This window comes from Pelophylax lessonae, assembly GCF_965119305.1.
Source record: "Pelophylax lessonae genome assembly, chromosome: 7".
NCBI lineage: Eukaryota > Metazoa > Chordata > Amphibia > Anura > Ranidae > Pelophylax > Pelophylax lessonae.
Window position 1 is genome coordinate 47,406,253 of NC_138774.1, and position 72,089 is coordinate 47,478,341.

At 42.2% G+C, this 72,089-nt stretch overlaps 2 long non-coding RNA genes across 2 annotated transcripts; one reads left to right on the forward strand and one right to left on the reverse strand.

Moving 5' to 3' along the window:
• The first annotated feature begins 7,909 nt into the window (after positions 1-7,909).
• On the forward strand, positions 7,910-8,478 carry LOC309560645. Its single transcript, XR_014225513.1, has 2 exons — positions 7,910-8,053; positions 8,357-8,478. It is a non-coding gene; the product is annotated as an uncharacterized lncRNA (long non-coding RNA).
• Positions 8,479-14,481: 6,003 nt separating this feature from the next.
• Positions 14,482-20,824, reverse strand: LOC309560844. Its single transcript, XR_014225527.1, has 3 exons — positions 20,713-20,824; positions 16,061-16,211; positions 14,482-14,537 (listed from the first exon to the last, which is right to left on the reverse strand). It is a non-coding gene; the product is annotated as an uncharacterized lncRNA (long non-coding RNA).
• Positions 20,825-72,089: the final 51,265 nt, after the last annotated feature.

The window sequence follows — 72,089 nt, forward strand, 5'->3', positions numbered from 1 at the left end:
CTTCCTGACGCTTGGACACTGTGTATCACTGAAACTGTGCTGGATCCTCAACTTTAGTCCAGAAGATCCAAGACTATAGAATCTTTACTCAAAAGTCACTGAACAACTCCCTCCAGCCCTTCAACTGACTGAGGTAATTTCCTGCCTTGACATGTACTGCTGCAACTCTTAACGGTAAACTGACTCTTCAGGACCCATACACAGGCGCCCCCTCTAATACTTCAGGGTCCTCAACCTAGGCACCCCCTTTACCGCTAGCTGGCACTGGATCCCAGAACCTTCTCCGGAGTGGTCCCCTCTAACACTAGGCAGACCCCCAGGGGCAATCCGCAGTACTCACGATCTGTGTAGGCTTTCCTGGGACTGGACCCCTTTCGCTCTCCGCTGGTTCTCGGCACACCAGATCCCCTCAGCTAAACTCAGCGCTCTCTGGATTCTCAGGCAGCTCCTCTGAGACATCCACTTCCTCTGAAAGGAAGAGAGACAGCCGTCCTCTCCCTCCTGGAACTCCGCTTCCCACCAAAGACCACGTGTCAGGTGCCTCCCCCAAATTTATACCCACTCCCAGAATCCTTTGCAGCATAATCTGCCTTCCCTCACTGCCCTATGAGAAGCCTCTCACAGGAGCCAGCGGGGAGACTCCCCCTTCAGCAGGCACACCTGGAAACCATGGCACCCTAACCGAATAAATCACAGCCCTGCTGTTAGGCAGACAAGGCCCACTATACATTTACCTAGCACCTACCTGTAGGGTGCTACACATAAAACATGTTACAGAGCAGGAAGAAGGTGGGTTCCATCAGGATGGGGTGGTCAGTAGAGATCGACTGATTATTGGCAAAGCCGATATATCGGGGGCCGATATGGACTTTGCCCGATATATTGGAATCGGCTTTTGATTTGCCGATATTTAGGGAAAGTGCTTGTACCGGGGTGATGCCTGCAGCTAGAGGAGGTACTCATCGTACCTGGAGGGCATATTTTGCCTGGTGTGAGTCGCAAGGATTCCATCCCCACTCCTTTTCAGTGACGAGGGTTTTGGCTTCCCTGCAAACTGGGGTGGATCAGTGTCTGGCGCTGACCACGATAAAGAGCCAGTTGTCAGCTTTGCCAATTCTTTTTCAGCATCCCTTGGCGACTAATTCCTTGATTTGCACCTTTATTCAAGGGGTGCGTTATCTGGCTCCTCCGAGGAGGGCTCCCTTGCCTCCCTGGGACCTGAATTTGGTTTTATCCATTTTACAACGGCCTCCTTTTGAGAACATCAGAGATATACCTCTGCCTGTGCTGTCACAGAAGGTTGCTTTTCTGGTGGCGGTCGTCTGCACGCAGGGCGTCGGAGTTGGCGGCTCTGTCTTGCTGCTCCCCTTATCTGGTTGTTCATAAGGATAAAGTGGTCTTGCGACCAAATCAGTCTTTCCTTCCGAAGGTGGTTTCCGCTTTCCACCTCAATGAGGATATTGTGTTACTTTCGCTTTGTGCGAAGCCCAAGCATCCTAAGGAGTTTGCCTTGCATTCCTTGGATGTGGTCCGGGTGATCAGGGTTTACCTGTCGGCCACGGAATCTTTCAGGAAGTCGGATGGCCTGTTCGTCCTTCCAGAGGGACCTCGGAAGGGTACGGCAGCGTCTGCGGCAACCATTTCCAAATGGATCAGACAGACATTTGTGCAGAGCAATAATCACAAACCAGGCGCTCCTGGGGTGCCTGTAGGGTGGAGGGATAGAAGTAAGCCTGTGAGGCTCCCCAGCGGTTTTTCTGCTGCTAGCCAACAAGCATGCTGTTATGGACAAAAGTACACAAGGAAGGCAGCGCATGAACCACACCGGGATGCAATGGGTAAAGAAGTCAGGTGAACATCAAGTATAGAAGGGTTAACAGTTTATTGGTATTGATAACCCAAAATCAAAGTACATAAAATGCTTACATCCCCCTGGGCTGGAGTGGACAAGGGCACCTGGAAGCAAGCAACACTAGTGCGAGGAGGTTAGTCTCCCAGGATCGCTGGGCGGTGTGTGCACAAAGCCGGAATCCAGTCGGCGCGAGGATGAGAGGTCTCTGCTGTAGCTCCAGAGCGGTGACAACAGCCAGAGAGGCGCCACTTGCGGGGAAACACCAGGAACCAAGTCATGACTTGATAAAGTGCATAGCGCGAAACATGTAGTCATGGCGGCCATATAGCTTGTGTTCCACCCTGGTTCCTGGTGTTTCCACCGCAAGTGGTGCCTGTCCGGCTGATTTCACAGCTCTGGAACTACAGCAGAGTCCTCTCATCCTCGCGTCGGCTGGATTCCGGCTTTGTGTGCACACCGCCCAGCAATCCTGGGAGACTGACCCTTCTCGCACTAGTGTTGCTTGCTTCCAGGTGCCCTTGTACACTCCAGTCCAGGGGGATGTAAGCATTTATGTACTTTGATTTTCGGTTATCAATACCAATAAACTGTTAACCCTTCTATACTTGATGTTCACCTGACTTCTTTACCCATTGCATCCCGGTGTGGTTCATGCGCTGCCTTCCTCGTGTACTTTTAGACAATTGTGCAGGCCTATTCGATTAGGGGTCAGGTTCCGCCTTTCCCTGTCAATGCGTACTCTACTACAGTGCGTCTTGGGCTTTTCGCCATCAGGCATCGGTGGCTCAGGTGTGCAAAGCGGCGACCTGGTCGTCTGTACACACCTTTACAAAGTTCTACAAACTTGATGTGTTGGCATCTGCGGATGCCTCTTTTGGCCGCAAGGTTTTCAGTGCGGCAGTGGTTTAAAAGAGACATGTTAATTTTTTCTGTCTCTTCCTGTTGGGGTTTATTTTCTGTTTCCTGGGTTAGCTCCGGTTGAGCTTTGGTTGCCCCGTTGGCTCAGTCAAAATTTTTTTCTCTGACCTGGGTGCTGCATTGCCTCTTGGAAGGTTGCATCTTCCCACCCCTCACATCTACACTGCTTTGGGACGTCCCATAAGTGCAGACTGTATGAGTGGGCGGCGACTGTCAGAGGAGGTAAGAGAAAATAGAATTTTAGTAAGATCTTACCGTAAAATTATTTTCTCTGAGTTCTCTGACAGTTGCTGACCCCATTCCTCTCTTGGGGTTGACGGTTGTCTGTACTGCTTGCTACAAAACTGGATTGGAATGATTTGGCTGTGGAATATTGACCAGAGGGACGGCCCCCTGTAGGTGTGTCTATGCAAAAGTTTGTGTTTGTACTAACAAAGTTTCTACCTAGCGTGCTCCTGTGGAGAAGGCCAATACCCATAAGTGCAGACTGTATGAGTGGGCGGCGACTGTCAGAGGACTCAGAGAAAATAATTTTACAGTAAGATCTTACAAAAATTCTATTTTTTGCCATAAGGACTTCAAGGACCGTTATGCATGTTTTTATATGCTTATTTCTTAATGGCGCTGCTTTATTACTTTTAAAACATTGCATATTTGCCTGCCTAAAAAATGTTATTTTTTTCCGTTTCTAGCATAAAAAAATATTTATTAAAACACTTTATATTTCCTTCATTTACAATTTCAGCAGCATGAGTAAAGTAGTAAAAAAAGGATTTAGAATAAGTAATCCATTTACAGTTTTGCATATATTATTACTTAATAAGTGTGCATATATTTTCCTTCTAGATAGGTGAAGGTTCTCAGTTATCCATGTGTATTATAGGCTCAGAGTAGTTAGTCACATACAACTGGGTTTATTAATTAATGTTAAAGCGGATCTTCACTGCATCTGAGCACCACAAATAAAAATAAAAAAATGATTTATTTAAGTATCATTTTTCAATATTCAAAGCAAACTTCCCCATCCATCCATGTCTCCATATTTTATTTTGTTGAGGAATCTCTTTGAAAAACACCCCCCAGCATTTCTGGCTGCGGCCATCTTGAATAAGGGCAAATGATTCATGTAGAATTTACTTCCTGGAATCCATCTGCCTTTATCCCAGGCATGTATACAGGAGAGTGTGCTTCGCTGAGAAAAACCCTCCTCCTCTCCTCCTGTCCTAAAGAGTATTGGGTTACTTAAAAAGTAACCCAGTTGTTGATCCTCCTGAAGACTCCTGGAATGTATGACATAATTTGCCTAGGCAAGAAACCAGGAAGTAACTAAAGCAATTAAAAAAAAAAATTAAATATGATATACTTTCCTATCTATTTACCAATGTTAGCAGTATAAGGATTAAATAATCAATGTTTATTAGGAGAATGAAGTTCCACTTTAAAGACATTTTTTCACTCATCCAAATGGCTTCTTTAGTTTTAATGAGTATCAGGAATATATCCCAACATTTATATCCACACAAGTAACTTAGTCACCTTAATCATAACACTATACAAAATGCAAGTGTGTACATAATGGTGTTTTGATAACTTTTCATATCTCTCATGTGGCTATAAATGCCATGGTTCATTTCTGACACTTTTTAGGACTAAGAAAGCCCCTCTTATGAGTAGTGAAGAGCCAACATTACTAAGAAAGTCCAAGTAAAGTAACTAACTACTGCTAATTTTTTATTATATATTGTTTTGTGTGAACCAATAACAATATTTAAGAAAATTATTATTTTTTTTTATGGAAAATATTATTTGAAGAACATTTGTGCAACTTTCCAAAATAAATACAAATACAAATAAACTGGAGACTTCTATTGTTTATTTATGCTTTGATTCCCTGCTTGCAGGCAAAATATTGTTTAGCGCCGGTTCACATTGCAGCGACGCTACTTCGCACCGCGACCTCGGAGGTCGCGGTGCGAGCAGCGTGCCGCGACCTCGGAGCGGCCGCCACGGACTTCATAACATTGAAGTCTATGGCGGTCGCCTCCGGGTCGCCCCAAAGAAGCTCCAGACCCTTTTTCTAGGTTGGAGCAACTTGTGTCGCTCCTATTAGAACGGGTCCGCAGCTTCCCTATGGGAGGCGACCTGCGGCGACCTGTGAGGCGACCAGGTCGCCTCACAGGTCGCCCTAGTGTGAACCGGCACTTAGGGGTCATTACATTTTCAGTCTATAATGGGTGTTTCATTAAATATATGAAAAATTGAAATATTGGTTTGATTGAGGTACCAAACAAAAGTTGACCCACGCAGCAAAACACTTGTAGCTAAACTCCAGTCAAATATAATACACATCTATCACTGAATCACGATATCAGATCCTTTGGGATGTAAACTAGTAGATAATTATTTTAAGAATGTAAAATGTAAAACAGTGTGTATTCATAAACCTTTAACAGAAATTCACAGACTACAAAATATATAAACCGCAAAAAAAGTAAAGTTTATTCAAATTGTGGCTTTTTATTTATTCATTGTGATCTTAAAGTGTTACTTAACGCAAGACCCTGCATCCATTGCAACTGGTCTCCCACAGTACTCAGAACATGGAAATGCAATTCATTTATTAAATATAAACTGATAAACACCATTTCTCATCAGCAGTATATAGTAGTCTTGTCCTTTATATCAGTGTCTGGTTAAAGCTTGTAGGAGATGTTTTTACACTGACTGTCCTATGAGGCTGCAGGACCCCTGACCCTCTGTCTGGACAGTGCTGATTGGCCCTGTCTGATCATATGCACCTTCTCAAGAAAAAAAAAAGAACTCTCTGGCAATGCACACTAAACTGAGCATGTGCAGAGTGACTACAAGGCTCTGTACTATCAGCAGATGGATTAGGGGGAGTAAAAGAAGGGAAGGAGCAGAGAAGACAGGATCAAACAGCCTTTTTACACAATGCGGAGGAGTAACCCCTTAGGTTCCACAGTGAGTATGACAAGCATGCTTTATTCCACAGTGAGTATGACAAGCATGCTTTACTGCTTATACAGACTGATTTTACCATTGTGGGTTTAGTAAAACTTTAAATGCATGTTCTCAAGACCAGGACCCTGTTAAAGTGGTTGTAAAGTCAGAAGTTTTTTTTTATCTTAATTTATTCTATGCATTAAGATAAAAAGCCTTCTGTGTGCAGCAGTACCCTCCCAGCCCCCCTAATACTTACCTGAACTTCCTCTCTTGTCCACGAATGCCTCTCACTCCAGATTGGCTGAGACACAGCAGCGGCGCCATTGTTCATCAAACTCAGTTAGCCAATCAGGAGAGAGAGGGGAGGGGGCCGAACTGCAGCTTTGTGTCTGAATGGACACACGGGGCTGCAGCTTGGCTTGGGTGCCCCCATAGCAAGCTGCTTGCTTTAGGGGCACTCAACAGGAGGGAGGGGCCAGAAGCTTCAGCCAGGGACCCAAGAAGAGGAGGATCTGGGCTGCTCTGTGAAAAACCAGCTGTACAGAGGAGGTAAGTATTACATGTTTGTTATTTTAATAGAAAAAAACTGACACTTAACAATCATGTTAATTCTCTTTTATTGAACTGTATTATAACTGTACTGCCTCCCTTTACATTGTAAAGTGCTCCACATACCGCCGGTGCAATACAAATTCTGTATAATAAAAATAATACATTCCAAATATAATCTACAATAGTGGGAACAACTCCCCATAAGTGATTGACATTTTAATTATAGAAGGTCACAATCCTTATATTTGCGATCCAGATAAGCACTGTTTATATTCTGAGATTTGATTTAAGGGATATTGTGTTTACCCTAAAAACATCAGCTACTTCACATTATTATGATCTGTATATTCTGTATGCATCTCTCTATTTTTGTTTATCCCTTACATCCCAGACGGTTTAGTCTTTTTTAATTAGTTTGAATATATGTATATCAACTAAATATTTAGTTGATTTGCCTAAAGTTGAGAAACTGATCTGGAAGAGACAATTCCATTAAAGCTACAGTACAAAAATAAAATTCATGTTCACAGAGTCCAACCAACAACACGTGGAGATTGTAAATAAATATTTTAAAAAATAAAATATATATTATAAGTATATACAAAATAAATAAAAATAAATAAACACTAAATAAATATTTCCTAAATATGTAAAAAATTATCCAGAGGAAGGAAAAAAAACCCTTATAAAGCCCAATCCAGTTTTCCTTAATAAGGGAAAAATTCCTCCCTGACTCCTAAAAGGCAGTCTGATAATTCCCAGGATCAATATGCTGCAGTAGCCAAGGGCAAAACCCCCAAAACGTTCTCATTAATTACTAGGTGCCAATGTAGTGTGCATACTTTAGCACAACATATACATACATAAACACATTCAAACATATATACATAAATAAATAAATAAAACTTTCTTACATATATTTGTAAAAACCAAAATGATCCAGAAGAAGGTGAAAAACCCTTATAAAGTCCAGTCTTATTTTCTTTAATAAGGGAAAAAAAGGCAGTCGGAAATTCAAGGATCAATATGCTTCAGTAGCCAAGGGCAAAACCCCCAAAACGTTCTCTTTAATTACTAAGTGGAAACGTGGTATGCATACTTTAGCACATCATATAAATAAATAAATAAATAAATAAGTACATATATACATACAGACATACATACAACGTACATAAATACATACAACTTTCTTACATATATATGTAAAAAACAAATAGGATCCAGAGGAAGGCGAAAACCCTTATAAAGTCCAATCCAGTTTTCCTTAATAAGGGAATAATTCCTCCCTGACTCCTAAAAGGCAGTCGGATAATTCCCAGGATCAATATGCTTCAGTAGCCAAGGGCAAAACGCCCAGAAAGTTCTCATAAATTACTAGGTGCCAATGTGGTATGCATACTTTAGCACAACATATAAATACATTCAAACATACATAAATAACACTTTCTTACATCTACGTATATGTACAAACCAAAATGATCCAGAGGAAGGCGAAAAAACCCTTATAAAGTCTAATCCAGTTTTCCTTAATAAGGGAAAAATTCCTCCCTGACTCCTAAAAGGCAGTCGGATAATTCCCAGGATCAATATGCTGCAGTAGCCAAGGGCAAAACCCCAAAAAGTTCTCATTAATTACTAGGTGCCAATGTAGTGTGCATACTTTAGCACAACATATACATATATAAACACATTCAAACATACATACATACATAAATAAATAAAACTTTCTTACATATATTTGTAAAAAACAAAATGATCCAGAAGAAGGTGAAAAACCCTTATAAAGTCCAGTCCTATTTTATTTAATAAGGGAAAAATTCCTTCCTGACTCCTAAAAGGAAATTCAAGGATCAATATGCTTCAGTAGCCAAGGGCAAAACCCCCAAAACGTTCTCTTTAATTACTAAGTGGCAATGTGGTATGCATACTTTAGCACATCATATAAATAAATAAATAAATAAATAAATAAGTACATATATACATACAGACATGCATACAACATACATAAATACATACAACTTTCTTACATATATATATATATGTAAAAAAACAAATAGGATCCAGAGGAAGGTGAAAAAACCCTTATAAAGTCCAGTCCAGTTTTCCTTAATAAGGGAAAAATTCCTTCCTGACTCCTAAAAGGCAGTCGGATAATTCCTAGGATCAATATGCTTCAGTAGCCAAGGTCAAAACCCGCAGAAAGTTCTCATACATTACTAGGTGCCAATGTGGTATGCATACTTTAGCACAACATATAAATACATTCAAACATACAAAAATAACACTTTCTTACATCTATATGTACAAACCAAAATGATCCAGAGGAAGGCGAAAAAACCCTTATAAAGTCCAGTCCAGTTTTCCTTAATAAGGGAAAAATTCCTCCCTGACTCCTAAATGGCAGTCGGATAATTCCCAGAATCAATATGCTTCAGTAGCCAAGGGCAAAACCCCCAAAACGTTCTCATTAATTATTACTATTATTATCACGTAAATAAATACATAAAAACAGTACATACAAACATACAATGTACATAAATAAATAAATAAATAAAAAAAACAACTCCTCATAGCTCCTGAATGAACTTTTAGAATGACATTGCACTGAGGTCTCAGACAGGCCTCTCCATGGTTGTGTTCCATCAAGTCTCTATTTCTTTCTCTAGAAAAACAAAGAAAAGAATGCTGTGACTATGGTAGGGAATCCAACACTTCTGAGTGGGACAGCTAAATGTATGTCCATCTTCTTCCAGCTGGAAGATATCAAGTCAGAGGCCCTGCATCAGTTACATGTTTTGTCTTCTATGTGCCATCATAGTTGTGTCGGTTTTTTAATTTGTTGGATTGCTGTGGTTGATAATAAACACTAAGGAGTCTATTTATAAAAAAATTAAAAAATGACCATGTAGATGTCTTCAGCATTTGCACAGGCATAATGAATGGTCATCATATTGTTTGTAATATGATTATCTCTGATGATCATAAGCTCCATCTAGTGACCAATAATGGTATATTTTTCTGAAACAACTCATTAAAAAAAATACTGCATTATGTCCACTAGATGGAGTGGATGATCATAGGAGATAATCATATTACAAACATTGCAAATATTTATACATAGAACCCTTAACGTATAAGTCTGATTGTTTCATGGAGTAGTGTTGATCCAAATTTTATTACCCCCTGACACTTCAAACATTTCTGCTTTAAATTTTTGTACTTACATAACTGGGGCAAGTTTATAAAGTTTAAAGCCCAACTGGGGCAAGTTTATCAAATTTAAAGCTTAACTCATCAACATTTAATTTGGGTTTGAAGAAAGTATAGAAGGCCTACATTTTTCATCAGGTCTTTAACTAAAAATGTACTTTACCATAGTGTGTTGAGTACTTGCACATACAACATTGTTGGGGTACACTTTAAAGTAAAGGTGTATATATATATATTTTTTTTTTTTTTTAATAAAAATGTCATACTTGCCTTACCTGCTTTGTACAAGAATGGTTTTGCACAAAACGGCCCCAAACCTCCTCTTTTGGGGTCCCCCAGCCAGGGCTTTTGTCTCCTCCTCTCTTCCGAGTGCAGACGATGGCCATAATCTCCTTAGTAATGCACAAAGCCTTTGACGGTGTTGAGTGGATTTATCTTTTATTGTCCCTCTGAAAATTTGGATTTGGCCCCAATTTCCTTAAGTGGGTGACCCTTCTATATACCGCCCCCCCAGGCGAGGATCAGGACTAATACTACCATCTCTGAACGTTTTTGTTTTTAAAGAGGCACAGGGCAGGGCTGTTACCCACTTTGTTTGCATTGGCTATGGAGCCCCTTGCGCTGCTGCTAAGAAGGTCAGCGAATATTAAGAGTCCAAAAAATCAACACACTTGAGGAATGTGTATCCCTCTATGTAGATGAAATTCCTATATGCTAAGAGGATTTTAATCAATTTCTCTTCTGTTTATTTAATTTGTTGGGTGACACTGACTTCGGTAGGTTCTCTGGCTTCAAGGTAAATTGAGAAAAATCCCTCTTATTCCCCCCTAGACCCATAGACAATTAATAATGTACTCCCTGGTTCTCGCTTGAGGGTGGTACACCAATTTAAATATCTTATATATAATTCAACTACCTGTGTCCCAATACATAGAGAATAACCTGGTTCCCCTCATTGCCCTTTTTTGTAACAAGCTTCAATTATAGATGTCCTTACCCTCTCTCGTAGTTGGGGTAATCCTATTTTTACATTTCTTGCACACATTTCTTTACATTCTAGTGAATTCTCCATGTACCATCCCACAAAACACTTTGAACAGATCAACACCATCTACATTACATTAATCTAGAACAATAGGTCTCCCAGAATCTCTCTTCCTACTTTGCAATTACTGGTCAAACAAGGGTGCCTGGAGTTTCCCAATTTTCACCTGTATTATCTTGCTGCCCAACTTATACCCATTCATGATTGGCTTCAGCCAAACCAAGATAATGCTTGCATGGCTACAGAGGGGGCGGTTAGGTCCTCATTTGAATCCCTGCACAATACTCTGTCCAGGACAGGCCCTACCATAGGTTCCACTGGGTCCATTGGACCTAGGAGGCACTTTCAAAGGGGCGGTAAATTGACGCCCAAGAATATTTTTTTCCAGCAGTTTGGTGTGGACCGCTGGCACCAGAGCAGATGTACAGATCCCCCCTTCCCTTGTGATGGGAGGTCTGTGAAGGGGGGATCTGTGATGGGGGATCTGTAATGAGGGAGTATCTGTGATGAGGGTGTATCTGTGATGAGGGTGTATCTGTGATGAGGGTGTATCTGTGATGAGGGCGTATCTGTGATGGGAGGTCTGTGAAGGGGGCATCTGTAATGAGGGTATATCTGTGATGAGGGTGTATCTGTGATGAGGGTGTATCTGTGATGAGGAGAGTCTGTGATAGGGGGGTATCTGCCGGGGATCTGTGATAGAGAGGAGTCTGTGATGAGGGGGGTCTGTGATAAGGTGAGTCTGTGATGAGGGGGGTCTGTGATGAGGGGGGTTTGTGATGAGGGGGGTCTGTGATGAGGGGGGTCTGTGATGAGGGGGGTCTGTGATGGGGGGTATCTGTGATGAAGGGGGTCTGAGATTAAGGGGGGGGGGTCTGTGATGAGGGAATCTGTGATGGGAGGTCTGTGATGGGGGAATCTGTGAAGGGGGATCTGTAATGAGGGGAGACTGTGATGAGGGTGTATCTGTGATGAGGGGAGTCTTTGATAGGGGGGGATCTGTGATAGAGAGGAGTCTGTGATTAGTGTGGGGGGGTTTGTGATGGAGAGGAGTCTGTTATGCCGGGGGTCTGTGATTGAGGGGAGTCTGTGATGAGGGGAGTCTGTGATGGGGAGGATCTGTGAAAGGGGGGGGGTCTGTGATGGGGGCTCTGTGATGAGGGGAGCATGTGATGAAGAGGAGTCTGATGGGGGGGTCCGTAATGAGGGGAGTCTGATTAGGGGAGCCGGTGATGATGGGTGTCTGCCATTGGAGGCTCTGTGATGAGGGGGGATCTGTGATGGGATGGTCTGTGATGAGGTGAGTCTGTGATAGGGGGGGGTCTGTCATGAGGGGAGTCTGTGATGGGGGATCTGTGATGGAGAGGAGTCTGTGATGGGGGGGATCTGTCATGAGGGGAGTCTGTGATGGGGGATCTGTGATGGAGAGGAGTCTGTGATGGGGGGGGGGGGGCTGTGATGAGGGAGTCTGTTGGGAGGGATCTGTGATGGAGAGGATCTGTGATGGGGAGGATCGCGATGAGGGGATTCTGTGATGGGGGGGGGGGAATCTGTGATGGGGTGGTCTGTGTTGTGGGGATCTGTGATGAGGGGGTCTGAAGGGGGGGGGGATCTGTGATGCAGAGGGTTCTGTGATAAAGGGAGTCTGTGATGGGGGGGATCTGTGATGGGATGGTTTGTGATGAGGGGAGTCTGTGATGGGGGAGGTTTGTGATGGGATGGTCTCTGATGAGGGGAGTCTGGGATGAGGGGAGTCTGGGATGGGATGGTCTGTGATGAGGGGAGTCTGTGATGTGACGGTATTTGATGAGTGACGCCCTTTGAAAAAGTCGGAAATGACGAAACGCGTCAGAGCATCAACCTTACGGCGACCGGAAGTGCACGGGGGACACGAGCGGCAGCTTTGGAGATCCGAGACACCAGCGTGGAGAGGGTGAGCAGGATCGACACAGCATACCACGGTACCCGTAGCACTGATATCTACTAGGATATTGAAGGCATATGGTTTTAATGCGTTTGTGAGTACATTTGTATTGGGTTTTTTTTGAATAAATTATCTGATGGGTGAAACAATATCACACTAGTGCGGTTCCTTCTTTCCCCCTATGTTCACCATTTGAGCAATTATCGGGAGGAGAAGGGAGACACGTGACTACCCGAGATTGAAATCCAGTAATAGCAGCAGTAATCGCTCCTGAGTGGGATTTGTGTTACAACAGCTTGTTTGCCTGTCCTATGCAAATAGGTGGGCCACAGCTTCTGGGGAGTTGCCATTCCCCCCATTATCACATCGGTGGAGGTGTAGAGCAGTGGTGACCCCAACACTTGGTGGCGTTTCTCACTTGGTGGATTGGACTATTGCTGGAGGAATTAACCCCTTGTTTTGAAATTTTGCCACTGATGGACGTTTAAGGACTATAATAAGATGTGACTGGTTTTAACTACGTCATTTCTCCTCAATTATACCTGCGCTACTTATACCATTGTATATGTTCCAAGGGACGATATATATTTGAGTATACTTCTACACATTTTCTTTCTTAAAGTAGCTGCGGTATTGTCTGTTTAAGACTTGTTTTGAGGTCACTTGTGCGCAGGGGATATATTTGTATCACCAGTAGAGGGCAGATTTGTGCTACACATATATATTTTTTCACATGTTCCTTAGATGTGCTAATTGCTTAGGATAATGTGATCAAGCTTATTTCTGATTTTGTGTGGTATATAAATTCTCTGTGCGTTTACAAAAAAGTGAGTTCCAGTTTGCACTAGTGTCGTCTAGTCCCTGGGTGCTCAGCTAAAACACCTGGTTCCTGGCTCCAGACTGGAGGAATATATATCTAGACGGAGGCACCGAAGCTGGGTGCTGGATAGTTCCATCACACCCTTTAATATATTCATTAACATATCTGCCACACTGACTGTGTCTCCTACATTAATAACCCTATATGGGGTAACACCCTTCTCTCTGAGTTCCTCTCAGTACCCAGCACAAGTCATTAGTTCTCTAGATGTCCATTTGTACACCTTGAGCAGTGAGTTCTTGTCTCTTCCATTTGTACATGCTTGAGGCTTTCCCTTGGGCATAGAAGGCCTCTTGAACATGATACTCCTGTCTAATCTCAGGCGGTTTTTTTTGTATGCATTTACCTGTATTTTGGCATATATGCGTTCCCGCATTTCAGCGCATTTTCGTGGAAACGTATTCTCCCATTCTCATTCTGAATGATAAGCAAATGTTTGTGTGCATTTGCACGCATGAGGTGTAAATTACTGACCAAAAATTCAGATTTTCTATTTTTTTTCCCCCTGAAGTTTGCGCAGTGCTTGTGTACACGCCTGTGTGTATGGGCACCTTATAAATAATGGGCTGTATTTTAGCTTTGTACAAAAAAAAGCTGTATTGAGCTTTTTCAAGCTGCAGTGTGCAAGAGTCCTAAAAAGTTGATACAAATGATAACGTAAATGTTGGCGAATTGAGTCAAACTTTGATGTTGGTACAGATATTCCTGGTGATGGGAAAAGTGAATGCAAATTGAGTAAAAGTCAATTGCACCGATGACATTAAATATTTATACTATACTGTCTATTCCTGATTAGTTTTGTTGATTATGCATTAACTGCCTGTTTCAATAGATGTAAAAGGGCTCATCTGGATTTATATTTTGGTAGAGTAATTCCAGGGCTTTATCGTTATACCTAGTCTCCAAATAAATATGCATCAGTAAGGTCGGTGAGAGTTTGCCACTCTTATTCAGAAATAGACTTATTGCAAAACAGCTTCAAAGGGTTCAATTTTCACGTGTTAAGAAATCAGAATAAAAATGGTCATATGTATGTTCTAAAAAAATTCCCATAGACATAGAACATAACTGAAAGCAAAATAAAGTACTTACCAAGCATTCATGCACTTGACTTGATGATCCTATGTGTTAAATCTTTTCTGATTTGCATAAAATGTATATTCATTGTGACAAGATCTTTGAAATCAAGTACCTATAACAAAATTAAAGATTCATATCTTAGAACCATTAATGAATTACATGTTGGGAGAAAGTCCAAAACTTTGATGGTGGTACAGATATTACTGGTAAGTGAAACGAATGCAAAGTAAGTTAACATCAATTGCACTCTACGTGAAATATTTGTGCCACTGTGTCCATTTTTTTTTTTTACATCTGCCCTGAACTGATTAACTTTGTTGATTATAGTTACATAGTTAGGTCAAAAAAAGACACAAGTCCATCTAGTTCAACCAATGAAAAAAAAAAAAAAAAAAAAAAAAAAAAAAATATATATATATAATCCCAAAAACACAATCCTATACCCACAGTTGATCCAGAGGAAGGTTAAAAACCCCAGCAAAGCATGATCCAATTTGCTCCAGTGGGGGAAAAAATCCCTTCCTGATCCCCCCAGAGGCAATCCAGATACTTCCTGAATCAACTTTACCTATAAATGTTAGTATCCCGTTATATTATTTACATTTAGGAAAGAATCCAGGCCTTTTTTAAAGCAGTCTACTGAGCTGGCCAGAACCAAAATACTTAATTGCTCAATAGATGTAATAGGGTTCAGTTATGGATTTAGCTCCTGGTAGAGTAATTTCAGGGCTGGATAGTTAAAGTGGTTGTAAAGTCACAGCTATTAAATACTTGTATCCTCCCTGTGGGATGTCTATATTAAATGTAGTATGTGTGTTTTTTTTAATTATATTGCTAAATTCCTTCTTTGTGCAGTGCTGCTGTACAGTCATGTGTCCTCCCTCGGCTCTCCTTCTTGATATAAGGGAGTATAGTGGGAGGGGCTGAGATTCCCTTCTGATATATGTAAGATGGCAGAGGGAGGACGCGTGACTGCACATCAGGACTGTGCAAAGAAGTGATTTAGCATTATAATAATAAATAAAACACACATACACTGCACCTAATATGGACCTAAAACAGATAATAAAGGTCTTTAATATAATAGATTTGACTTTACAACCACTTTGCCAGAGAGCAGCGGAGGAGCAGCAGGGGAAAAGTATTACACAGTCCAAGAAGGAGGAAATAGACTACGGAAATGACAGGGAGGGGGAGAGGGGTAGATGCAGAGATGCTTAGGAGAGAGCTGGATGAGGAAGAGTTGGAAACTGACCTCACTATTGTGAATAAGCAGCCATGATTAGCATGGTTAGGTTACATAGGGAAACACAGGAACAGGCAGGATCAACCAGGTATTTTAGAACATGGAAAGAGACATATGACACCGTAAAAGCACTATGCTGTATACTGTATCTTATCTTAAAGGAATAAGGGTTTAGAGTTACAATCACTTAAGTTAAAACCACAACTAAGCTTAGTCTCCAAAAAATTATGTGCTGGTGAGGTCAACCACAGATTCACATTGCTTAAATTCTCCAGGAGCTGAAATAAGAAAATGACTTGCAATTCTTCTTCTTAAACATAAGAATAGTTCCAAAACAGCTTCGAAGGTTTCAATTTTCACATGTAAAAGAAAAGAAAAGGGAAACCTACCATGTCAGGTTGACTATTTACAGAAGTTTGGGAACTGCACATCTTCTGATATTTGTTTTACATTTCTAAATGTATCCATGACAAAAACCATAAAAAACTTTTGGCATCGATTCCATAGGGGTAGGTACTGGTGTATCCAAAATTTGCTGATCTAAAATAGTCAACAGCATTTAAAGTGAAGATTTAAAGCACTTTTATTCAATACATTTCTGTCATTCACACAATATGAAGTCAGTACCAGCAAGGATTTTTTAAAGCAGAACTTTACCCACAACAACTTGATCAAAAATAATGTTTTTAAGCAAGGAACATACATTCCACATTAATAATTAGTCTACCAAAATTGGCGTGTGCTGTAAATTGCCGCCAGCATTGTTCCTGTTTCTTCTTGCGTGAAGCTGCCATTTTGCTGAAGCCCAGAAGCCCCTGAACAGCAGTAAATCTTTAAGCTGTCAGCAGATTGGCCTCTACATTTTTGTCACAGTGTCAAAAATAGAAAGAAACTGAGCATGTGCAGAACAGGGTGTATTACTGTATTTTAACCGGTTGCCGACTGCTCACAGTATATTTACTGCGGCAGTCAGCCCCGGCCAGTCAGAGTGACGTAGGTCTACGTCGCTCGCCTGTCACTCCTTTTAGAGCCAATAGCGGGCGAGCGCGCGCCCGCCGGGGCGCGCGCCCGCGCGCCCGCCGGGGCGCGCGCCCGCCTCGGCTCGTTCACAAAGGAGTGTGGGCGTGTGACCGGGGGACCCGATGTCCGCCGGTCACACTACGATCGCCGGTACAGCGGGAGAAAGACAGAGCGGCTTATGTAAACAAGCCGCCTGTCATTCTCCCCTGTGTAAAAATGAAGATCAGACGGTTCTACTATGTAGAACCGTTGATCTTTGTTTTTACACTAAGAGACCTGTCCCCCTACAGTTAGAAACACGCCCCTAGGACACACTTAACCCCTCCCTGTCCAATACAGTTAACCCCTTTCCTGCCAGTGTAATTTTTGCAGTAACAGTGCATATATATAGCACAGATTACTGCAGTAATGTCACTGGTACCCCCAAAAGTGTCAAAAATGTCAGTCAAGGGTCCGATCTGTCCGCCGCAATGTCGCAGTACCGCAAAAAAAATCGCAGTTAAAAAAACCCCACCAAAAATGACAAAAATCTTTCCCTTTGTTAGTAAACGCGATAACTTTTGCGCAAACCAATCAAAATACGCTTTTTGCGATTTTTTTTACCAAACATATGTAGCGTAAAACAATTTGGCCGAAAATGTTAAAAAATTTTGATTTTTACATTTTTTTGGGGGGGAATTTCATATAAAAAAAAGTGAAAAAATATTGTTATTTTTGCAAAAATTACGCTTTTTTTTTGTTTATAGCGCATGATCAAAAAATCGCACAGGTGATCAAATACCACCAAAAGAAAGCTCTGTTTGTGGGAAAAAAAGGACGTGAAATTCGTTTAGGTACAGCGTCGCACGACCGCGCAATTGTCCGTCAAAGTCACGCAGTAAAAAATCGCAAAAAACCCCCTGGTCAGGAAGGGGGTAAAATCTTCCAGGGCTTAAGTGGTTAAACAGTATAGACACTTAATTTTAATGTTTTAAACATCTATACCTGCAAAAACGGACCAGGATGAAGTGATCTAGCAGGACTTAAAGTGGAGTTCCGGCCACAAAATCGTTATTTTAGATTTTGTGGCATTCGCTTCCTTATTGTCACCTGTAAAAGAATTGGATATTCCTGTTTTTTTTTTTTTACTTACCTTGTTTCAGAAGAAAATATACTCACCTTTCCTTCAACTCCCTCCCTCCTTGGCCGCAGCCTGCGCCGTCACTTCCTGTCCCGCAATGCATCCTGGGAGCTATTACTCATCACTCCCAGGATGCAATGGGCAGTGATGAATGCAGCCGGCCGCTCCTCTCATCGCGTTATTTGCAAACAGGAAATAATGCGATGATAGGCGTCCCTATACTATGCCGATCGCATAGTACTGGACATGCGTGAGATTTTGCGCTGCATTCATCGGCCCCCTCCATCTAGAAAGAGGAAGCAGGGCATATATTTGCACACAGCGGCTTCGGGTGACCAGAAAAAAGATGGCGGTGCTCTGCAAACATTTTATAAAGTAAGATTTAATGATTGTCAATCTATTAATTAAATGTATAAAACCGGATTAGCGGATGTATGAAGGGCGGTGGATAACTGTTTTGGGAAGTATTTAAAAAAAAACTATTCTGTGGCCGGAACTCCGCTTTAATTTTCTGACTAAAATTCCACCTTAACCCTTTCGTATGACGTAAGGGACCTGGAAGTGGGTGGTTGGTTTACACACATTCCCAGTGGCTGCAGCCACTGGGATTGTGCGTAAATCTGATAAGCAGACTTCTGCCTGTCAGATGGAGCCATGTGGGTGGCTGTGCTGAAACCTGATTGCTTCCACACACCCCTGGTAACACCCCCTGCACATATCCCCGCCATGTATCCAAGGCTTCACTTGCCCATCTGAGAGCCCGGGACCAACATAGCGGGCGCTCCTGGGTAGTAGGGAGGGAGCAAAGTGGACCCACATCCGCTCTCCTCCTCTCCTTGTTGCTGACCCGGAAAGCAATGTGTTTGACCACCTCTCTTTGTCTCCAGCCAGCATGGCCGGAAAATAATGGAATGCGATCTGCAATGCATTACATTCAGTGGAGCACAGAGGAGACATGCAAGGTCTTTTAGATGTCTCATTAAGGAGAACCTGGCACCAAAAAATCGTCAGAAATTTAGGTAAAAAAATGTTTAAAATAATAAGAAATTTAAGTTACACCCAAGCACATCAAATACCCCACAAAATATGATTGAGGCTTGCCCATCCCCACATATACGCATGTATGAACATAAATGCACTCTTCAGGGGCACCTTTGCATGAAAACACCAATTGCGATACGCATGTTACATATGCATGTGCATGCCAGAGTTAGAGCACCAGACCTCCTCTGTAACACGAAACTGATGACCTATAGGGGGCTTTCAAAGTGTCGCCTATGGAAAATATAGGGTACTTAAGTTTGTCACCATTTCACCGGTGCACGGAAATTTGATGTTTGACATATTGGGTATTTACCGTATTTTCCGGCGTATAAGACGACTGGGCGTATAAGACGACCCCCCTAATTTTCAACTTAAAACATAGGTTTTGGGCTATACTCGCCATATAAGACTACCCCCCTTCCGAGGCAAGGCAACACCATTGAAAAACATCAGATTTCTCATAGCTCTCCAAGGTACCCTAGTACTGTAATACATGTAATCTCTCATAATATCTCCAAGGTACCCTAAGTATTACCAGTAGATGTAATCTCAAGACGCTGGCTGTGCGGGAATCCTGTACCGGTATACTATATGTACCGTAGCTTCGGCTACATACAGTATACCGAGCTGAGCCAATCACAGTGAGCGATGTATTCTATTATTGAATGCAAAGCCTGCTCGGATTGCCAGAGTCAGAGAGGCGGGCTGATGTTACTCCGCCAATCCGAGCAGGCTTTGAATTCAATAATAGAATACATCGCTCTCCCTGATTGGCTCAGCGCGGTACACTGTATGTAGCCGAAGCTACGGTACATACGGTATACCGCTACAGGATTCCCACACAGCCAGGGTCTTGAGAGATTACATCTACCGGTAATACTTATACTTAGGTTACCTTATTATACTCAGCGTATAAGACGATCCCCTATTTTTGGGGGATTTTTTGGAGGTTCAAAAGTAGTCTTATACGCCAGAAAATACAGTATTTACTCTGTGTACTTTGTCTTTTTTATTTTACGGTAAATTTGTGTGACCTGAATTGGATACTTTTTGTTTGCTCCCTTCCCTTTGGGATGCCTAAATAAGACTTGGATCATCACTCCTACACGCTGGATTACAAGAAACCCCTTGGAGGTGCTACTTAGCATCATCACTGTCCACTATATGGGGACATCTATTCTACAAGTTTGCCTATCCACTTTTCTGGTTTCTGCGACCTTCATCACCTCAGCTCCTGGGACAGACTCCTCCAGTAGCACACGCTATGATGATTTATATGCATCCTGCATATATGCTCCAGAAGAAGTGGAAATAATCCACAAAATGCGTTGAGCCTTTTTTACGATGCAGATACACCTAAATCATGTATTTATATCATATATATGAAATCTCTGTAATCATGAATGACTTTTATTCAGTTTTTAATGTTATCCATATTCTGATGTAAATACAAATATAAATTAGCTATATTATAGCCATATTTTTAATTAAGTCAACCTGTGTATATATATATGAATAAACGAATAAATATGCTTTTACTTACTAATCATTTTGGCAGTGTTGTGCCATGTGTCCCATTTAAAGCCCCAGCCTCTTTATTATTTTATCCCAGAAATAGGGATGGAGGCACATAACTAGAGGTTGTTATGGCTTCATTTAAAGTCCCCCCCCCCCCCCAAAAAAAAAAAAAAAAAAACCTTTCATTTAAATTGGAACTACCACTATTTTATTTTCTATGGTGTCTGTAATGTTTTGAGGTGTTATGTAATCTTCAGGCCTAAAATATGTGCTAAAAATGGCAGTGAAATGGGTTAAAGTATATCTAAGAACAAAAACTGAATATATTTTACAGCTTACCCTTCCTCAGATGTGGTGACTGCATTTGTTTTCTTTTTTCCAGGCTAAGGACATTTTCTGAAAGTACAAACATATGCCTGTTCATCCTGCCATAAATCTGGTGCATTTGTAACTTCCTGTGTGCTAAGCTGAATTATAAAACAGTAAGTTTTCCCAGATATTGTGTGTGAACTACAAACCCCCCATCCATATAATGGAGATCTCGGTATTAGGGATCAACCAATAGGGGCCGATATTTTCGTACATTTAAAAATATATATATATATATTTTTTTTTTACTTGACAGGTACTCTTGTGGAGGGATCTGGGGGTCTAAAACACCCTAAACCCCTCCTCTGCACTTAAAAGCATTCAAAACGTCAAGTTTGGCTGTTTTGAATGCTGTCATTTTTTTCTTAATCTGGCGCCAGTGCCAGTCTTTGCATGGAGACCCGATCAGAGCCTAATGCGGCTTTGATCGGGTCTTCGGTGGCCGTGCAGGCTGGTTGCCCGGGTCTCTTGGTGGAACGGGAGACCCGGGCGAGCTGCGGAAGGCGGCGGGGGGGGGGGGGGAACGTCCCCTCCCACTCCTTGTAATGACAGCCGAACGGCTTCTCAGCTGCATCAGTTGTCATTACAAGATAGCTGACCTAGCTGCAGGCATCACTCCGGTACAAGCACTTTACGAAATATTGGTAATAACACTTTGGTGGCCGATTCCAATATATCGGGGAAAGTGCAAATTAGCCCTCGAAATATCGGCTTTGCCGATAATCGGTCGATCCCTACTTAGTACTATAGCTGAACCCTTTTTCTAACCTTAAAATATATCTCTAGTCATTTTATTTTGGTCCTTTTAACAGAGTCAGGAAGGGTTGGAGCCTCTGACCGGTATCTTCTGCTATCTGTGTCCCCTCTGAGTTGATTCACCTTCTTAATTTGTTCATTGTCACCAGGACAAAATGTTAGGAGAAAGCCAAAATCGTACAGTTGTCAGAGGTCAGGGGAAGTCTTTTGATTTGGACATCTGTTCCAATCACAACTGTCTAAGAGAGAACCTTCATCCCACTTAGGGAAAGATTTTATAATCACATACTGTTGGGAATTTCGGACAGGAAGTTAGAGGTACCCCTCACAACAGAACACAGACAGTGAAAAACTAGGGTTCAAACCAATCCTTACTCTAAGCCCCCATTCACACTGGGGCGACGCTACTTAGCACCGCGACCTCCGAGGTCGCGGTGCGAGCAGCGCGCCGCTACCTCGGAGCGGCCGCCACGGACTTCGTAACATTGAAGTCTATGGCGGTCGCCTCCTGGTCGCCCCAAAGAAGCTCCGGACCCTTTTTCTGAGTCGGAGCGACTTGTGTCGCTCCTATTAGAACGGGTCCGCAGCTTCCCTATGGGAGGCGACCTGCGGCGACCTGTGAGGCGACCAGGTCGCCTCACAGGTCGCCCCAGTGTGAACGGGGGCTTATTGAAAGGACAATAAAAGAGATACACTTTAAACTAACAATAAAATTAACAATTAAAATTAGCTGCCTAATTCTGCAGCCTAGCCTTAGCAGCTATTCATTTCCTACCAAAAGCTAAGCTACCTCCATGAAATGTTATGCTTTCTTTATTGGTTTCCGAACTATCAGCAATAAATACATTAGGTTCCAACTTCAGTTCCCGTTCTAGCTAAGTCTTCCACTCTTTGAGCCGGTTTATCCTTTCTATCTTGCAAATCACCAACAGAAAGGGCAAACTAGCTTTATTTATTTTTTTTGAACACATCAGTTTAAATGAAAGCACAATATAACTTTTCACCCATTGCTCCTGCTGAGAGTCTTGAGCTTTCAAATGTCATCATTTGTGTTCTTAATAAACATTTTTTACTTTTAATAAGTAGAAAGGTAAAAGTTAACAAATGCGAACATACAATTTAAATATACAATTAACATTTATTAAGTAGAAAGGGATAAAAAAAAAATCCAACAACCGAAGTCCATTCAGACAGAAATGGTCACTTGATCTTCTCCTTCCGGGGCTGTCATCCCATTTGGATCCCCTTGGGGTTCGGTCGTCGCAGCTGGTTCGTAAGTTACTTTGGCTTTAAAGAAATAGTATAGTTAAAAAGAGGAAATCTTGATCTGCCTAAAACCTTCTTTTACCATTATTCACAACTATGACATAGCCTCAATACCCAGTTTTGGCAATGAGAAAATGGTATTACACCCAAAACCAGTAATGTAGTGTTGCAGCTTACAATTATTAGATGTGGTGGCTGCATTCATTTTCTTTTTTAGGCTTTTCCCCCTCCGTTTTCACTTGGTGATCTGGCCAGCAACACTCCTCCTGTACTAGAGAGCCCCCATTCTGGATGAATGAGCATATAGGGGACATTTGGACGACAGCATTGTCAGTCTGGTGAGAGGGAGTGTTAGATGTACTAGCAGATTTTGATACACTAACACAGGGGTATTGAATTAAAATTTACAAAGGTCCAGTCAGTGAAATATTCTTCCAGCAGAGGTCGGAATTGCATGTTTGTTCGATGACCACCCTGTATCCTCGCAACCAATCACCTGCTTGTTAACTTGGGTAGCCCCCGCCCTGTCATGCCTCCAGCTGTTGGCTCTGTGAGACTGGCAGTGGTGATGGCTGTGGGCAGAACGACTCTAAACGGTGGGACCGCAGGGGTCCGGATGAGACATTAACTGGGTCCGGATCCGGACCACGGTCCGCCATTTAGTGATGCCTGCACTAACACATTGAAGCCAAACTCCAGCTCACACTGCAGTTACACATGGAGTTTCAGCAACCGTTTTTTTCTTTTGGGGTAAAGGTAAATACATAAATCTGATCATTCTTAGCACCCTTGTCAGTGGTAAATGGTTCGCCTCTAACTGAGGCATTTGCAGGAAAGCTTGTTCTGTTGAAAAACAACACACTTAATGGCTGGATTACCAGATGAAAATAAAGGAAAGAAAGCCTAAAAGAAAAACTAATGAAGCCATTACATCTTAGAATTGGGTTTAACACCACTTTATGATGTCCAATTATGAAATTAGCAGAATTCTAAAATCTCAGAGGCAGGAAGGTCTTATACAGGTATCGAACATGTGTTCATACTAAAACGAGATCACAAATCAAAAGTAAATGACAGTTGTTGATTACCTCCCTTGATAAGGGGTGGATAAACATCTGCCTGCCCCACATCTTAGTCTACCCACCTAAAAAGCTTACACAATTTTAGAATATTCAACAAACATACCTAACCCCTGTAAGATTACATCCAATAGGGAGAATGGCTTTAACTAACTGCCTGAGTTGAAAGCAACCACAAACCAGATTTTCTTGGTGCCCAATAACTGACCTATCAGCAAGATATCACCAATTGTGTAATAAACGTGTTGCACTAACCTATTTCATGTAACCCTGTGACATATCTTTTCAATGTTGTGGCTGAGGAACGTTTGTCCCTCTACAATAAAATATTTTTCAGGATAACTTTTATTGGCCATAAAAGCCATCTTAAATGGATGAATCCATCTCCACCTGACCAGGCTCAGTAGCAAACTTTCATTAACCAAATAATCCCCTTTGAAAATATATGGTATATCTCAACTGAAACTTCCCTCGACTGGGTTGGATTGATGTCCACTAAATTAAATTGAGTGATTGGTATTCAGTAATGTTTGTATACAGGTTATTATTTGTACTACAAATGGAGTAAGACCCCATTCACACTGCCGCGACTTGTCAGGAGACTTGTCAGCCTGACAAGTCGCGGTCCCTCGCAGTCCATTGACTGCTACAGGACCCGTTCTAATAGGAGCGACACAAGTCGTTCCGACTTAGAAAAAGGGTCCTGTACTACTTCGGGGCGACCTCGGAGCAACTTGGATAGACATTCATTATATGAAGTCCGTGCAAGTCGCGCCGAAGTCGCGGTGCACGGGACTGACAAGTCGCCTCCCGAAGTAGTGCAGAGTCGTGTCGCCATAGTGTGAACCGACTCTAACAAGAGCTTGTCATATGGTATTTTATTGTATATCTGTACTTTTAAAGATTTAAAAAGTTGGGTTCTCTGATTCCTCTTGTACCAAGTTGTATTTTAACTGAAATGTCTGCCTTCATTTTGTAAAGCGCTGCACAAACTGTTGGTGCTATTTAAAATTCTGTATTATAATAATAATATTAATATTAATAATATAATGTTTACATGCTTTGTAATGTAATAATCATATATATTTGAAATAATTAAACCCAGGTCCAACTTGTTTGTCTAGCATATTTGCTTTCCATTTCCCTTGTTCACAATTAAAGTGTTTGTTACCCCAAAAATTAATATTCCTGATATGTGCCTGCTGTACCATTTACTTGTAAGAGAAAGTCTCCTGATTTCTTTGTGTGAAATTCCTGATGATTCTGCCAGTCACTCTGATGACCACACTAAGCAGCAGAGCACACTCTGTCAGTTCTCTAGCTATGCTGGGAAATCAGTGTACTCTCCTCGTATGATTAATGTTATACAGGATTTATATAGCACCAACAGTTTGCACAGCGCTTTACAATATGAGGGAAGACAATACAGTATGATCACACTTGGCCTGACACACCCCTACTGCACAGACATTTACTGGGAAGCTCAGTGTGCTGCTGTTTCTTCTCCCCAAGCTCTTATGCAGCTGAGAACAGAGGAAATGTAAAAATGTATAAAAAAAGGAAAAAAAGGAATTTATAATTTCTTTTTCTATCTATACAAACATTTTTTGTCTTTCATTTCTATTTCAAACTGAATGGGTTGTTTTATAAGTTGATCCTTTACAGTCACTTTAATTTCGGCTTTTCTACTTTCTCCATTTTCATGCATCCTCATTTTGCTGGTTTTTAGTCTGAGTGGCAGTACAGGGTGCTATTCTATATCATATATGGGGGGCCTCCGGTACCAGTGCTATATCCATCTAATTTTCTTCTACTACTTAAACCTCCTGTCAGCACAGCAACATGCAACATTTAAATGGAAACAACTCATCTCCAACTTCCCTTGTGGATCTACATTCCATGGTCATGTGATTTGGTGATCTATGCTGAGCCATAGGACAAGAATCTGTTGGATGGAGTGCTGACAATGGATTTAACTGTGCCACAGCCAAGTATATATAAGAAGTATATTGGCACTTTTCCACTGCAAGTACCAGCTCGGCTCTACTCGGCCCTGCTTGGCCCGGTTTGCTTTTCCACTGCTGGTACCGCATGGTATAGTGTCGGAACGGTTCGGTACGGTACGGTATAGGTTTGCTTTTCTACTAAAGTAGTACTAAAGTTAAGTGGGTGGGATAACAACGGGGTGGGTGTGATTCTCTGACCAATCAGTGGCTAGTAGTGACTGCATGCAAAGGATTGTGGGATATGGTACCAGTTTGGTACCTGTTGGAACCACAATCGAGTAGGTACTGTTTTTTCAGAGCCGTACCGTACCGTACCGTTCGGTTCCATGCAGTGGAAAAGCAAACCTATACCGTACCGTACCGAACCGTTCCGACCCTATACCATGCGGTACCGCAGTGGAAAAGCACAAAAGCGTGCCGAACCGGTACGGTTCCTTCCAGTGGAAAAGCGCCATATGTAAGAAGCAGAGAGGGACCTGATTGTGAATGGGGGGGGGGGGGGGGCAGAATATAAGAAACAATGAAGGAAATGATTGACTGTAATTGGGAGAGGAAAGGCAGTTTTTTTTTTTTTTATCTATACAAAAACATTTTAACTTTTATTTCAATTTAAGCCCCGGTTCACATTTGTGCGTGTACGGGGTTCGCATGTAATGTCGGAGCGCACTGCTCCGACATTACATGCGATCAGCTGTGCGGTGCGAGTTTAGCCATACAGTTTGTATGGCTAAATTCGCATCGCACCCTGAGCAAACACGCACAGGAGGCATTTTTGCAGCCGCATCAGGATCGGATCACACAGCGGTTCACACTTGTGCGATCCCATCCTGTGCGAACTGCACGATCGCACTGCGATATGCTGGTGTGTCAAACTGGGGGTGTCGTTAAGAATACATTGACACCCCCAGCGTATCGCATATGGCAGTGTGAACTGCCGGGGGTGCGTGTGCGATGCGGGAACAGGCTGCGAATTCGCAGCCTTCCCGCATCGCATAAATGTGAACCGAGCCTTAAACTGAATGGATTGTTTTACAAGATGATTGTTTACAATCACTTTAATCAGAACTAATCATGAACAGAACTAAATCAAATGATTTGGCCTATGGCATGAGTTGGAGTACTGTAAAATGCATAGGGGATCAAACAATCATATAGTCACATGTACACCTTTTATCTACAGTCTGCTGCTCCAGTCCTCAATACCTCCTAACCAATATCTACATTCAAATTGTCATTTTTTTCTACTGCACAATGTGTTAGAATAATTAAAAAAATATAGTTTTAAGCAGCATTTGGGGCATTCCATCAAGTGTATTTTTTGTGCCTTTAAGCTGGGTACACACATACAGTTGTTTTTTTTCCAAGCGTGTATCTGGACTAAAGTAGAATGCCCGATGGGGTTGTCTCTAAAAATACAGACAACAATACACAATTCATATATCCAATAGTCTTGTATCTGGTTTTCCCTGACTTTAGTTAAAAAGATATCCCATAATGCTGAGGCTGCTGATAAACACATTGCACAAAATGACAAACTATAAACGCACTGTGAAATAAATGGTACTTACCGATTGTTTCCCGAACCCTTGCACAAGTCATCTTCCCTGAAATGAACAGAAGAAACCTAATTACGCACATAAAGTAGGAAGAATATTTGTGCAGCAAACATGCGTCAAGAAACCATGATGAATAGACATTGGGTGCGCCGCCACAGTTACTACCAGTTAGCCTACAGTTCTCATTCTTACCATAATTTTCAATTAAAGCAGACCTCCTCCCCTACAAACACATAAAGAATTGCATTGATTATTTGCCTCGGTATGTCTAAATTGCCAAATCCTATGGCAACGCCTACTTCATGCTGAAAATCCCATGGTGCTATTTTACCCATCCATGCCAGAGCTCGTAAATGAGTTCTGGAGCAATTTGCATTTGTTTACCACTGCTGTGTCTTTAGCAGCTTGATCATCATTAAGCCACCCAATACTTCCATTGCTGAATCTATGACAACAATCACAAACCATGCTAGATCACATAAGGTGCATGTGCAAACCCAGGAGCTGAAAAAAAGGAAGAACAGGCCTTTATCTGAGATCTTGCAAGACATCTTGAAATTTTATGAGATCTTGTGCTTCACTGGTGAGTGCTCCCTGGTAGACACTGGTGACATAGCCTTCCCGGCGGGCAGCTGGGAGGCACTGACTATGTTACCAATGCCTCTGACAAAACTAAAGTAAAAAGTATGAAACTGTAAGTTCACTAGTTCATTCTAAAAAAAAAAAAAAAAAAAAAGGAATTTTGACTTACCTTTAAATTCCATATCAACCTGGAAGACTCCTTTTCATCTCTTTCTTCACGGTCCACACCCTGGATCCCTCAAACTCTAAAAGACCACCCTCTAACTACCTCAACCTTGTTTTGGAGAGGTATGTTAGAGATTTCAGCTTTCCTCAAACCTGAGTTGGAGTACTGTAAAATGCATAGGGGATCAAACAATGTATAGCAATGATTGCAGCTGGCAATATTACTATCAGTACTTCTGTACAAAGTGGCGTACACACGAGCTGAATATTGGGTGGCATCTGCCAGTGTCTATTGAACCAGCCAATGCCATCTGATATTCACCCTGTGTGCATGGCAGCCAGTCCAAGAGAAGTTCAGATGGTTTCTGCCGATGGGACAACAAAAAGGTTTGCACCGCTCAAGGCAGACCATGAAATGCTCCACCGCTGTAGAAGGAACCAGGTATAGCTGCTTATGGAGAGCCGTGTGCCTGCCAGGGTTCGCAACCAAGAGATGGATGCAAAGAAGAAGAAAGGTGGTGGCACATCCGGCATAAAATCTTTACATTTTTTTGTAGATCCATTAAAAACAAGGATATGACATGAACGAAAGGCTCAGGAAACAACTCAGCAGACGCGTTTCACACACCTGTGTTTAGTCATTGCTCTGTCGAAGGGGCACAGCAGAAAAGGTGTCGATAGGCCGATAGGCACCCGATCAGCGATCTGACTGGAATGCTCCAGCGGGGAGGCTGCCCCCCTGTCAGAACACAATAGCTCAGCGGGAGATTGCTGTACTAACATCAAATAGTTAGTACAGTGTCTCAGTACTCCCCTCCCCATTGGCTGAAACAGCAGCACAGCGCGATTGGCTCCCACTTCTGTCAATCAAAGTCAGTCAGACAATCAGAAGAGAGAGGGGGTGGGGCCAGGTCAGGTTGTGGCTCCCTGTCTGAATGGACACAGGGAGCAATGGCTCGGCTCGGGTGCCCCCATAGCAAGCTGCTTGCTGTGGGGCCATCCAACAGGAGGGAGGGGCCAGGAGCACAGAAGAGGGATTTAAAGAAAAAAAAAATGAGACTTTACAATCACTTTGAGTGTATACAATGGCCCAGGCTTGTTTGCATAATAGCCATTGTCAGTGTTCCTAATGTAGTTTTTGACAGCTGGGGTCAGATCTGTGTTGCGGGAACACTAAAAGCAGCTCCTCTTTAAAAAAAAAAAAAAAAAAAAACTGTTTGCAGAGTTTCCTATATATGTATTGTTCCAATAATACAGTGTATTTTTTTTTTTTTTTTTTATATGCAGTTAATCTGCATGTAATGTCAGTTAAAGAAATTTGGGAAAAATCTATAGCTTTGAAAAATAAAAATTAGATCTATTGAACTTCTTATTAACCCTAAAATCATTTTAAGTAGCCCTTATTAAATAATCTTTACCCTTATCATCATATTATTTATTTTATGTTTTTTTTTTTTTTTTTAATCCAACAAACTCTTTAAAGAGTACAAAGGTTCAGAGTTACACATTAAACTCAAAAATATTTTTTTACACGCAACAGTTGTCAATGCAGTAGTTTACAGATATCAAAAAATAAAGAAAAAGTAAAAATCTTTACAATCAGAAGAACCCAAGGGGGAGATCTTGCTGGGGTGCAAATGTAGATATAGCCAGGTACATAGAGAACGCTCAAGGATACCACATGCTCACAATAGCCAATGTTTACAGATAAACGGGAACAGAGTTGACCTGGTACATTTTTTGATACTCAATCAGTTGCTGGTTCTTCCTCTGTTGTGGTAGATGCCAGGTCCTGCCAGTGATCTCATATTTTGTGATATTTTACTGGGCATTTTCTATGTGTGTAAATGGCCTTTTTATAAGGTAGGGACACATTAACAGCCGCCATCTATTTCCGAAGTGTAGATGGGGAAGCCTGAAGCCACACTTTTGCTATTAACAGTTTAGCCATAAACAGCGTTTCCTGTAGGAAAATATGTTGATGTCTATTGCTTTCCTGCTCTGGGAGTAACCCCAACAAACACTATTTAGGGCAGAAGATCAATAGGGAGCCCATTCGGTCTTGTAGAAACCAGACCAACTGTTCCCAGTATCCCTGAATGGCAGGGCAGGACCACAGTAGATGATAAATGATTTATTTTATTTCGTTATATATTTTCATCTTAATTTTTTCTCTTTTTTAACACTCTTATTTTAAAAAAAATGTTTTAGTTAGCTAAGTTTTTGGGACACATTTAAATATAAATTGTTTTTACTTCATAAATAATTGTGCACTAGAATAATAATATTAGGATCAATATACAGTGGGTACGGAAAGTATTCAGACCCCCTTAAATTTTTCACTCTTTGTTATATTGCAGCCATTTGCTAAAATCATTTAAGTTCATTCTTCTTCCTCATGAATGTACACATAGCACCCCATACTGACAGAAAAACACAGAATTGTTGACATTGTTGCAGATTTATTAAAAAAGAAAAACTGAAATATCACATGGTCCTAAGTATTCAGACCCTTTGCTCAGTATTTAGTAGAAGCCCCCTTTTGATCTAATACAGCCAGGAGTCTTTTTGGGAAAGATGCAACAAGTCTTTCACACCTGGATTTGGGGATCCTCTGCCATTCCTCCTTGCAAATCCTCTCCAGTTCTGTCAGGTTGGATGGTAAACGTTGGTGGACAGCCATTTTTAGGTCTCTCCAGAGATGCTCAATTGGGTTTAAGTCAGGGCTCTGGCTGGGCCATTCAAGAACAGTCACGGAGTTGTTGTGAAGCCACTCCTTCGTTATTTTAGCTGTGTGCTTAGGGTCATTGTCTTGTTGGAAGGTAAACCTTCGGCCCAGTCTGAGGTCCAGAGCACTCTGGAGAAGGTTTTTGTCCAGGATATCCCTGTACTTGGCCGCATTCATCTTTCCCTCGATTGCAACCAGTCGTCCTGTCCCTGCAGCTGAAAAACACCCCCACAGCATGATGCTGCCACCACCATGCTTCACTGTTGGGACTGTATTGGACAGGTGATGAGCAGTGCCTGGTTTTCTCCAAACATACCGCTTAGAATTAAGGCCAAAAAGTTCTATTTTGGTCTCATCAGACCAGAGAATCTTATTTCTCACCATCTTGGAGTCCTTCAGGTGTTTTTTAGCAAACTCCATGCGGCCTTTATGTGTCTTACACTGAGGAGAGGCTTCCGTTGGGCCACTCTGCCATAAAGCCCCGACTGGTGGAGGGCTGCAGTGATGGTTGACTTTCTACAACTTTCTCCCATCTCCTGACTGCATCTCTGGAGCTTAGCCACAGTGATCTTTGGGTTCTTCTTTACCTCTCTCACCAAGGCTCTTCTCCCCCGATAGCTCAGTTTGGCCGGACGGCCAGCTCTAGGAAGGGTTCTGGTCATCCCAAACGTCTTCCATTTGAGGATTATGGAGGCCACTGTGCTCTTAGGTACCTTAAGTGCAGCAGAAATCTTTTTGTAACCTTGGCCAGATCTGTGCCTTGCCACAATTCTGTCTCTGAGCTCTTCAGGCAGTTCCTTTGACCTCATGATTCTCATTTGCTCTGACATGCATTGTGATCTGGAAGGTCTTATATAGACAGGTGTGTGGCTTTCCTAATCAAGTCCAATCAGTATAATCAAACACAGCTGGACTCAAATGAAGGTGTAGAACCATCTCAAGGATGATCAGAAGAAATGGAAAGCACCTGAGTTAAATATATGAGTGTCACAGCAAAGGGTCTGAATACTTAGGACCATGTGATATTTCAGTTTTTCTTTTTCAATAAATCTGCAACAATGTCAACAATTCTGTGTTTTTATGTCAGTATGGGGTGCTATGTGTACATTCATGAGGAAGAAGAATGAAGTTAAATGATTTTAGCAAATGGCTGCAATATAACAAAGAGTGAAAAATTTAAAGGGGTCTGAATACTTTCCGTACCCACTGTAAATAGGATAAATTATATAATCACATTTACACTTTATCTACAGCCTGCTGCTCCAGTCCCCAATACCTCCTAACTAATATTTACATTCATATTGTCATTTTTGTCTTCTACACAATGTGTTAGAATAATAAAAAAAAAAAAAAAAAAAATATATATATATATATATATATATATATATATATATATATATATATACAGTGGGTACGGAAAGTATTCAAACCCCCTTAAATTTTTCACTCTTTGTTATATTGCAGCCATTTGCTAAAATCATTTAGGTTCATTCTTCTTCCTCATGAATGTACACATAGCACCCCATACTGACAGAAAAACACAGAATTGTTGACATTGTTGCAGATTTATTAAAAAAGAAAAACTGAAATATCACATGGTCCTAAGTATTCAGACCCTTTGCTCAGTATTTAGTAGAAGCCCCCTTTTGATCTAATAGAGCCAGGAGTCTTTTTGGGAAAGATGCAACAAGTCTTTCACACCTGGATTTGGGGATCCTCTGCCATTCCTCCTTGCAGATCCTCTCCAGTTCTGTCAGGTTGGATGGTAAACGTTGGTGGACAGCCATTTTTAGGTCTCTCCAGAGATTCTCAATTGGGTTTAAGTCAGGGCTCTGGCTGGGCCATTCAAGAACAGTCACGGAGTTGTTGTGAAGCCACTCCTTCGTTATTTTAGCTGTGTGCTTAGGGTCATTGTCTTGTTGGAAGGTAAACCTTCGGCCCAGTCTGCGGTCCAGAGCACTCTGGAGAAGGTTTTTGTCCAGGATATCCCTGTACTTGGCCGCATTCATCTTTCCCTCAATTGCAACCAGTCGTCCTGTCCCTGCAGCTGAAAAACACCCCCACAGCATGATGCTGCCAATACCATGCTTCACTGTTGGGACTGTATTGGACAGGTGATGAGCAGTGCCTGGTTTTCTCCACACATACCGCTTAGAATTAAGGCCAAAAAGTTATATTTTGGTCTCATCAGACCAGAGAATCTTATTTCTCACCATCTTGGAGTCCTTCAGGTGTTTTTTTTAGCAAACTCCATGCGGGCTTTCATGTGTCTTACACGGAGGAGAGGCTTCTGTCGGGCCACTCTGCCATATAGCCCCGACTGGTGGAGGTCTGCAGTGATGGTTGACTTTCTACAACTTTCTCCCATCTCCTGACTGCATCTCTGGAGCTCAGCCACAGTGATCTTTGGGTTCTTCTTTACCTCTCTCACCAAGGCTCTTCTCCCCCGATAGCTCAGTTTGGCCGGACGGCCAGCTCTAGGAAGGGTTCTGGTCGTCCCATACGTCTTCCATTTGAGGATTATGGAGGCCACTGTGCTCTTAGGAGCCTTAAGTGCAGCAGAAATCTTTTTGTAACCTTGGCCAGATCTGTGCCTTGCCACAATTCTGTCTCTGAGCTCTTCAGGCAGTTCCTTTGACCTCATGATTCTCATTTGCTCTGACATGCATTGTGATCTGGAAGGTCTTATATAGACAGGTGTGTGGCTTTCCTAATCAAGTCCAATCAGTATAATCAAACACAGCTGGACTCAAATGAAGGTGTAGAACCATCTCAAGGATGATCAGAAGAAATGGAAAGCACCTGAGTTAAATATATGAGTCTCACAGCAAAGGGTCTGAATACTTAGGACCATGTGATATTTCAGTTTTTCTTTTTTAATAAATCTGCAACAATGTCAACAATTCTGTGTTTTTCCGTCAATATGGGGAGCTGTGTGTACATTCATGAGGAAGAAGAATGAACTTAAATGATTTTAGCAAATGGCTGCAATATAACAAAGAGTGAAAAATTTAAGGGGGTCTGAATACTTTCCGTACCCACTGTATATATATATATATATATATATATATATATACTGTATATATATATATAGTTTTAAGCAGCATTTGGGGCATTGCATCAAGTGTATTTTTTGTGCCTTTAAGCTGGGTACACACATACAGTTTTTTTTTTTTTTTTTTTCCAAGAGTGTATCTGGATTAAATATGCCTAAGAATGTCCGATGGGGTGGTCTCCAAAAATACAGACAACAATACAAAATTCTTGTATCTGATTTTCCCTGACTTTAGTCAGAAAGATATCCCATAATGCTGAGGCTGCTGATAAACACATTGCACAAAATGACAAACTATAAACACACTGTGAAATAAATGGTACTTACCGATTGTTTCCCGAACCCTTGCACAAGTCATCTTCCCTGAAATGAACAGAAGAAACCTAATTACACACATAAAGTTGGAAGAATATTTGTGCAGCAAACATGCGTCGAGAAACCATGATGAATAGACATTGGGTGCGCCGCCACAGTTACTACCAGTTAGCCTACAGTTCTCATTCTTACCATAATTTTTAATCAAAGCAGACCTCCTCCCCTACACACACTATTAATTAACTGCCTGCCAGAATCCATAGATTGGCTCTAGCAAACACATAAAGAATGGCTCTAGCAAACACAAAGAATTGCGTTGATTATTTGCCTCGGTATGTCGAAATTGCCAAATTCTATGGCATTGCCTACTCCATGCTGAAAATCCCATGGTGCTATTTTACCCATCCATGCCAGAGCTCATACATGAGATCTGGAGCAATTTGTGTTTGTTTACCACTGCTGTGGCTTTAGCAGCTTGATCATCATTAAGCCACCCAACACTTCTGTTGCTGAATCTATGACAACAATCACAAACCATGGCCTCTCACCTTATAACTGAATAAAGAAAGCAATGTATCCTAATGAGGGGTGGGTCCCGTAGCCATACTCTTAAGACCAATCACTGGAATGCCGGTATGGAGAGCTCAGCACATAACGAGATACATGTAAAAAGATGGCACAGCAGATCCAAATGCTCTCATTCATGGGTATTCATACAGAGAGCATTTCGATCTGCTGTGCCATCTTTTTACTTGTATCTTGTTATGTGCTGAGCTCTCCATTTGTCGTTTTAAAGTATGAGGAAGGGGTATATTTACAGTAAAGGGCCACCGGATCAGTGACATGCCTGACAAATGTCATTGCCACCAGAAAGGCAACTTAGCTGGCAAGAATCTATAAGGGAATATCCCTGATGGATTTAAAGGATAATTTTTGCAGGGCAGACAGAACCCATATAAGGTTATCCTTGACTAAAGGTTTTTTTTTTTCTATAAGGGAATTAGAAGCCAGAAGGATGGAAAAAGATGGATAAGACCAAAATCTGCCTTTCAGGGTGTTAAGGGCTAGATTCTTTTTAAGACCTGGTTGCAAGAATGCAAGAAGCACAGAATAACCCCTGAGGATAAATTTATTGTACTCACACCTTGACTAAGTAAGGTGGGATAATAAATCTTCCTGGCAGAAGCTTTTCATGTTTTAAGCAAGGTATGAATAACAGACTCTGAGAACCTCTACACTTTAAGGCCTGGATATAAAGGGGTTAAGCCACTTGTCTATGTTTATACAATCCCCTCTGTTTAATAAAAATATGTACCCCAGTGTCTGTGCTATATAAAAATAATTCAGATTTCTACCTTATCTTACAGTGTCTCCCAACGCTCACGTGACTCCTTGACTTTCTCCTCTCCCACGCTTACATCTACAGTGGGAGGGGCTGAGAACTCCCACTGATGTCAGCTGGGGAGGAGGGGAGGAGAGGAGGAGAAAGCCGATGAGTCAAGCAAGCACCGTGAAACGCTGTAAAATAAGGTAGAAATCTGCATTTTTTTCATATATCACATGGGATTGTATAAACATATAACAATTATTAAGGCAGCAGGAGGGGAAGGGGAGGGCACTGTCACAAGCAGACGGGCAGGGAGGGGAGGGAGGAGAGCAGAGTGGAGAGCTTCAGATGATGGAGGCACTTAAACTGACCATGGTGTCAGGGCTTAGCAGCCATGATATACCGTGGTCAGTTTACAGGGGGGAGGGCAGAACCAGGCAGGATCAACCAGGTATTTTATATGATACAGGGGGCCAAATTACACAGCACAAGCACTGTGCTGCATTTTTTTTAGGGTAAAAAATTTAACAGCCATGCCATTAATGTCAGAGACTGTGAAACAGAATGGAACTGAGGGCCTTGAGATGGCAAAGTTTTCCTGTTTGGAAGTGGCCAGGGGTCCTCTGAAAAAGTTTGAGTATGTCTACTAGGTCCTTCTGGGCCAGTTACAATGCCCAGCCACAAGGATTACCATCTTCCTCTCTTTCTCCATTTTGCAGAGCAAGCAAGGAAGAATGCCCAGTGGAGAGAAAGCATAAACTAGCCTGAATTGAAACCAGGGGATGACTAGACATCTGAGGCCAGAGCTAGAGGTTCTGAAAAGGAATATAGGTAATTTGTTGCATCTGGAGGCTAGGATGTCCACATCTGGAGTCTCCCATTTTTGGCATAGCAGATTTAACACATCTGGATGCAGAGCCCACTCCACCTGGTCCAGGCAGTGGTAGCTGAAATAATCCCCATGCCAGTTTTCCACTTGGGTTTCTGTTCACAAGAACATCTGGCTGCCTTCATTCAGGGCAGCCAGGCTTCTCTTGCCCCCTTGATGGCTGACTTATGCCACGGTGGCATTGTCTGACTACAGCTTAATTGGGTTACTTTAGAAGGGGTGGTCCAGTGCTGGAGGGACAGCCTGGCAGCTCTCAGCTCCAAGGTGATGATAAGGGGTTTGGCATCTCCCTTTGACCATGTACCCTGAACAAAAGGTGGAAGACTTCTCCCCAACCTGACAGATTTGTGTCTGTCGTGATAACCTTCCAATGGTAGGGAAAGAAAGATTTCCCACTGTTAGAGTTGATGGTGATCCACTGAGACAAGGAATCCCTTGTTTGGTAGATGGGAGCTTGGCCAGATCCAGGGAAAGAAACTGCTTTTTCCATGCTGGAAGCAGCAAAGGATACTGGCTCAAATGAAGCCCCCATTAGATTAAAAACTCTCTTAGCAAATCTCACTGTGGGATTGGAGTTGTTGAGCATGAGCTCTTAGAGAAAGAACTTTTTTTCTGAACAAAATATTTTTGCCTAAGATGTATCGAGGACCAGACCTGGACACTCTAGGCACTTTGATGGTTGAAGAGCAAGGTATTTGAAGTTGATCACTCAGTCAAGACCTGAAGCAGGAGAACTGTCTTTTAGATATTCCCTGAGAGCTGCAAGGAAAAATAATCCTTCAGAAGAAGGTAGTCTATGTTGCCTGTCACCCCAAAGCCCTGAGTTCTGAGAGGGGGCCAGCAAGGATATAAGGGTTTTATGAACACCCTGGGAACCGAGGACAGGTTGAAGGGAAAAGCGAGAAACAGGAAGTGGTTGTTTGCCACTGAAAAGCATAGAAACCACCGATGAGGTGGGTAAATCAAACATGCAGATAGGTATCTTGGATGTCCATGGATGCTATGTTCTCTCCTTGTCTCAGGGAGGCAGTTACCAACCTTTCTGATTCCATTTGAAATTTGGTAATGTGAAGGAATCTGTTCAGGGATTTTAAGATCAGGATAAGACAGATAACTCTGTTGTGCTTTGGTACCATGAGACAAAAGGATTTTTGCATATGTGGCTGTCCTACAACAGTTTTTGGATGATCCGAAAGAAGGAAATGGTAGGGTGGTAAAGTTTTGAACTTTATCTTGTATCCATTTGAAACCGCCGATTGAACCCACAGGTCTGGGACGTTTGTGACACAGAGAGATGCAAATTGTCACAGATGTCCCAACAATCTTAGGAGTGAGGGTACCCTTTCATTGTAAAAAGGATTTGGAGAAGGCTTAGTGGACTTTTTGGTCCAAGCCTTGTGCTGAAAGGAAGGTATGAAGGTTCTGAAGTTGAAGCCTGGGAAGAACATGATGACCCTTTGTGCTTTTAGGAGCTATGAGCTCCTGAAAATTTGATGTTTTGGCACTTTTCTTTGTGGAAGCAAAATTTTTCCACCTGCAACCTGCTTCATAAATTGGTCCAGTGACTCACCAAATAGATATCCCCTTGAAAAGGCATACCTGTGAGGCACATTGTGCAGGTGCACAGAATTTTTGGGCTAAATCCTTGGATAGAACAGAGAATAAAGCCATTCTTGACATTTGTTCCAGGGCATCTACACAAAAAAAAGGCAGAAGGAAGCTGTAAAGTCTCTGTGACCACTTGATCCTGAATTACAGGGTCGTGTTGGCTATTCCTTGTTATAGTCCAGTTAGCTGCAGTTTGACAAACAGAAATAGCAGCCAGAGCTGCTTGCAGGGCTGGTCCTACTAAGGTAAATGTTAACAAGCATATTTGTGCAGTGTCTGCTTCTACACTACATTTACAGTAGTGATCGACCGATATTTTTTTAATGCCGATACCGATATTTTGGTCATCGGATATCGGTACCGGCCGATATTGGCCGATATTTTCGGACATTTAAAAAACATTTTTTTTTTTATTAATTTTTTTTCACAGGTACTGTTGTGGAGGGATCTGGGGGTCTAAAAGACCCCAAACCCCTCCTCTGCACTTAAAAGCATTCAAAACACCAAGGTTGGCTGGTTAGAATGCTCACATTTTTTTTTAATCTGCCGCTGAGTACCCGGAAGTGATGTCATGACATCACTTCTGTTTTTTTTACATGGAGACCTGATCAGAGCCGAATGCGGCTTTGATCGGGTCTTCTCTTCGGCGGCCGTGCAGGTAGGATGCCCGGGTCTCCCGGTGGGATGGGAAACCCGGGCGAGCCGCAGAAGGCGGCGGGAGGGGAGGACGTCCTCCTTCTCAGCCGCATTGGTTGTCATTACAAGACAGCTGACCGTTGGCTATGGACGCCGGTATTGGAGTGATGCCTCTAGCTGCAGGCATCACTCCGGTACAGCACTTTCCCAAAATACCGGCAATATCGGTCACCATGGTGGCCGATTTCGATATATCAGCGAAAGTGCAAATGGGCCCCTGACATATCGGTGTTGCCGAAAATCGGTCGATCCCTAAATTACAGTGCATTGGGGAGAAATCTTTTGCAGCTTCCTCTAACACTGCCTCAACCTTCTCTATATTCCCTCTTATAAAGCGTCTTCTAGGACAGGCATATCAGGGACTGACTCCGATTAAGAAATGGGAGTAGGAAAAGAGGCAGGGCGTTTCTGAACTCTGGAAAAAGATGGCTGAATTATAGCCATGTTCTGTCCAAAGAAATGTGACACAGATGCAGAGAATTCAGCTTTTGTCAAAAAGGGTGCTTGGTGTGTGCCTGAAATGGAGCTGGACTCAGATGCTGGGACCAGTATTAGAACTGGTTCCCGCTCTGGCATCACCCTAAGGCCGAGTATTCAACTGAACTTCAGCTGAGTGAATGTTTGCCTTCTGTTTTGAATTGGCTGTCTTTTGTTTTGGTGACTGTCCGCCATGGCTACAAGTGAGGATATTCCCCCATGGGGTACTCACGGAGTAGAGTGGGAGATACAGTGAGTGTGTCTGGAAGAAGTGTGTAGAAACCCAGGTATAGTCCATCCTGTAATGAATCCCCATGATAAAAGGGCATCAAAAAAGTGCCTGAGTACCCTTTAAGGGCTGTAGACAGAAGTTGCACTATAGGATGCAACCAATAGTGTGATGTAACATCTAAATCATCCTCCTGAGGATTAGCTCTGAGAGGTCAAATTTTAGCGCCATGTTTCAAAAGTTTTTTAAAAGGGAACACAGTCCAAACATAGCCCTAGTATTATACAGTAACAGTCAGAGTTCAGGGAAACCCTGCCTTGCCCAATTCCGAATGTGGACTGTATGTAAAGTACAGACTTTGCAAATCACAATAAGCATACCCCACAAAGGGATCTATAGGGACTGAGTTCCATTTTGACAGATCATGGCCCTGGGCCTGTATAGCACCTTGCGACTAACTCAACGTTGCACCAAGCCCCAAGATAAGCACTCTGTGCAGGATATGATGCCTGAAACAAATGTACAGGCTGTCCCCACAGAGTGGGATCTGGGTACTGATCACATGGTTGTTACCGAAGTTGTGCCGAACTGGATACACTGCATCTGTGTAGGGTTAAAACACTCTGAGGTTGATTGAAGAATTCTCAGAAAATAATAAAGAGAATAATAAACTAGTCAAGCTGATATCTCTGGGAGAAGAAGAGGTTCATCTTGTTCATAAACTGGCAGAAAACTGAGGACTCATGGAGTGGGGTTGGGGAGGTGCCCTAGGTGGGCATGTCCTCAATAGCTTGCCAGTGTAAAGTTACATAAACTTACAAGCCTATAACCCATGGTGTATGAATAAGTTGCCCATGAAGACCTGCATGCATGTGTGCTTTTGCTGTTTTGGAGGAAACCTCCACTGTAATTTCAGTTTTTGCCCCAACAGAATTAGGCTTGTGAAGTAATTGCTTTTTAAACTTCAAGAAACTAAGAACATCCTCTGTAACTCACTAAGCTGGATTAAAACTACTTTGTGATCCTACTTCTTAGTGCATTGAATTCCCTGTAGATTTTGTCAAGGCAGCATACTGTCCATACAGACTTGGTCTCAGAAGGTACAGTATGTCTGTTGCATGAAGCAAAATTTGAAACTGAAAATTGGATCTGATTTATGGAAAAACTAAAACAATGAATTTTCCTAATCCCAGCACATAGTAAGATGTAGTATTCAAATGAGAGAAAATAGAAACAACAAATATAACTGGCTGCCAAGAGCAACATATCCACTTTTTTACACCATTTATTTTTTTTTTTTTTTACAAGGTAGGGAACTAATTTTTAAAATGCTGTTTATTTCTCAATTCTTACCATATTTTATGCACAGAACAATGGCAATGGAAATGAGGATGATGCAGATGAAGACTGAAATAAAAAAAAATAAAATAAAATAATTTATTTATTAATGATAGTAATAATATACCAACATTATTGCATTAAACTCTGTAAGATTTTGCTCAGACACAGACACATGCTTAGAAATGAAGGAAAAACTCCACTCATGCTATCTGAAATGGCTGCAAAACCTAAAGTGGTTCTAAACATTAAAGTTTTTGACCTCACAGAATATGTAAACTCACCATTTGATATTCCTGATATGTGCCTGCTGTTCCATGCACTTGTATGAAAAAGTGTCCTGTTTTCTTTATCTTGCTTCCTTTGTGTGAAATCTCTGTCCCTCTGCTTTCCTATTAAAAACTGACCACACTAGGCATAAGAGCACAGCGTGGTCAGATCTCTAGCTGTGCTAAGAACTCCGTGTTCTCTCCTCCAATGATCAGATTTCTCCTGACATCCCCCCTCCTCCCCGCACAGCCATTCACTGGGAAGATCAGTGTACTTTTGTTTATCCTCCCCGGCCTCTCTGTGCAGCTGAGAACAGAGATTATACAGAGATGAGACCAACCATTAACCACTGACAGGGGTGCTTACAATTATCATTTTTTTTTATGTAAAACTTTTATCCAAAAAAGGAAAAAAAAATTCTGTAACTGCTTATAAAGCATTAGCTTTTGGCTTTAATTTGTTAGTGTATTAAAGTCTGCTAGTAAATCTAACACTCCCTTCCACCCAGATTGACAATGCTGCTATTCAAATGCCCCTGTGCTCATTCCTCCAGAGTGGGGGACATTCTAATACAGGAGGTGTGGTATTGGCTTGAACCCCAGGTGAAAACAGAGAGGAAAAAAAAAAAAAAAAAAAGAAAAGCAAAAGACTGCGGCCAGCACATCTAAAGATTGGTAACTTGTATCATATGATGTGTATATTTGATATATGATTCCTGCGCTATCTTGGATACTTCTAACTACCCTAATGCTGCACCACTGGAACTGGTACTATAAAACAGTTATGTCAATATTGAAAGAAAAGGGGGGTTGTGATGCGCTTCAAGGTGTTTATAAAGTGTAAAAAAGTGCTTGTAGTGATTCACCTCTATGGATATAAATAAATAAATAAATAAATATATCTAAAATTCATACAATCCTCTTATAATTTTCAAGGTGTATCTTGTAGTGCATAAAAATATATCTTATGGTGCATGAAAATATATAAAGTGCTTGGTGAGTATCAGATGATTTTAAAATGATTAATAATAAATAGGTACTTCTCCTATGTGCTTCTCTAAAGTGCTCTATGCATATAGTGACAAAGATATATATAAATAGTGAATCACAGTGAAATCGATCAATATTCTAGCAAAAACTTCCAATATGTCAAAAATCTGTGCAAAATTTGCAAATTAGCATATATATAAATGTTTGTTTCCACAATAGTATTTTTAAACAGTTCTTGATCAAGTGGCTGCGCTGTTAGCTTTATTCCATCAGACAATATAGGTGCAATAAAACGGTGATATTGTGATTAATATTCCTCCACCTCGTGCCGTGATATTACCTCTAGGTGTACTAAACTCTCACCTCTGAGCAGAGGGTAATATGCCTGTATTATCTCTCTGGATGGGGGCTGGTCCCTTTTCTCTCTTTGTTCCAGCGTAGTATCTAGTGTATGTGCTCTGTTCTTGGGCTTGCTGTGTGGATTCCCGACCTTGTCCTATAGACCTTGTCCTATTGCAGGTGTTGTCTATGCCTTCCTCTGAATATAGCCTCTTGGGATGATTCTCGTTTCCTTAGGGCTCATTAAGAATGAGGGGCCATCATTGTGCAGTATTACAGACTTTTATTTAAAAAAAATAGCCAACTTACATGTAAAAATGTATATTCCAGTATGCAGAGAACGCTGAGGGAGCTCTGTCCCGTATCGCACGTCACTTCCGGTTCCGGGTTCCTACGCGTTTCGGGTTCCTATGCGTTGCGTCACGGAGTCACGTGACTTCCTTGAGGAAGTCACGTGACTCCATGACGCAACGAGTAGGAACCCGAAACCGGAAGTGACGTGCGATACGGGACGGAGCTCCCTCGGCGTTCTCTGCATACTGGAATATGGAATCGGAAAACCCTTCCCAGGTTCTCAGGGATGCATCGGTGGCTGCAATGGAAAGTCGCAATGGAATACGGGTATGATTACCTAAATGCTCCATGGGAGGTCATGATGGAGGTTGAACAAAAAAGGGATGTGATGAGGCCATATGGGACTTCCTGTTCATTCCCAAGCCTCACAGGAACTCCACCAGGACAGAACTTTGGGAAAAGTTTCTATCGGTCATAACTCAGTGGAACCAAGTGGCGGTTGAAGAACTATCTGGACCAAGTGGAGGTCCACCGCCCAGACAGATCGGGCCAGGTCTGGCTGGTCCGTGTTTGAGATGAGCAAGGGAAACCTGTCAGAATACCCCACCCGGATTATTACATATAAAGAGGACTTTCAGAGAAAAGTTAAACTCCACAAGGAAGAAAATGGCTGGCTAGCCTTTATCTAGAACTGAGTCAAAACAAATTCAAGTTGTTGCTGTTGGGGTGTTTACCTCCTCTCCCGTTTCCATTACCCCTTCCCCTTCTATCCTTGCAGAAGAGGTTGGGGAATACTGGGTCACATTGGACTTAAATCAGAGGGCCGTCCCTCTCCAGGATTTGGAACAGATTCTTCTTGCTGTTCTGCAGACCCTTTAGGCCATCAGGCCGAGGGCACGGATTACAATTCAAAGTTTGTGCCAAGTTCCAGATGAACTACTCGGGTCAGTGGGCCACAACTGGGCCTTTGAAAGTGGCTGCCCAGAAGAAGTGGGCAGCATGCCAAGAGTCTTTGGTGGGGGGTGCCCTGGTGTTGTCAGGGACCCCTGAAGAAACCCTTTCTTTTCCACTGGACTATCAGGTTGCTCAGGCTCAAGCAACCAAAATCCTGTACAGGAAATGGACTGTTATAGGTAGTCAGTGATAGGGTTCAGGATCACCTTGGAGGAGTGAACTGATCACCGGGTCAAGACTGCAGAGGAAGCTAATTGTCTAGATAGGGATGTTGGATTAGAAGGTCGTCCCCAAAGGGAAGGGGCTTCTCAATGTCCTGAAGTTAGGATTGTGGTAATGCGAAATATGTACTCATGAAGTGCCTAACCCTTTCTTCCTTTTCCTTTGCAGGTTGTGTACAGTTAGTATCAGTTAGCTAGGATACTATGCCTACCCACTAGAGCAGGATTTGCTTGGTGGGGGGTGCATTGCCTAAATGCACCTAAATTGTATTATATTGTATAGCAGGTATATATATATTTCTTCACCTTATTTATTGCTTTTATATTCATTCTTCCCCTTTTCCCCCTTTCCAGGTTTGTGGGATACTCCTCTGGAATTTTTCCGGTAGGGATTTTTATAGGAGGCGGCTGCCCCAGAGCCAATGGAACGTGGCTCATTTTTGGTGGGGGGTGGATGTAGCACCCTCCTAGGTAGGTACTAAGAAAAAGCATTAATTTTCTTCTGCCATTGCCATTAGCAACCAGGCCGGTAACCCAGGGCGACATCCCGGATGAGCCCCCAAATGTAGCAGTACTCCCTTGGGAGCTGCTAATTAAGGGTTCCCCTGGGTCACCATTAGCAACAGCACGACAGTTCAACATTTTCCAAGTGATTTTGGCTCAGTCAGGAAACAGTCTAGGAGCTTTGTTTTTTGTGTCTTTATTGAGAACTTGGATGGGAGAAGGGAATGAGTGGGATACTCCAACTTATATATAACTATGCACAATTAGCTGGAACAACTGAATAATGCTGAGTGCGGCTAGGCCGATGCTTCACCTTGTAAGTAGTAATGACGTAGTAAGAAATGAACTGTCTGAGGTAAACTGTACTGTAGTGCAGAACAATCTTCAGGGCCCTTCCTGGCACCCCTTTTGTTCCTATTCTTCAGGGTCAACTACATGGCACCCCGTTTACTGTTACACTTCCTGTGTGAGATAGCTCCTTGATCCCCCTCACTTCTCTGGAGTGGTCCCCTTTTCTGGGCAGATTCCTAGGCAAACCTCCTGGTGCTCACGGACACTGTGTTTCCCAAGAGATTCTGCCAGCAGCTCCACTGTCAGCACTCTGGATCCTCTGCAGCTCAGCTCCACACCTGGTTCACTAGGCCGACCGCCTAAGACCACCTTTCTCACACACTGCAGGAGGAGAGACTAGCCATCTGCCTCCTCCTGGGACTCTGTTTCCAGCCAAAGACGCCCTGTCACATGCTCCCTCCGCTTTTATGAGCAATCCCAGGATGCATTGCAAGAATGCCCTTCCCCTGTAATCTCATAAAAGCTAATGCGTCACTGGCTGGGTTTCCTCCACTGTCCAACAATCTCCCTCATTGGATGCAGTGGGGGACACTCCCTCAGACCAGTGAATCACACCTGGAAACATGTGACATGCAAACTAATAGATCAGGCTCCTCTGTTAAGCAGCAGGAGCAATAGATGCTTTTCCCTAGCACCCACCTAGGAGGGTGCTACACCAGTATTAGAGAGTGAGAGCAATAACACCAAATTTAACACACCTGCTCCCCATTCACACCTGAGACCTTGTAACACTAACGAGTCACATGACACCGGGGTGGGAAACTGGCTAATTGAGCCCAATTTGGACATGTTCACTTAGGGGTGTACTCACTTTTGCTGCCAGTGGTTTAGATATTAATGACTGTGTGTTGAGTTATTTTGAGGGGACAGCAAATTTACACTGTTATACAAGCTGTACACTCACTACTTTACATTGTAGCAAAGTGTCATTTCTTCAGTGTTGTCACATGAAAAGATATAATAAAATATTTCCAAAAATGTGAGGGGTGTACTCACTTTTGTGAGATACTGTATATAGCGGTATCAATTTACGCAGCGCTTACACACACATATATATATATATATATATATATATATATATATATACACACACACACATACATAGTGTACATTCACATCAGTAATAGTAAAAGGGTTAAAATATAAAAGCCACAATAGGAAATTACATTTCTCTTATGTGCAGATTACCTACCTGCAATTACCCAGAAGAAAAAGAAGAAAAACCCTGTAGTTTCTGAAATAAAAATAAATAAATAAATACAAAAAATAATCCAGTGTAGAGAAAATACAAACCATATTCTATGAAAAGTTAATGTAACATCCTGCTGTAGCAGAAAACATTTTCTGTACTTCACAATTCTTCCAAAAACTAAAGAACTGTGTGACATAAACTGTATGCTGTATTCTCAGGTAACCTTAGAGAATGTCTACCCGGCACAATTGCCACCAGGACAAATACAGAGGGGTGAGCCTCCCCAGTGGGGACATAGACAGCAATAGAAACCTTGTGCATCACCAAACTGAAGCGGATGTGTCTTTCCTGTACCTTCTTTTGCACTTTACAGTATAACCAGAGTTGTATAAAGTACTCAAAACCCATACTTGAGTAAAAGTACAAGTGCTCGATCAAAAAGTGACTTGAGTAGAAGTACTAAAGTATTCAACATTTTTTGTACTTAAGTATTGCGAGTAGTTTTTTTTAAAAAAATTTTGCTACTCAAGTACTGAAAGTAAAAGTACCAGTAGTTTTGAAAAAAAATTGCTACTCAAGTACTGAAAGTAAAAGTACAAGTACGTATGCATGTTATAGATGTAAGAATGCAGTTAAAGTGGTTGTAAACCTGAAAAAAAAAAAAAACCTGCAAGACAAAGGCATAATGAGCTAGTATGCATCGCATACTAGCTCATTATGCATTACTTACCTTAGAACGAAGCCCCGACACGGACCCCCGGATACCGCTGTGGGAGCGGACATGATCCCTCAGCGTCTCTTCCAGGTTCGGCGGCTCCGGCGCTGTGATTGGCCAGAGCCGCGATGATGTCACGCCCACGCATGCGCGCGGGAATCATTTTCCGTCAAGCTCCTAGCATGGAAAGCTGAAGGTCCGCTGGACCTTCAGAGCGCATGCGGCGCTCGCGTGAGCGGCTGCATGCAGTGCAAATATCTCCTAAGCCGTGCCGGTTTAGGAGATATTAATTGTACCTACAGGTAAGCCTTATTATAGGCCTTATTATAGGCTTACCTGTAGTTAAAAGTGTCAAAAAGCGGTATACTTCTGCTTTAAAAGCCAAAACTCCTCCAGAATGTATGAACTGTTCTGAAACAAACCATCTCCCAGGGTTCAGCCACATGGATCAGTTAGCAAAATAAGCCCAGGGACATGTGTCCACAGTCAAGCTCAAAAGAAAACTGAAACAACCATAGTGTTCTCTGCATAGATTTTATTTAACCACTTAAGCCCTGAAGGATTTGGCTGCTCAAAGACCAGGGCCTATTTTGCGATTCGGCACTGTGTGAGTTTAACGGACAATTGCGCGGTCGTGCGACGCTGTACCCAAATGAAATTGACGTCCTTTTTTTCCCACAAACAGAGCTTTCTTTTGGTGGTATTTGATCACCTGTGCAATTTTTACGTTTTGCGCTATAAACAAAAAAGTGCGACAATTTTGAAAAAATAACAATATTTTTCACATTTTATTATATGAAATTTCCCCCCCCCCCCCCAAAAAAAAATGTAAAAATCTAAATTTTTTAACATTTTAGGCCAATCTGTTTTCTGCTACATATTTTTGGTGAAAAAAATCGCAATAAGCGTATTTTGATTGGTTTGCACAAATGTTATTGCATTTACTAACTAGGGGAAAGATTTATGTCATTTTTATTGTTTTTTTTTTTTTAACTAGTAATGGCGGCGATCTGCGATTTTTTTTGCGGGACTGCGACTTTGCGGCGGACAGATCGGACCCTTGACTGACATTTTTGACACTTTTGGGGGTATCAGTGACATTACTACAGTAGTAATCAGTGCTATACATATGCACTGTTTAGGGATGCACCGAAATTTCGGCCACCGAAATTATCGGCCGAAAATGAGCCTATCCCATTTCGGCCGATAATGGGTTAACATTGCCGAAAATAATGGCCGCCGTGAGGAAGGAGGAGAGCGCAGCGCAGGGCAGGTTTTAAAAGTCCCGCCTCTGGCCGGCCGCCCGCCTCTCAATGACGTCCCTACTACTAGATGTGTGCATGAATGGACATACCAGGTGGGAGGGCGGGGCGAGCGGCCGCTATAGATACTAGAACTATGTGATCCTTCCTGTCAGCTCAGCGCGACTATGTGTGAATGAGAAGTGACCTGACACCGGGCGGGGGGGGGGGGGGGGCGGCCGCTAATAACTATAACTATGTGAGCCTTCACTTCACTGTCAGGCATGTATCTCCGCTGACAGTGAAGGCTCACATAGTTATAGTTATTAGCGGCCGCTCCTCCCGCCCCCCCGCCCGGTGTCAGGTCACTTCTCATTCACACACAGTCCCGCTGAGCTGACAAGGATGGATCACATAGTTCTATCTATAGCGGCCGCTCGTCCCGCCCTCCCGCCCGGTATGTCACTTCATTCAACTCAGATCGTAGTAGTGACATCACCGGGAGGCGGGCCGCCGGCCAGAGGCGGGACTTTTGAATGAAGGACACCCGAGGAGGGACGCTGAGCCAGAGGGGGGGGGGAGGGTGTACTGCCGAGGGGGACGCTGAGGCAGTGGGGGGGGGGGGAGAGCTGAGGCAGCTTACCAATGGTATTTGTATTATGAAGCATGAGGGGTTAATGTATTGTCACTGCTGGTCACTCATCTATTAGTGACCGACCAGTGGCAGTTAATTAACCCCTTTGTGCTGCATTAGTGCAACCAGTATCAGTGTTAATTAACACTGGTTGCACTGACACTGGTTGCACTAATGCAGCACAAAGGGGTTAATTAACTGCCACTGGTCGGTCACTAATAGATGAGTGACCAGCAGTGACAATACATTAACCCCCTCATGTTGCATAATACAAATACCATTGGTAATTAAATTAACCTCTTGCCAACCCATCACAGTACATCTACTGTGACAGGGTGGCAGTGACAGGTGTACGTTGCTGCCTGTTTTAGGTGTATGCCCCTGTTCTATCCATTTTAAAAAATGTTTGGGGAAAAAGTCATTTTCGGTTTCGGTTTTGGCCCCAAATTTTCATTTCGGTGCATCCATAGCACTGTTACTGTAAAAATGACACTGGCAGGGAAGGGGTTAACTTTATTAGACATCCAGGGGTTAAGTGTGTCCCTAGGGGCCTGCTTCTAACTATCAAGGGGCGAGGCTTTTGGTGTAACCACAGAGACATACGATCCTACATAGCAGGATCGTATGATCTCTGCAGTTACACCAGGGAGAATGACAGGCGGCTTTGTTTACATCAGCCGCCTGCCTTTCTCCCTCTTCAGCGGGAGATTGCGAGTGGCCGGCGGACATCGGAGCCGCCGGCAACTCGCGCGGTGATGGCAGCGAACGAGCGGGAGCGCACCTCCGGCGGCACGCGCTCGCCCCCTATTGGCTCGTGGGTGAGTGACGTACCGATACGTCACTTTGCCGAGGAGGGGCTGACTGCCGCAGTATATGTACTTGCGGCGGTCGGCAAGTGGTTAATAAGTGCAATAAAGATCATCTCACGTGAGTAAAAAAGAAAATTGCTCCATATACAGCACTGTTTTACAAGAAAAACACAATGAGCTGCCACATTGTTCCACACTCATCATACACAGTCACCTCTTCCTCAGTCCATCAGACCCTGCCCAATGCATTTCATCATCAATTATGTTATCAGGGTGGCAGCAATGCAGCACTGCTCCTGAAAGCAGAGTTGCCACTCTACTGTAGGCTGTGTTTGCTTGCACGACGGTGGAATTAAAATAGTTAAGCCCCGTACACACGCAACGATTACCGGCCGACCGATCGTCCATCTTTTGTCCGGAGTTGTGTTTTGTTGGTTGGAATGTGCCTAGACTGCACACAAATTTTCTCACCCAACAAAATTCTACTTCAGAAGTGATGTCATGTGTTTGTTTGTTTTCTTTGTGTTCTTTCTGAGAATGCCCAGACTTGCTCATCAGATTTTTCCCTGTCAAAATCTGTACTGACTGCACGAAAATCGGCCGTTGTGTTGACGGCCAACAAAAATTTTATATCCTGCACACCAGATTTTTTTTCGGCCGAAGCATCATACTAACAAGTCAAAAATTGGCAGATCGGTCGCCGGACGAAAATTCCCTGCCAATTTTCGACTTGTGTGTATTGTCATTGCCAATATGAAAACCTGTAGTTTGTCAATCACCACCTGGCCACCAATGTTCAAAAAAACATAATGCTTCTGGCCATCGAATGGAGATATACTGTATGTGAGCATCAATCATTGATCAATGTCCTGCTGTTCGCAGAACCACGCCTTATTAACAGATAGTGAAATCTAAATAACAACTACAAAAGAACAGAGTGCACTGGCCTTGAATAGCAAATTAGTCCATTTATTGTTGAAAACAGACTTATACACAGCGGGTAAAATAAGTATTGAACACGCCACCATTTTTCTAGGTGAATCTATTTCTAAAGGTGCCATTGACATGGAATTTTCACCACATGTCACTAACAACCTATGCAATCAACACATATAAAGGAACCAAAACAAAGGGGTCTTCTTTTTTAATCAAACAACAGCAAAAACCAGACTAAGCTGGGGTGCCACAGGGAGATAATGGCCTCACTGTCTTACCCCTTCAAAAGAAGGGAGGGGGTGTGGGGTTTCCAATAAATAGTTACCTGTAACAAAAGGAATGGTAGAAAGAAAGCTAGAAAAAGATTGGGAAAGAAACCCAAGCGGTATAGGCTAAAAAATGAATATCTTTATTGAAAAAATATATATAAATTGTAACACATCTATCGGCAATAAATCACAACAAGGACATACATAAACCAAGTGGTGTAGCAGGTTAAATGACAAAAGCAAACTGAACAATAGACATTTCATAGACCTGATGATACCATGCTGCGCTGGTTAGGTTGGATGTGATATGGAAGCACCAGTGAACTAAAGTGCTTTACTGGCTAATAGGTGGCATCATGAACGTCTGTGGAAACACTTTCAGCTAAATTCACAGAGCTAACATCCAATCTGATCAGCAATGGTCAAGTGTATGGGTCATTAGAAACCAATTAGATGTATTCATGCAATCAAGGTACTGAGCTGCTAATGGAAATCACTTATGAAAGGAATCATAATAACTGGCCGGTTCATGTATAAGGAAATTGAAAAACCATATAGATCATGCAAACCAATGATCCATCCAGTTAAAAAAACAGATGATATAGACTGGTGGGTGCAGTCCACTATGTCCCATATGTAAAACCTGAAAAGGTATCTTTCTACCTCCAATCAATATAAAGTGTAGGCACCATACACAGCAAGAGATGCATCCAATCAAGCTGATACAATTGAGATGTAGAGATGTCCCGAACTATTCGCCGGCGAACAGTTCCCGGCGAACATCGCTTGTTCGCGTTCGCCTCGGCGGGCGAACATATGCAATTTTCGGTCCGCCCCCTATACATCATCATTGAGCAAACTTTGACCCTGTACCTCACAGTCAGCAGACACATTCCAGCCAATCAGCATACCCTCCCTCCCAGACCCTCCCACCTCCTATAAAAAAGCAAGGACAGCATCCATCTTAGATCATTCTGAAGCTGCAGTGTTAGTTAGAGCAGGGAGAGGGCTGCTGCTGAATTAATAGGGAAATTGTTAGCTAGGCCAGTGTTCTGTGTCCACTCCTGCTGCAAAGACAGCGTCCTGACAGCACACCAAAAAGCCCTTTTTAGGGCTGGTATATCAGTCTGCTTTTATTTATATTATATATATATATATATATATATATATATATATATATATATATATATATATATTGCAATTGCCTGCCTGTGTGTGAGAGGCCACAGACTGTACTGTGTGCACACCACTCATATAGGGTGGCACAGCATCTTGCAGATAAAAAAGTCATTTAATTTTTCCTCTGTAATATAATTGCAGTTGCCTGCCAGTGTGTGTCAGGTCCACAGACTGTACTGTGCCCACTGCCCACCACTCATATAGGGTGGCACAGCACCTTGCAGATAAAAAAATATTTTTTCCTCTGTAATATAATTGCAGTTGCCTGCCAGTGAGTGTCAGGTCCACAGACTGTACTGTGCCCACTGCCCAAAACTCATATTGGGTGGCACAGAACCTTGCAGATAAAAAATTAATTTAATTTTTCCTATAATAAAAAATAAAATTCATCCAGAAAAAACAGGAACTGGCTTTTTCATTCAAATTTCAGTAGCGCAGGGATGGTGATAACCTCTTACCAAATAAATAGGATAACATATACCAAAATATATGAATCAGATGTGATAAATATAAGCATAAAATCATAAATACATAAAAGCATGAAATCACATCAATAGGAGTCCATAAAGTCCATAGGTATAAAGTGCATAGAGCAATGAAAGTGCAAACATGAAGGATCACAGGTGCGACTTATGGGGACCATCCTTGCTTGCCACCACCACACAGTGCCGGGAGAAGTATCTGAAATTCAGACTCACCAGACACCTTTGCCTAACCACTCTCATGGACTATAGTGCACTATAAATTTACCAGGAAATCTTCCAGAAGAGTCTTTGCAGCACAAATCAGAGATCTGGAGGAAACCTGATTTTACTATATGCTGTTGTTGCCCAGTCCATGAGAGTGGTTAGGCATAGGCGTCTGGTGAGTCTGAATTTCAGATACTTCTCCCGGCACTGTGTGGTGGTGATAAGCAAGGGTGGTCCCCATAAGTCGCACCTGTGATCCTTCATGTTTGCACTTTCATTGCTCTATGCCAGGGGTCTTCAAACTATGGCCCTCCAGCTGTTCAGGAATTACAATTCCCATCATGCCTAGTCATGTCTGTGAATGTCAGAGTTTTACAATGCCTCATGGGATGTGTAGTTCCGCAACAGCTGGAGGGCCGTAGTTTGAGGATCCCTGCTCTATGCACTTTATACCTATGGACTTTATGGACTCCTATTGATGTGATGCAGTTGTCCACATGGATTGGCTGGGACTGGTGTCTGGCAGGAACATAGTCAGTCAAATGTGCAGATAGGTCAGTTCAGAGACATGATCAGCAAACAGGCAAAGGATCAGTCCAGGCAGAAGACAGAAACATGGTCAATAAACAGGCCAGGGTCAGTACAGGCGGCAGGCAGAGGCAACATTGCACTGGTGTGGCGGTGATCAGGAACACTATTGCTGGCTGCACTGGCCTGATGTGGCAGCAATCAGAAAGTCTGTTTCTAGCTACACTAGTTTGGGGACACTGTGACTGGTGTAGTGTTGATTGGAGACACTGTAATTGACTGAATTATTAGGGGTTGTTCACATATAAGGGCAATAAAACTTCATGGCTGAGATGTGGTTTTACTGCCCACCAGAGGCTGTGTCCAGAGGTTTACACAAGCTGCAAATGCAATGCTTTGCAGCTGTGGCAGAAATTGTACACCCACAGATCATGACATGTTTAACATGACGTGTTAAAAAAATCATAACTTTTTATATCATGTCACTAGAACAGTGCAGTATCACTATGGTGACATTGTACAACTCTGGCTATTGATCAGAGACACTGACTGCTGCCCTGGCACACAGTGTCATCAGTGCACAGTCAATGTCTCTGATTAATAGACACAGAAGTGTCTCTGAGTGCTTTCTGCAATCCTGATAACTGTAGTAAGTTCTCAGTTTCCTTTGCAAACAGCAAGACGAGAGGGAGGAGCCTGTAGATGGCGTCAAGCCGGAGTGCAGGTTGATGCGGACGTGTGAGAGCTGTCGGACGAGATGGAAGTGAAGATCTCCGGCTCCCCCGACCTCCCCGTGCCCGGGAGATACTAAGAGCACCCCCCCCCCCGAGATTGCCTACCTCCCGGTACCTGAAGCCAACTACGGAGAGTAGAAGAAAACCGCCAGCAAGCTGAGACAGCCCGCCTTAAGCCCGCTGAAGACCCGTCGGAGATTCGGGTGACGCCGGGTCAGAGCCGCCGGAGGGAGAAAGCGGAAGCGGAAGCTCGGCAGGTGCTCGGCAGATGCTCGGCGGAGCCACACAGCCACACAGCGAGCGGGGACGCCTCTGAAGAGGAAGCGGGAGCTGAGTCCAGCGGGGATGTGTAACGGTCACAAGGCATAGAGTTGCAGCCTAAGCCAGGAGGACGGAGACAGACCACGCAGACCCCGAACGAGGTGGACCAGACACCCAGAACCTCCAGAGAATACCAGCGCGGTGGATGAAGATGCGGTGAGAGGGCGAAAGCCCCCCTCTATCTCTTTATGTGTAGATCCATACCCAATACTAGCCAACACCCAGGGCATACACTAAGTCACAGAGCTGGTGAAAGCGGATATTTAAAAAGGTCAAATATACTAGCTATAAATAAATAGGGTGATAATGGCTGCATGAGAGGGTTCGATCTGAAAAAAAAAAAAAAAGGAAGGATTCTATTCAGCCCTCCATTAGGAACTATCTAAATACCCCATACAGACTTCTGCATCAACACTGTACAGAGGAAAAAAAAGAGAGAGAAGGGACAACAAAGGGAGAAGGTTAACCAGGAAAAAAAAAAAAAAATTATCACTGAAAGTTTAAAAAAAAAAAAAAAAAAAGACCGGACTTCCTATGGTCATCTCTTTATCCCTATCTCTTGTCACTTATCCTTTTTTCAATTTTTCAATTTTTTGTCTCTTTTTTATATATACAATTTTTTTTTTTTTTGTGTGGGTCTATGGATCCTGGTGGCATTTTCTGTTCGTTTTCATTTTTTTTTTCCTTTCCTAAGTTTTGGAGTATAACTGTAGTTACTCTGCAACAGACCAAACGGAAACGGAGTCAGTTTAAAGCCCAGGAGCGATTTAACTCAGCCTGCATCCTCTATATACTTTAAATTTTCTTTGTAAAATATAAAAGAGCAAAGACGCCCACAAAAATTGAACTTGAGGCCTTATAGAGATCCCTATTAGGGCTACTCAACAGTTCCACGGATGTTTTCCATTGCTCTATATTTTTTCAGAGCAAATTTCCTAAGCAGCATTCAACATCTCTGAATTCTCTCAGATAACCGGAGAAAGCACGCAGAGTGAAACATCAATCACCATAGAACTGGTAATAGGTCTGCATAAGTGAGATAGAGTGGGGAAGGACAAATAGGTAAAAACAGACAGGTTCAGGTCCTAAAAAGAGAAGAAAAGCAATAAAAAGAGACTCCCACATCAGCCTATAAAGAGAGATTGAGACCAAACATGAAGAACAAGACCACAAAAGAAATTCCAGGGAAACCTGCAAAGTGCACGGCTAGTCCAGGGACTATCAAAAAGTATATGACACCAGAGGGAAAAAGACTAAGTATACCACCAGAAAGACAACAGGTAGTCAGACCAAAACAGAACACAGAAGCAAACATAAAAACGAAAGGCCAAGGGAATATGGGCGCAAGTGGTGAGGAAAGTCTCGAAGTATCAAGAGATAGTACTCAAACACCAGAAGATGATGAAACAAGTAAAGAAGAGGATTTAGGCATGAAAGAAGCCCCCCCCCCCTCAAAATCAGAGATGTGGGAAATGTTTTCTAGTCTTGAAAAGTCTATTAAAGCTGAAATGGCCACTCTTTATGGGGACTTAGGTCATGTCCTGGTCAGAGTTGAGGAAACAGAAGATTGGGAGAAATATGGGAGAAAGAGAGATAGACTAAATGTGAAAGGTATCGGACAGCTCCACAGCAGTCAACAAGCCTCTACCATTCTGACCTAGAAATAGGAAAGATGGACGGAAAAGGCGAACATGGCCAGAGCTCCACCTCGGCAACAAGTCGATGGACAAGGGAGAAGGAGACATCGACTATCCTGGTTAAGGGAAGGAGGGATGCCAGACCTCCACAAGGGCAGGGAGGGGGGAGGGGTCAAGGCCAGGGAGGGAAGAAGAGGGGGGGAGGGGGGAGGGAAGAAGGGTGGGAGGGAAAAGAGGGAGGGGGAGAAGGGAAAAAACCCCATAAAGAAAACTACCCAACTCAGATAGGAGAGGGAAGGAAAAGAGAAAAAAAAAAAAGGGAAAAAAAGAAAAATCCCAAAAAAATATCCATCCTATATAAGCAAAGGCTAAATCCAAAAGCTACCGAACCCTACAAACTTAGAGACAATACTATAACTCAGATAAATGATAAGAAAATCCACATAAATTAGAAATGTTGACAATTAATATACTATCTTATAATGTACGAGGTTTAAACCCACTTGATCAAATGAGAAGAAAGACCATATAAAATAGAAATGGTGGTAATTAATATATTATCCTATAATGTACGAGGCTTAAACTCAATAGATAAAAGGAAAAAAATCTTAAAAGAAATCATTTACTTAAAAGCAGATATAATATTCATACAAGAGACTCATATTTCCCACGCATCCAACATTAAGCTATATTCACCGAACCATCCCATTTGGTACTACGCGGACTCCTCAGATAGCAAGTCCAGGGGAGTGGCCATTGGCGTCGCCAGAGACCTGGGATTTGCTCTTGAGGAGAGAATAGTAGATCCAGAGGGAAGATACCTCTTTTTAAGAGGGAAAATAGGAGAGGAGGAAATTACACTAGCAAATATATACAGTCCCAATATAAGACAAATAGAGTTTTTGGGGAAAGTAATGAATAAATTACTAACGTTCAAAAAAGGGGGAGTAGTCGTAGCGGGGGACCTAAATCTCTGCCTCGATCCTGAAATAGATTCTACTTCAAAATCCGTAAGGGTCAATAAAAATCAAAAAAGAAGAATTGAAGAAAAACTCTTAATAAATCAATTGGCAGATCCCTGGAGAACCCTCCATCCAAATAGCAGAGACTATACCTGCTACTCAACTGTCCATGGAACCTATTCAAGATTAGATCATATATTAATAGAACATAGATGGCTTGAAAAAATACTAGAGGCAGAGATTGGGACTAGGACCTGGTCCGACCACACCCCCATTACTGTAAAATTAAAAATGACCAGGGAAAGGCCTAGGATGGATGCGTGGAAAATTAACGAGGAGATCCTGAGAGATAAAAAATGGGGAAAAGAAATAGAAAAAGAACTGGAACTCTACTTTCAAGTGAACGATCAAAATGACACACCAAAAAATATGATTTGGGAGGCTCATAAAGCCTATATAAGGGGCATTTTAATATCAAAAGGGGCACAAAGGAAAAAAGAAAACACAATAAACAAGGATAGACTCTTGACAGAAGTACATCAATTAGAGTGTAAACATAAAAAAACACAAGATATAAACACATACAATATCCTAGAAAGAAAAAGAGAAGAATTGAGAGATCTCTTAGATCAGGAAATTAGACAAGAAATGAAAAGATGTACAAAAGAAAAATATACGGAAAGTAATAAGGTGGGAAAAAATCTTGCAAGGATCTTAAAAAAAAGGAAAGCGAGGAACTTTATAGATAAAATAAAAAATAAAGAGGGGGACATAATTCAAACAACAACAGGAATTGCTAAAGAATTTCAAAAGTACTATCAAACTCTTTACTCAGTAAAAATAGGGGGATCACAGAGCATAGAGCCAGACAGGAACGAGAAAATTAAAGAATATCTTAGAAACGCCAAATTGACAAGGATAGAGGAAGATAAACTATTAGATCTAGAGAGACCAATATCAGAACAGGAAATCGAATATGCGATAAAAGGAACTTGCTCTGGAAAAAGTCCTGGGCCTGAGGGGTTCACTATTAACTACTATAAAAGATATAAGGAGATATTAATACCTAAATTAAAAGATTACATGAATGGAATTGGTACTCAATATAAGATGAGTAGTGAAGCTCTATCAGCCTCGATAACTGTCATTCATAAAGAGAAGAAGGATCGGTTACTATGCTCTAGTTATAGACCCATTTCGCTTCTCAACGCGGATACCAAGCTTTTTACAAAAATTATAGCTACTAGGTTTAAGAGTTTGATGGGGAAATGGATACATAGAGACCAAGTAGGGTTTATCCCAGGCAGACAGGGACGAGATAATGGAATCAAAACTATACTCCTAATCAACCAAATGTTAAAAAATAGTCCTTCAAGTATAATATTGTCATTAGACGCACAAAAAGCTTTTGACAGGGTTGATTGGGAGTTTATGTTTAAAACCCTAGAAGAACTTGGGATGGGCCCTACAATGATGTCTAGGATCAAATCACTCTATAACCAACCATCCGCAAGAGTAAAGATCAATGGGGGAATGTCAGAACCCTTCGAGATGTTCAATGGAACCAGACAAGGGTGTCCATTGTCCCCAATGTTATTCGTTATATCTCTGGAACCATTATTAGCAACGATAAGGAGGTGCTCTGACATTAGGGGTATAAGGATAGGAGAAGAGGAGTACAAAATCGCTGCTTTTGCGGATGATATTTTGCTATATATAACCAACCCCACGATTACACTACCAAACATAATAAAAATAATGAAATATTATGGTGAACTATCAAACCTAAAAATCAACCAAAAAAAGTCAGAGATACTGAGTATAAATGTCAACAAGAAAGAAGAAGAGAGGCTAAAAAATGAATTCCACTTTAAATGGAGAAAAGATGAAATAAAATACCTTGGGATCAAATTAACATCAACCCCTGAGAAATTATATAAAGTTAACTTCCTCCAAACATTAAATGAAACGAGAGTAGACCTAAATAGAATATCCCTCAGGATCCCCTCGTTGATAGGGAGAATAAATGCAATAAAGATGATAATCCTACCCAAAATACTATACATATTCCAAATGATCCCTATCCCAATCCCACAAGTATTTTTTAGAACGCTCAAAAGTTTGATAACCCAGTTTATATGAAAGCACAAAAAACCAAGGATTAGTTACACAATATTAAGGAAAGAAAAGGGTCACGGAGGATTGGCACTACCAGACTTTAAAATGTATTACACAGCATCAATACTTACACGGGTGATAGACTGGAGTAAACAAAATACCGTATATACTCGAGTATAAGCCGACCCGAATATAAGCCGAGACCCCTACTTTTGCCACAAAAAAGTGGGAAAACTTATTGACTCGAGTATAAGCCTAGGGTGGGAAATGCTGCAGCTACTGGACCCAACTGGACCACCACGAGACACAAAATAGGGGCTGCGGGCATGGTACAGGAGATGGCGCAGGTCATAGTACAGGCATTGCACAGGTCATGGTAAGGGCATGGCACAGGTCAGGGCACAGGTGATGGTACAGGCATGGCACAGGTGAAGGTATAGGCATGGCACAGGTCATGGTACATGCATGTTACAGGTCATGGTACAGGCATGGCACAGGTCACAATACAGGCATGGCACAGGTGATGGTACAGGCATGGCACAGGTGATGGTATAGGCATAGTACAGGTGATGGTATAGGCATGGCACAGTAAGTACAGGCATGGCACAGTATGTACAGGCATGGCACAGTATGTATAGGCATGGCACAGTATGTATAGGCATGGCACAGTAGGTATAGGCATGGCACAGTAGGTATAGGCATGGCACAGTAATTACAGGCATGGCACAGTATGTACAGGCATGGCACAGTATGTATAGGCATGGCACAGTAGGTATAGGCATGGCACAGTAATTACAGGCATGGCACAGTATGTACAGGCATGGCACAGTAGGTATAGGCATGGCACAGTAGGTATAGGCATGGCACAGGAGATGCAGTGCTGCGGGCATGGTACAGGAGAATGTCCTGTACCATGCCCGCAGCACTGCATGAGGAAATACAGGGGCTGTGGAGGCATCTCACTTACCTGTCGGTGAGGCGCCGTCTTCGATTTAAAAATCGCGCCACCCGGCGCCGCCATACGTCACCGCAAATGCGCCACCGATGCTCGGGAAAAGCCGAACACGTTCGGCTATTTCCGGGCATGCGGCACATGCGCAGTGACACGTCGGCGCCGAGCGGCGCCATTTTTAAAAAGACACTCCAGTCAGTGACTCGAGTATAAGCCGAGGGGTGCATTTTCAGCATGAAAAAACATGCTGAAAAACTCGGCTTATACTCGAGTATATACGGTAGTAATAAAGACTGGGTTAAAATAGAAAACACACTTAGTAAAGCACACTTAGCAAAAATTATTTGGATACCCCCAAAGTTTAGAGAATTAAACAGAAATACAGATATAATAACACGACATGCCTTAAAAATTTGGGACACGACACATACAAAAGAAAATTGGAATCACAATTCACCGTTAATACCACTTGTAAATACAAAATTTTTTGCACCGGGAGAAGGAAAAGAATTTGGAAATTGGATAGAAGATAGCGGAGCCCGATTAGGGGATGTAATAGACCAAGGGAGATTTATAACTCTTGAGGAACTAAAACAAAAAAAAGGGGAGTGGAAAATAAATGAATGGAGATATATGCAGCTGAGACACTTTGTTGCCACACTACCTCAACCATTAAGAGACTTGAAAGATTTGAGACCCTTTAAACAGCTGTGTTTCTCAGATAGAGTGGCGAATAATGTCTCAGGTGTCCATAAAATTTTGCTAAAAACAACAAAGGAGGTAGGTTCCGCATTAAAAGAGAAATGGGAAAGAGATCTTGGCCCTTGCAGTGAGGATGTTAACTGGGAAAAAAGCCTGCAGCTCGTACATAAATCCGCGAGTGATTCTAATACCGAAGAAATGAATTATAAGTTACTTGCTAGGTGGTACATCACCCCCGATAAATTAGGTAGATTTCAAAGGGAAAGATCTAAAGATTGTTGGAGAGGATGCCAGATGATTGGGACAATATCACACATTTGGTGGAATTGCCCAAAAATTAAAATATTCTGGAAAGAAGTCTTATCCTTGATAAAAAAAATCACAAAAAAACATATTCCGGAAGATCCTTGGAAATGTTTGTTCCATGGAACTAATATGTCAGTAAAACACTACAGGAAAACTTTAGTGCCCCACCTTTTAAATGCAGCTAAAAGCGAATACCTCTAAAATGGCAAAAAGAAGAGCCCACATCAAGTAAAGAATGGGTGATAAGAAAACTAGAGTCTCTAAGGAATTGGGAGGAGGAGGAACAAAGGATCGATTTAGAAATTTGGGATGAATGGCAGAGCTTTAAAGAGACAGAAGAATACAAAGAAATATTAGGAGAAGGATTGATAGAGGTTTAAGGGGTTGTAGGGGAAAATAAACGAGTGGGAAAATGGGTAAAGGGATACGGGTAAAATGTTTAAATGTGTATTGTATGGACACCTCTCCAGCGATTGGAGAGATGTAAGGTTTTGTTTTGCCCTTTTAACTGGAATATGTGAAAAATTTAATAAAGAAATAAAAAAAAAAAAAAAAAAAAAAGTTCTCAGTTTCCTCTTACAGCAAAGGTACAAAGGCTGGTCACAGTGATCACATGGTACAGGGCCAGTTTCATTAGCCCTGTACCCCACTCTGTGATCCGCTGTGTCTGAGGTCAACTTTCACCCCCACAACCGCTCACTATCCAAATCTTGCTGGCTCAACCTCTGCAACATCTCCAGAATATACCCCTTCATAACCAATGACACCACAAGGATTTCAGTTCAAACCCTGCTTATCTCTTGCCTCAACTACTGCAACTCCCTCCTCATTGGCTTACCTTTACATAGGCTATCCCCCCTACAGTCCATCATGAATGCTGCTGCCAGACTCATCCACCTTACCAACCATTCAGTGTCTGCCACCCCTCTCTGCTTATCCCTCCACTGGCTGCTACTTACCCAACAAATTAAATTCAAAATACTAACAACAACTTACAAAGCTTAAATTTAAGTAAATAAAATCTTGTCTCAAAATACTGACCAAACCATTCTCTTTGCACCTCCAAAGATCTCCTGCTCTCTAGTCCCCTTGTCACCTCCTCCCATGCTCTTCTCCAGGACTTCTCCAGAGCCTCTCCCATCCTCTGGAACTCCCTACCTCAATCTGTTTGACTATCTCCCACTCTATACACCTTTAGACAGTCCGTGAAAACCGAGTGATAGTCAACACAATCTGTGTTTAATATTCCCTTCTGCACACAGTGGCCACAGACATTCCCACTGCTTTCAATGGGCTGTCTTATGAATTAAAAACCTTGGAAATCACACAATTGCAAGATATTTGGACATCATAAAAATTACATATCATTTTATTGGGGTAGCAACAGATTGATTTTTTAGTCTTACAAATTCTCTCTGAGCAGTAATCCAGCAAGGATGTTGTATTTCATGGGTATATTTTGCTATTTGCCCTGATTTTAGCTTCAAATTGATCTAAAAAAACCTCAGATTTACCTACTTGTATTTGATGCTGTAGTCTCGGTTGTTGGTAATGATGTTGTAGTTTCTGTGGTAGTTGTAAAGAAAAAAATAATGCAAGTCACCAATGGTATCCTAAGCAATAAAACTCTTTCTGGAAGAATGCAAATTTTTTTTTTTTTTCCACAAAATAGTCCATCACTCCCTGTAAGCTCCTCAATCAGCCTTCCCCTTGGATTTCATAACCGGCTTCAGCAGAGGAAGAAGCTGTGAGGCATCGCTGGTAACAAGAGTAGGATGGGAGCATTTTACGAACATACTGTCTCTTTGCTTTGCAAAGGTGAGTGTGTCTCTTTAAAGCTGGCTATAGACGAGTCGAACACCGAGAGCCGGTTCACACTACCGCGACCAGAAAGTCGCCCCATGAAGGAGCAACCTTTTAGCATGACTTTGAAGAGACTTGTTTAGAGACTTGTAAGAGAATTGGAAGAGACTTGTGCACTATTTTGAAGAGACTTAAATGATAAGCGACTTTGTCTGTGGGGAATGCCAGGCTAATCTTTTTCTTCTTCCTGGAAAGTCTGATCACAGTCGCTTGAAAATAGATAAGGATCCGACTTAGAGGAGACTCCCATTGAAGTCTATGTGCACAAGTCGGATAGAGGTCGCCTTGAAGTAGTACAGGAACCTTTTCTGAAGTCAGAGCGACTTCAGTAGTGCATATTAAGACGGCTCTCATTCATTTACATTTAATTTGTGATGACAAGAGACTTGGGGCGACTTGAGGTCACACAAGTCGTGTCCCAAGTCGGAGTAGTGTGAACCGGCTCTTAATGTTCTGTTGATCGAAAAATGAAAAAAGCGCATACCAACGTGTTATCACTTGTTTAGTTTTTCTAAAAACAAAATCCAGCATTTGGATGCGGCATGAACATTGCAAGTCACAGCTGGCACCTTAATGATGCAAAAACCAAATGACCTGACGGTCAACAAGAATTTTTGTTTGATTTTTAACTCGTCTATGGCCTGCTTGATGTGCTGCATGCCAGTCTTGATGCATATTAGGCCTTAAACCCAGATAAACCAATGAAGATCTGGCCTGATAATACCCACCAACTTTCTGGCCACCAAATCTGTCCCATTCCCACCATCCCACTTTGCTATTGGCCCATGATTTGATTTTGGTGGCCCCAACAACCAATAAAGAAGAAAATACGGTGAGAGCTGTTTAACCTCATGGTACCAGCATATATGCAGCCCTGTTAAAACAACTTACTGTGCTGAGAGAGCACACCCTGCACGCTCCTAGCATGATAGCCATCAGGGATTGGTAAGCTCTCAATGCATACTTGTGACAGCCAATCACAGTGGTCACATGATCCAAATGCCTGCCTCCGCCTCCCAGCTCTTAGAAGTCTTAAAGAGCGAAGGGGTTGATAAAAAAGGCAGCTTATGATTCCTAAAACACCCCCAACTTCACTATTAGGGCATAGTTCCCATTTGTCCCTGATTTGGTACAAAGTCCCTCTGTCCCTCTTTCCTTCTTATTTGTCCCATTTTGGTCTGATCTGTATAGTTGTATATAAAATGCAATTTTTATCTTACAAAAAGTGTCTCCCAGTGCTAAGCCTTTCATTAAATTTCTTGCTGCATTTGTAAATTTTAAAAGCCAATATAAAGGAATAGTAGAGGTAAAAAAAATCACTTGAGGGTTTAACTAATAATATTTTTGGTATAAATCTCCTTTAAGGGGCATGGCAGGGGGTGTGTCCTATGCCTACATACTTTTGCTCATAGGAGTCCCTCTTTCCCATCTCAAAATGTTGGGGGTATGATTAAGGACACCTTTCAGGTAAACATAATGAAGGTTGTCACTGCTCTGCTGAGTTTTCTTTCTAAAAATGCAAGTTGCTTGGCCATCATGTTGAACCAACAGGTAAAAGCCCAACTCCAGACTCTGGCCTCCTCCCACCCCCCCAATCAACACTGTTTCTTTACTGCAGGAATTCTCCCAGTAATTGTTTTTTTTTTTTTTTTTTTTTTAACAACCCTAAAACAAATGTCAGATATTTTACATGCTCCTAAAAAGAAGATACACAGAGTGGTGGGATAGATTTTCGCATCTCTTCTTATTATGAAGCCTCAATATTCACACGCTAATGGAAAAATGATATGTATGTAAACTCCGATACTAAAGTTGTGAGGATATCCTGCTTTTACTTTTGTACGGAAAGTTGAGCAAAGTTTTTATATTCCTTTGAGTAAATGTTTTATAGCTAAAGGCAAACCTTTTTTTTTTTTTATTTAGTTATGAATAGAGTGGAGAGGGGTTATTGGTGTTTATTGCTGTGTGTGCCCCCGTTAGGGAGATTCACCCTCTATATTTGTCTTGTCTAGCATTATCATTGGAAGTGAAAGTAAAAGAAAATCCCACATTTTGGGTTGTCCCCAAAAAAGTGATAGATGGGAAACCTTCCAATAGGGACACTAGTTTTGGTGACCTGGGGGTCCCCAAGAAATTCTTTTAATTTCCTCTCACTTACTGTTTTGCTATAGGATAGGAAGTGAAGGGAAATCTCTGCAATGGGGCACACCCTCCCTTGCTCTATCCAAAATTTAAAAAAAAAAAAAAAAAATTGCCTATAGCTCTACCTTAATACCTGTTGATCCTGCCAGTTTGTGCGGTCTCTGGGGCCCTCTTTAATAGCGCAGTCACCAACTCCCAGTGCTTCACGATGGTCATCTACCTTGTGTGTGAACTATAGGCAGCTGAAATTCACTGTAGTCAATGCCCCTCCTTGGTAACTGATAGTTGCTAAGACCATTTAGCTGCTGGAGCAGACATTTCTTGGAACTTATGGTTAGAGGCAGTAAAAACGCACGGTTGGGCCCTGTTTTTATTTTATTACCCCTAACCATTCTTCCTTGGGAGAGTACATGACCATAATACTTACCTCAGGTGGGCTATTGTGTTGGGTGAATGGTTCAGCCCAAGCATGAGCTTGGGCTGAACATTAACTGTTTGCCCCTTTGGCAAGCACCGGAATTGTCAGAGGGTTCAACCGTTTGTTCGACCCGCCAAACACCCCACAATTCACTGCGTGTCGCACAATGCATTGGAAGCCCTAAATGGCTGAAGCAATGAAGGCTTTGCCCAATCAGGGCACATAAGACTGTCAGAGCCATGACTGGACACAGTCATTAGGACTCTCCCCAATCATGGCTCATTGCTCATAGTCCCACCCCACACTATAAAAAGTTCCTTCCCAGAGCAGCCATTTGCAGTGTGATATTGGCATGGAGATAGAGAGAACAGGGCTATGTTCATTGCTACTAGCGAGTTAGTGTGTTATAGTGATTCTATTGTGAGTGTAAACTATCAGTGTACTGTGAATTTAGTGATAGTGCAGCGTGAGTGTAATGCGACCATTCATTTTAACTGTAGCGTCAGGTCAGGTTTACTGCAGTATATTGAAGTGTGTTAGTTTAGAGTATCAGGGTAGTTTTAATGCAGTATATTGGAGAGTGTCAGGGAAGTTTTACTGCAGTATAGTAGTGTGTCAGGGCATGTTTACTGCAATATATTGAAGTGCGTTAGTGCACTTTTACTGCAGTATATTGAAGTACGTTAGTGCACTTTTACTGCAGTACATTAAAGTGCATTAGTGCACATTTATGGCAGTATATTGAAGTGCATTAGTGCACTTTTACGGCAGTATATTGAAGTGCGTTAGTGGTTTTTTTTTGGTATAGGTTTTATGGGCACAATTAACAGCTAAGGGCCAACTTTTTGACACCTTTTTGACAGTCCTCTAACAACTCTATAAGGTTACGGTGTGAAGGCACCACCATCACAAAAAGCCCAAATTTTCCACATCTGTTACTTCTAGCCAAAGTCTATGAAACAGACACCAGAATGTATCCAACAGAATCTCTAATCTTTTTAAGAGTGCACTAAATTGTGGCATCATTATACAGACTAGGGGCTCTTTCACACGGGCAATCCGATCAGATCCGCCTGTCAGTTTTTTAGACGGATCTGATCGGATCCTCCATGCAGCTCTATGGGGCAGCGGATGTCAGCGGAGACACCTCCGCTGACACCCGCTGCCATCCGTATCTGATCCTGTCTGTGAAATCTGGACGGATGGAAACCCTATTTTTCCATCCGGTCAGGGATCAGATCGGATCGGATGAGAGCGGACAGGCAGTCCGCTCTCATCCGATCCCCCATAGAGAGCAGCGAGGGCTGTGACACCTCCCTCTCCGCACTGCAAGTGGAGACGGAGCTGTCATCTGCCGGCTCAGCGGGGATCGGCAGATCGATCCCCGCTGAGCAGCACGGATCCGCCTATGGAGGCGGACCGTGTGAAAGAGCCCTAGCTCCGCAAGCTGTTGTTTACAAAATAAAGAAAGCTTGCAGAGAAAATGTCATTTATTTTGACTTTATAAATGTCATTTTTGCTGCAGCAGGTTCTATACATGGTACAGGCAAACTAGGGAGACCCCCCCCAGGCACTATATTTAAAGTCATTTTTCATTATTGATGTTTCACTTAAAGCATCAGTAAATCACTGCTCATTTAAAAATGATGTTTTTTACATTGATACATGTACCCCAGGGCAGTACCCGAATGCCCATACCCTTTGTATGCCAATAATTTGCTTCTAAGCCCTCAAAATGGACACTTTTGTTTTTTTCATTGTGGGTTCCATAGACTTCAATGGGGTTCATTGTGTGGCTCCGAACTTTTGTGATGTTCGAGAGTTCTAGCGCGTGGGCAGCAACCTCCTCCGACATGTTCCATTCATCTTAGTTGGGCCATGCTGCAATCATGTTGCAATTAATGTGTTTGTGGAATGGTGGTGTGGGTTTTAAGGGGTTAAAACAACTGGTGAGGAGGTGACTTTTCAAATTCCCTCTAAAGAGCTATCCACCACATATCAATCTTCAATGGGGGCTAACTAGTGTAAACTAGAAATAACTAACACTTTTGATGTACAAATTGGCTTGTTACAGAAAGAGGAAACAATAGAAATACTGGGAGGATCATCTGGTGATATAACAATGTTACAGGGAAAAGCAGACACTGCTGCATTCATTCTATTGAAGGACAACATCCTATACGTTATTTTTATTTTTGATCATGATTACACTTTAAATGAAGTCTCACCTGGTGGGTCACTTTTTTGTAGAAAAGGAAGCAGCTCCTTTCTGAATGTCCCCCAAAGCTCCTTGGCATAATCTTTCATCTTCTCTATAAACACACTCCTGCTCAAATCTTTGTGGTTCACCAGAGAATCAGAAATGGGCTTGGGCAAGTCCGCCATCTCTTCCTCTGTTAACTCTTTACCATTGAATATATATTGGATGGTCACGTTAGTCTCATTAAAATCTTTATTAAGGCTCCAGATAATTTTGAGCTCGAGAGTGCCTGTAGATGAGGAACAAAACAGGTTATAAACAAGGTCTGTTCAATCCATCTGATCATCATTTACACATAAAAAAACATGTTCCATCACTTACTGGCTTAGACTGGAAAACTAAAAAGCACACACTACCAAAAAAATTCTGTTTTATGGACAACCATGGACTAAAACTCTTGTCCACAAACAAGAGAAGGTGGGGGAGGAAGAGTGGTGCCAACCTGACAATAGTGCAGTAAAGTTTTATTGAATCGGATAATGATAAACACAGAAATATGCATTCACAAGCTTCTCAGTGAGCATCTCAGAGGCTAATGAAGGAGGCATAGTATGTCCTCCAAAATGCATTCCAATTTGCTCTCAGGCTCTTGAGGGCTTCACTGACAGTTCTCCTGTGGCGGCTTCCTGTCGACTCATCTAGATCGATGCCCTGACTGTGCTCCAGTGATCTCAGTGGCCCTGGCTCCAAATGGATTCTCCTGTTTGCCACAGACTTTTATCTTCATGTCTTCTTACTCACTGATATGTTTGTGAGTGCATATTTTTGTGTTTATCATTATTTGATTGAATAAAACGTTATTGCACAATTGGCTGCTTGACCTCTCTCTTCCTCCCCCACCCTCTCGCTTTTGCAGCGTTCGGGTCCCAAGGCCGCTTGGAGAGGTATCCTCAACAGCCAGTCAATTCAGTTTTTGATGAATTAGTCATAAACTCACACCTCCGGGAGTATTAATTTCTTTGTTAGATGTATTAATGATATATTCACGCATTGTTCACCACGATAGCTTCTTACAGGGCAGCCATCAGGGGAGGGGGGCAGCTCATACACATGTAGGGGGCCCAGGCCTTCTGAGGGGCCCATCCGTTGCTGCTGTAGTAACTAGCAATTGCTAAAGCAGGGTGGCTGCAGAGTAAGCCTTTGTTGGATTGGATGTCTCTTTGCTGAATATACGAGGCCGTCTCTTTACTGGATTGGGATCTCTTTGCTGAATATATAAGGCCGTCTCTTTGTTGGATTGGGATGTCTCTTTGCTGAATATATGAGGCTGTTTCTTTACTGGATTGAGATGTCTCTTTGCTGAATATATGGGGATATCTCTTTGCTGGATTGGATTCATTTTCATGTATTAAGTTGTAAGAGTGTTAAAATAGAAGTGGGTGCACTGAAGGATTCGGTGGGATGGCCAGAGGGTGGGCCCTTCGGAATATTGGTGGTCAGGCCCGAAGGGGCCCAGGCCTAGAGCTGTGTAAGGGGCCCCAAAATTTCTGATGGCTGCCCTGGCCTCTTATATAGGAATCCACTATAGAGCTTGGTAACTATACATACGTGTCTCCTGCTAAGCTAATATATAACCCCACATACATCATCCAATCTGATTGTATCAACCTTTTCTTCCCTTTGCAACCAGTGAAGCATTGAGCTGTGTTCTATCTTGTCTACAAATACCATCATAATATACAACAACAACAAACCTCTGGAATTGTAAAATATGACCCACTGCTGTGACTTTTCCTTATAGCAGAGGTGTCAAACTCAGTTTTATTGCAGGCCGCATCAGCATTATGGTTGCCCTCAAAGGGCCAGTGACATCTATAAGACTGGAGCACCCCACCCCCCCTTACATCCGATGCTAAGAGCCCCACCACCATCAGAAGTCAAGAGTCCCTCACCATCACAATGCACAATGTACATCCCGTACAGGCAAGTAGATACACTGACAGAAAGAATCCATGAAGTACCAAGGCACTCCACAGCGCCGTGGTAGTTAATCAAGAACTACAAGCTGACAGCTGCTGTCAGGAAGCTGATTCAGCTAATACTAATTCTCATACAGCTAATGGATATTCTCAAAGAGCTAATGCTAAATATTCTGCAGCTAAAGCTCATTCCTATACAGCCAATGCTCGTGCACGTGTACCAGCACACAACGAGCTCAGCCTAATGTTTAGCATGCACTGACACGTAGGCGAATTTCCGTGCACCAGCGCGCATCAGTACATACGTTTTCACACATTGGTGCCAAACTGCCTATTTAAAGGAGAACCTGCTGGATTCTAGCTGCTGGATGTTTTTCATCTTCCCCTGATCCGTGTTCCTGTGTTCCTAAATGTGCTGACTGATCTTCGGCTTGTTCATAAAGCCTCGCTCTGTGGATTACAACCTCGTCTTGCCTCTGAAAATTCTCTGCCTGGTTTCCTGGTACTGACCTGGCCTACCTACTGACCACCCTGCTGTCTTACTGTGTATGACCCTGGCTCACCTTGTCTATATCCCTGACTGTGGCAGTCCCCTGCTATCAAGCACCCGGCACCTGTGCTTTTTTTAACCTTGTACCTATGTCACCACACTTAGGTGCACACTTGTATAAAGTACAAACCCATACTTGAGTAAAAGTACAAGTGCTCGATCAAAAAGTGACTTGAGTAGAAGTACTAAAGTATTCAACATTTTTTGTACTTAAGTATTGCAAGTAGTTTTTTTTTTAATTTTGCTACTCAAGTACTGAAAGTAAAAGTACCAGTAGTTTTTTAAAAAAATTTGCTACTCAAGTACTGAAAGTAAAAGTACAAGTACTGTGTTATGTAGTTATTAAAGAAAGAAGTCAAAAGTTTGAACATCATATTGTTTTTTATTATTTCAAATGATTAACCTAAAGGACAATCACAATTCCTTTGGCTGTAACTTTTAGTAAACAAAAACAGATAAAGTATGTCCCTCCCTTCCCCCTTTAAAGCATCCCTCCTTCTCTTCCCTGCATGTTTTTTTTTTCTCCACAGGCTATTGGTGCGCAAAATCATATATAAACAAATGTGATATACAACAATATATTCCAATAATGAAATAAAGGAAGAGTGTATGAAATCAAAGTCAATAAAAAGTCCATATATATAATGCCATAATGCCATAATACCATATATATGTGACAAAACAAGATGAATATATTTTCAAAGGTGCAGGAATCAAACAGAACCTATTCCAAATAATAGGTGCAGACTCCCACCACCTTGTGGATTTCCCCCTTACCCGGCGCATGAAGGTAAGTGCAAAATAATATCCAAATAGACTCTTCCAGTGAAACAAAACTGCAAAACCTGTGCTCTCAACTTCCAGTGAAAAAAGCAAAATCAGCCTCTTACCAGAAAAAAGGTCTATGTAGGCTTGTGACTCTCCTTGGTTGGGGGAAGTTCTCTTTCCCCTTAACAGCAGATATGTAGACCATTTTATTTATATATACAGTAGCATTTTTTTTCGTATGCGCTGATTTACACATGACATTATACACATTTTTTTGAACTTCATGAAACCTGCCATCTACTGTTCTGGCAGTGGTAATTTTTATAATTGTAACGAGTAACTATGCAGCACAAAAAAAAAATATCGGAGTAGAAGTATTGAAATCATCGAAAAAATGTAGTGAAGTAAAAGTGGAAGTAGGAGAAAAAAATTCTACTCCAGGAAAGTACAGATACCGCCTTTTGGTACTTAAGTACAGTAGTGAAGTAGTTCTACTTAGTTACTATACATCTCTGCTCAGGTGTGTTCGGACCAGAGGAGCAAGGGAAGTCCTCTTTTCAACTCGGCCTCCAACTAAGGTACGTGACAGCCACAAAGGGTGTTAGGGCTTGTATTTCATACACACACAGAGTTGTGTGATTAAATGATTCGGCCCTGTGGACGGAGCACCGTGCGGCCGCGCTGGTTTCAAAGAATGACAGCTAGCACAGGGAACTTCTCCCTGTGCTGCTCTCACAGAGGGAGGGGGGCATCAGGCAGCGGCTGCAGCATTGGGATCATGTTACCAACCTAAAAACAGGTGGAACATGTAACATGTTCCTGAAGGTGACCTTATCCTTAAAAAAAAAAGTGTAAAAAATGAAAGTTACACTCATGAACTTAAAATCCCCCTCCACCCCAACACACATGCACGTACGAACATTAATGCATGTGGGTGCCTACGAATGAAAATGTCAATTGCGCTCCACACTTTGCACTTTTCACATACTGTACATCTCTAGGGTTTACAGAGAATTGTCCAAAAAAAGAGAAAATATCCAGTGAGGGGCAGAAAATGGGCAGACTCGTTTGAGATTTTAGAAAGGCAACAGTAACTCAAATAACCACTCGTTGCAACCAAGGTATGCAGAATATCATCTCTGAATGCATAACACATATAACCTTAAAGAAGATGGTCTACAGCAGCAGAAGACCACACCGGTTGCCACTCCTGTCAGCTAAGAACAGGAAGAATGGAAAAACGTTGCCTGGTCTGATGGGTCTCAATTTCAGGTGCGACATTCAGATGGTAAGGTCAGAATTTGGTGTAAACAACATGAAAGCAATGATTCATCCTGCTTTGTATCAACAGTTAAGGCTGGTGGTGGTGGTGTAATGGTGTGGGGGATATTTTCTTGGCACACTTTCGGCCCCTTAGTACCAACTGAGTCCCCTTTAAATTCTATGGCCTACCTGAGTATTGTTGCTGACCATGTCCATCCCTTTATGACTACAGTGTCCCCATCTTCT